A 72089-nucleotide genomic window follows, 5' to 3' on the forward strand; every position below is an offset into this window, starting at 1 on the left:
TTCATTTATGAAAAATTTATTTGTAAATTCATTCAAGAACAGATTCCAGATATTAATTAAATTAATCACTAAAACTATTTAACATGCCCAATTTACCAACTAATCTGGTAAATGTGGATTCGTCAAGTGGTTTAGTGAAAATATCTGCTATTTGTTCTTCTGTTGGAACAAAAAATAGTTCAACAGTACCATTCATGACGTGCTCTCTAATAAAATGATACCTGATGTCAATGTGCTTTGTCCTCGAGTGCTGCACAGGGTTGTTGGTGATGGCTATTGCACTTGTATTGTCACATAAAATAGGAATCTTGTTCAATACAGAGCCATAGTCTCGTAGTTGATTCCTAATCCACAAGATCTGAGCACAGCAGCTTCCAGCAGCAATATATTCAGCCTCGGCCGTTGAGTTGGAAACTGTTTGCTGTTTCTTGCTGTACCATGAGACTAGCCTGCTTCCTAGGAATTGACAACTTCCTGAGGTGCTTTTCCTATCAACAACACTTCCTGCGTAATCTGAATCTGTATATCCAACAAGGTTAAAACCAGATTCTTTAGGGTACCAAATACCTAGATTTGGTGTTCCCTTAAGATATCTTAAGATTCGTTTAACAGCAACGAGATGAATATCTCTAGGATCCGCTTGGAACCTTGCACATAAACATGTAGCATACATAATATCTGGTCTACTTGCAGTAAGATAGAGTAACGAGCCAATCATACCTCTGTAGCTTGTGACATCTACCTTAATGGAGTTTTCACATGGTCCAAGCTTGACAGCTGTAGTTGATGGAGTCCTTGCTGATGCAGAATCCTCTAGATTGTACTTTTTGAGGAGTTCCTTGAGATACTTGGATTGACAAATAAATGTTCCATCTAACCTTTGATTTACTTGTAATCCAAGAAAGAACTTCAGCTCTCCCATCATGCTCATTTCAAACTTGCTGTGCATTAACTTAGCAAATCTCTTACAGAGATTATCATTAGTAGACCCAAATATTATATCATCCACATAGACTTGGACTAATATAGTATCATTCTTATGTTTTTTAGAAAAGAGAGTTTTGTCTATGACACCTCTAATAAAGCTATTTTCAATAAGAAATTCAGAGAGAGTGTCATACCATTTTCTTGGTGACTGTTTTAGCCCATAGATAGCCTTGAAAAGAAAGAAGACAAAATCCATATGATCTGGATCTTCAAAACCAGGAGGTTGCTCTACATATACCTCTTCATCCAACTTTCCATTCAGAAAGGCGCTCTTGACATCCATTTGATAAACTTTAAAGTTTGAAAATGCTGCGAATGCCAGAAATATCCCGATGGCCTCAAGTCTAGCCACTGGAGCATAGGTTTCATCATAATCAATACCTTCAGCTTGAGAATACCCTTTAGCTACCAGTCTTGCCTTGTTTCTTGTAACCACACCATCTTCATCTAGTTTATTCCTGAATACCCACCTTGTACCAACAGCTTTCTTGTGTACAGGCCTAGGTACCAGTTTCCAGACTTGTTGACTTTCAAACTGATTGAGTTCATCTTGCATAGCAATCACCCAATCTGGATCAGTTAGTGCTTCTTCAATTTTCTTAGGTTCTATCTCAGAAAGAAATCCTGAGAACAGACACTCATTTTGAGTAGCACGTCTAGTTCTGACTCCAACATCTGGATCACCAATAATCAACTCAAAAGGGTGAGCTTTATTCCAGACTGTCTGTCTTGGAAGATTTGATCTTGATGATTCGCCTTGAAATTCATTATGATGTTGTGTCCTACTAGATGATCCTTCAGCATCTCCCCCTGAGTTGTTGCCATGTTGACTTGAAGATTCTCCGTCAGTAGCAGTGGTATCTCCATTGTTTCCAGAGATTCCATCACTATTACCTTGAGTAATATCAGGATTAACAGGTTCTTCAACAGCAACAACCTCAGGTTCTTGACCATGTTCTGACTCTGAATCTGACATATCATCAAACTTCAGTTTCTCAGAAGGATCTTCAGTTTGGATACTAGGGAGTTTAGTGTCATCAAAAGTAACATTGACACTTTCAGTTACTTTGTGTTGATCAATGATATACACTCTATATGATCTTCTTCCATATCCAACAAAAATACCCTCATATGCCTTTGCCTCGAACTTACCACGACGATCATCTCCATCCTTGAGCACGAAGCATCTGGCACCAAATACATGAAAGTATTTGATAGAAGGTTTCTGTTCATTCAAAATCTCATAAGGAGTTTTCATGAAGTCTTTGTTGATTAGAGTTCGATTCTGAGTATAACATGCAGTATTGACAGCTTCAGCCCAAAAGTACATTGGAAGACCTGATTCATTTAACATCGTTCTTGCAGCTTCAATCAATGTACGATTCTTCCTTTCTACCACTCCATTTTGCTGAGGGGTTCTAGGAGCTGAAAATTGTCTGGTAATCCCTTTGTCTGTACAGAATCCATTTAGAAGTGCATTCTTGAATTCTGTTCCATTATCTGACCTTATTGCTCTAACAGGGACGTTAGAATCTAACTCAATCATCTTGATATGATCAATCACAACTTGTGGTGTTTCATCCTTAGAGTGAAGAAATAAAACCCACGTATACTTGGAATAGTCATCAACTATCACAAGACAGTAACACTTCTTTGACATAGAAAGGATATTAACTGGTCCAAATAAATCCATGTGCAATAATTGCAGAACACCAGTTATGGAAGATGTGTCAGTGCCTTTGTGACTTGCTTTCTTTGACTTTCCTTTCTGGCAAGCCTCACATAGTCCTTCTGGAGAGAATTCCAGCTGAGGCAAACCTCTTACCAGTTCTCTTTTGACAAGAGAATTCATTGTCTTGAAATTGAGATGGGAAAGTCTCTTGTGCCATAGCCAACTCTCATTTGACGATGCTTTTGCATAGAAACAATTGACTTCAAGATTGCTTCCAGAGTTCATGTCAGCTACGAACAGATTTCCTTTCCGTATTCCCATTAAAGAGGGTTTTTCACTTTTCTTGTGCAGAATCTGACACTTCAGCTTGTCGAATAAAACATTGTAGCCGTTGTCACAGAACTGACTAATGCTAAGCAGATTGTGTTCAAGTCCTTGCACAAGATATACATTTTCAATGATAACATTTCCAGCTTGCAAACAGCCATATCCCTCCGTTAAACCTTTGCTGTTATCTCCAAAGGTAACCACTGGGCCAGCTTTCTCAACCACATTTGATAGCAGGGCTCTATCTCCGGTCATATGTCTTGACGATCCACTGTCAAGAATCCACACTACCGGTTGTACCTGTTTAATGCCCTGCAATACAAATGGATTAGAACTTCTTCGGAACCCAAGCTTGGCTGGGTCCGGCATACTTGTAAAATTGGCCTTTATCAGGTAAAACAACATTCTTAATTTCACTATTCTCAACATTCTCAATGACTGAACATTTGACCTTTAAAACAGCCTTATCAGATTTATGTTTAGGCTTAGGCACAAATGTCTCCTTTCTAACTTTAGGAGGACTAGCAGTCTTAGACCTATCATGCTTTCTATTATTCACATGCTGACGAGGAGTAGTCTTATCATTAGAAGCATGCTTACCATTAAAATAAGCAAACAACAGATTAAAAGCACAAGACATACAATCAGGAACACCACATGCTTTATGAGAAGGATTAACAATAGGCAACTTATGCATGGTAGACATGGCATTTGTGCTATCCAACTCATGTGTGTCTGAGTTAGTCTCAGTTGCTTTCACAACCTTGACTGGAACTTTTGACACACTTGACTTGGAGACAGTTTTCCCATTAGCATTATCTTCAGCACGAATTTCTTCTTGAATAATAAAAGAGGTCTCATCAAATGGTTCAGCAATTGATTCCTTATAGAGGGGTTCATCAACACCCTTAAGCACATGTGGTACTTCCCTGCCTTTAGCACATACATGAGGAGGGGAGTTTATGCCTAATTTTCCAATAGCAGCATTGTAATCATAACCTATTCCATGTGTTTGATTAACAGCTTGCTTATTGTAAAACTCTTTGGACTTCGAACAAGAATTAAAGTAAGCTTTAACCTTAGCCTCAAGACCAGTGATCTTGTCTTTGAGAATAGTTTCGAGTTGTCTATAACAGTCAACTCTATTCTCTAGAAAAGATACTTGGTCTTTAAGTTTATCTTGATTAATGTGCACAAGTCTTAATTCATTGACCTCTTTCTCAAGGTCTTTGATTTGTTGATTTAACAATTCATTATCCCGACGAGCACAATCTAAGTTACCTCTTAGATGATAAACCATTTCAGCATCAGAAAGTTTTACCTCTTTTCTTGACGATGAGGTGCTTGCATCACTAGCCATGAGAGCAAGATTCCCAACTTCTTCATCTTCACTGTCAGTATCATCCCAACTTCTTCCCTTTGCCAGGTACGCCCTTTCAGATTTACTCTTCTGATTAGAATCATAAGAGTTCTTCCTTGCCTGTTTTGGCTTTATGCATTCTGTGGCAAAGTGTCCCAACTCATTACAGTTGAAGCATCGGATGGTGCTTCGATCAACCATCCCTGTTTTATACCCACCACTGCTGGTGTTAGAGGATGAAGATCCACCTTTCTGGAATCTGTTGTAGTTGGACTTGTACTTGAACTTGGGATTCCTTTTGAATCTGACATTTGAGAATCTTTTGACAATCAGGGCCATTGACTCATCCTCCAATTGCTCCAGTTCTTCCAAGGAATAATAATCATCTCCTGATTGATTGGTAGTAGGAGAATCAAATTCTGCTACTATAACATTGTCTTCAACCTTGGAAGACTGTACCATTCTGTCTGACTGTTGAGATTGTTGTTGATATAGTGGTTGTTGTTGTTGTTGTTCATCAGCTACCAGAGCAGTAGACGTGCTGACCACCCTTCCTTTCCCGTAAACCTCCTTCTGCTGAATCTGCTCCAACTCATAAGTCTTTAACACACCATAGAGCCTTTCCAAAGAAATCTCACTCAGATCTCTTGCTTCTCTTATGGCAGTGATTCTATGTTCGAGATGAGTTGGCAGTGTCAAAAGGAACTTTTTGTTGACCTCCCTGATGGAATAGTATTTACCATTAATATTCAGGTTATTGATCAATGCATTGTACCTCTCAAACACTTCAGTGATTCCTTCTCCTGGATTGGATTTAAAGTATTCATACTCAGAGGTTAGGATTTCTAGTTTGTTCTCCCTAACTTCCTCTGTGCCTTCATTAATAATCTCAATAGTTTCCCAGATATGTTTGGAATCTTTACAATTCATCACATGTCTATTCATTAGGGGATTAAGGGAATCTACTAAGATTAATTGAAGGCTAGCATCCAGGGAAGATTCTTCTATTTCAGCAGGAGAGAAGTCCTCAGGATCCTTCACATAAGTTCTCGCTTTGGTGATCACCACATCATTCTCTATTACCTCTGGTTCAATAACCATAGGTATTTTTGGACCCTTCTTCAACACTTGCAAATATTTGGGATTAGCAACCTGTAAAAACAGTAGCATCTTCTTCTTCCACATCACATAATTTTCTTTATCGAAAAGTGGAATTTTAACGGTTCCAACTTTTTGTGTAGTCATTATGAATTTTTGAGTGAATAAAAATTCAAGAAGTGAAAGAAACACAAAAGTCTAGGATCTAGATTTGTACGTTAATCAGAAGGCTCTGATACCAATTGTTAGGTCCCAATTTGTTTGTAGAAGGGGGGTTGAATGCAAACAATACCGTTTCGTCGAATAAAATGCGGAATAAAATTGTGAAACAAAATTCAAGTTAAATAAAACTTTTATTAAACTTGAAAGGTGTTACAACTACGGTATCGATTACAAGGGTTTAATCTCAAATCAATTATTACAAATTTAGAATAAATTCGACATGAACTTTTTCTATTTTTGTAATTAAAAGATCAAATGCTAAAAGCGATTTGAGATTAAGTTCTAGGGATTTTAATCCGCTAGATTGATATACAAGAACAAGATAAGTAATTCTAGTGGTTTGGATTTAACATTAACAAGCTAGAATATTTGATCTTGAATAAGCAGATGGAAGATGAAATATTTTTCTTTTGTTCTCTGCTTTTTCTTGTTCTGTGTCTTGCTGCTCTGTATTTGATAAATGTTATGCTGTGTTGATAGATGATGTCTTCTGCTTCTTTTTAAATAATCACAGCCGAAGTTGTTGAGAACTGGTGTGACAATCCATTTGAGCTTGAATGACTTTCGGTGAGACAATCTAATAGAGCTAGGAAGACAATTAAAATGAACTAGCAAGACTTTCGGTATGACTATTGATTGTCATACCGATTGTCATATTAGTTCAAATGAAATTGTTTTTCTGAATACATAATTGAATTTAATCTAAGTAAAAATTCTATCAAAACAATTAACTGAATTAGTAAGACATTCGGTATGACTATCAATTGTCATACCGATTGTCATACTAGTACAATCAGTTGTCTTTTTAAAATTATCACAGATTTAATCAATTAATATTCTGAAAATCCTCATTATTAATTCTAAATTAATTAATCAATTTAATTCAATTAATCAATAAATTAATCCTTGCAGAGTTAATTTATTTTCTTAATTAAATTATATGACTTAATTAATTAATAGAGAATTAATACTAACCCTGAGCAGCATCCATTCTTCAGACAATCTTTGAGACTTATGAATCAATTCCGTCACTTCAATGCTGACACTCGATGTACTGTCTGGTTCATGAGTGACTAACTTTCGTGACGTTTCTTCATGTCTTGACTTTGTTGTTCTGATTGAATCCTTGTAATAAATGATACCTTGACGAGATCTCTGTCACTTGATTAATTCCACGATCTTGATTTATATCACTGAGGCATGATCAACTTCTTGAACTTCTTCCAGTGAATCTTCAAGACTGCAGATGAACAAAGTTTCTTTATTCTTTGACAGATGTTACTTTGTGAGATCTCTCTGATGCTTGATCCACTATTTACTTATTACATTCTTATTTGAGTTGAGTTAAATACTCGAATAAACGAGTAGGCTATGACATATGCCTTTCAATGATGATGATCCACCATGAGTTAAAATTGATGGTTGAAGGCATAAGAGATACATATATTGTACCCCCTTTAAGTTGGGAGGATTCGAGGAAACCTTGAGATAGTTCGAAGGATAAATATTGAGACACAGATAGACTGAGGAGACAAGAAAGTAAGAAATCAGGAAAAATTGGATGAAGGAAGTGACCTTCAATAATGTGAAATGTAAGACCGGTGGCTCGATACCCAGAAAGGGAGACACCAGGTATGAGAGATATCCCAACATTGAGATGACTGTTAAGATAAACAACAAAAGTAAATAAGGATTTATTAAGAAGAAGTTCACGTTGAACACGACCAATATCTTCCAGATCATCCATGTGATCATTACCAAATCAGGAAAGAAAAGCGGATGACCATTGTTATCTTTTGAAGGCCATATGGATGGACCTCAATTTGAATACGGATGCTATTATGAAGTTAGGTATAGACTATCGAGGTGGGAATGATGAATAAGATAATCTATCAAGGATATATGAATTGATTTATCCATGGAAGGATGCATGTACCTTTTTAAAGGTGGAATTAAGAATAGAACATCGGTAACTTAAAATGAATCCTAGGGGAATGCATAAAGGTTGGCATTTCACCCTTAATAGGGATAGTGTGAGTTTTGACAGGATGAATTGGAAAGGATTAAGGTAATAACAACCTTTAAGAATCAGTGGAGAAATTTTTCAGAAGTATATAGACAATGGTTCTAGTAGTAGTAAATGATATTTTGATATGCCCTGTATCTAAGGAATACAGGAGGAACGATTCAAGGATAACCCTAGAGGTTTTACAAGGAGAAAGGTAATATTCAAAATTTTCAAGAATAGAAATGTTGATAAAGGAAATATGACGTAATTATATTGATGCCAAGTGAGGCACGTGTTAAACCACGAGAAGGTATGGATCGAACCAGTAATGGTCGAAATTGTTCAGGGCAATTAGGACTTAAGATAAAAGATGTTCTAATTATGATTGAGAGTCAATCGTGACAGTGATTAACCTCTAAAGACTGAGGCAATAACTTATGGAAAAATGGTGATTTTTTTTTACTCATCAGATTTTAAGGAAAGCATTTTCACATAAGCTGTGATTGAAATAAGGTAGAAAATTTATTTGGAGGGGGTTAAAGTGACATTGACTATAAGGAAATTTTACTATCAGGAAAGGCCAAAGAGGTGGCCGACACTTTAAAGGTAAGAGGATAATTATAGGCGCGGGTGCCAAAAGAATACAGTGATGATGGTTAAAAATGTGAAGGTTGAATTATGGTTTGGAAGATTGACATTCCTTCTGATGACTGTGCAATACCCAACCGTAATAGTAGTTGGTAAAGGTTTAATTTGTGTAATCGCCATGAACGGGCTATCTATCTTAGAAGGTCCTATCTTGAGATAAGCCAGGACCATGTTTCAAAAAGGACCAAACAAACCTTTGAGTTAAGTCTTCTATTGAAGGCATATGATTAAGAATGGTATTAACCTGCTATCGGTGCTTTGATTGAAACTCTTCTGCAATTTTATATGCTTCATGTCATGTATGTATGTCAGGATCAGGAGTGTACTCCATGAATCATGAATGGTGATTATGTTACCTCCTTAGAAGGATTTGATACGACATGTATGGACTCCGTATGGTTAGCTATTAAGACTTCATGGAAAATGAATGACGACAGTAGGTCAGTGGTGGACCATAGTAAGGCAGCAATGATTCTGCGAGTATTGAGCTGATTACAACCGTGAGAGTTGTATTGGAATGGGTGTTGAGATTGAGTACCACTAATCGGGTCGTGGTAGTGTATAAATTATCATTGATAGACTAATTAAGTAGAGTATCTACCTAGTGAATAATTATTCTTTCTTATCAATAGAGAGTCGTATTATTATACGAGGAAGGTTGCGGTGCAAGCATAAAATTCTAGTAACGATGATGTATAGAATGAGATCCCAGATTCGATTTTCGATGTCGAGGGAGTTTCAAAGGTGATTATGTATAAGCTCGAGGAAGAGTGTGGGTCCATAGAATGATGGACGGGATAGCGAAAATATTTAGGCATGGGAAATACGAGGCTATAATGCTTAATGTTGATTTATATACATATATGTTTTGTTCTTCTATGACAAACCTCTATAGTTCAGAGGTAGATTCCAAGCCAGATATTTTATGGCAATAAAATTTTTTATGAATATACAATTCTCTTCAGTTCGTTCTTTTCTCTTCTTTTCATTTCGTGTAAGCTGAGAAGAACAACCCTTCCAGAAGGGGAGGTATTGCCGAATGACTATCTATCTGTGTGATAGAAGCCGAGTAGGATACCAGCTATTGTTTAATTGCTTGTCAAGTACTAAAGGCTGGCCACCTTCTGTACTAACTATGCGATATAACAAGTGTTCATGATCATAGTGATCTCTCAACAAATTCCTTTACTTCTATATGATTGATCAAATTTTGGAAAATAGAAGCAACTGAAAAAGGAGTAATAAAGTGGTGGTAGTATGCGGAATGGGAACACATTCGTGATACTAAGGTTGATGTGGTTATTAAAAGGTTATAGAATGCTAGCGAGCAAAAGTATAACCCGTATAATATTAGGAACGGAAGGTAGTAGCGATTACGAACTGGAAAAGAATGGGTATTGAGAAGCAAAAGCTCTAATGCTAAAAGCTATAATGAGAGTCTGTGCAATAGACTTGAAAGAAATTGGAATGATCACTTAACACGGATTGAGTTTTCTTACGACAATAGATCATATGTCAGTATTGAGATATCGCCTTATGAGATCCTTGAGGGAAGACAATATCGATCTCCCTTATGTTAGGATGAAGTTGTAGAGCGCAAGATGCTCGGACCGGCAGTGGTCTAAAGGACCAAGGATATGATAGATCTAATCAGAGGACGGCTGGTAGTAGCCCAAGATGGACATGATAAGTATGTTGATTTGACACGAAAGGATAAAGAGTACGAAATAGGGGACCTAGTAATGTTATAGGTATCCCTTGGAAAGGATTGATGAGGTTCGGAAAGAAAGGAAAGCTAAGTCTACAATTTGTTGGACCCTCGGATATATTAAGACGTTTGAGAAGTTAGCATATGAGCTAGCCCTACCCCCGAACCTGTAGCAAGTTCATAACGTGTTCCACGTATCAATGTTAAGGAAGTGTAATTCGGATGCCAGACAAATAGGGGCATATGAGCGCATAGACATGCAACCCGACGTAACCTATATGGAGCAACCAGGAAGGGTTATAGAGTGAAAAGGAACAAGTGCTTAGGAGAAGGATTATCAAACTAGGCAGAGTTTGGTGGTAGAACCACAATGTGGGAAAATTGACTCGAGAGTTAGAAAGTGTAATGCTAAGAAAGTATCCTCATTTGTTTTCTATTTGATTCCGGGACGGAATCCTTTTAAGGAGGGGAGACTGTAATAACCCCAATTTTTGGAAAATTTTAAAACCCTTATGAATAGTGTTTTTGCTGAATGAGAAAACTTTTCATGCCACACTATGTAAGGGTTCTGATATGGATATCCTGGGATATTATTAGTACTCTATGTGGTATATAAGTGTATGTAAAGATCGTCAGAATCCAATTCCGAACACTTTGATTTTCCCGGAAATCCAATAGATACGGAAAGAATTGAGTATAAGGTAACAGGATAAAAAGGATTTAAATTAAAGGATTATAAGAGAGGATCATAAAAGGAATACAATATATTGAGAAAGGTTAAGGGAACCTAAGTAATAAGATCCCGGGTATGATCCTTCAAACGATAAACGAGAACGAAAGTTAAGCGAACCGTATAACAGATCAGCGGTCATTAGGCAAACGATTAGGAAGTTAATCAAAGGGATTAGTGGGAATGATGTCATCCAACCAATAGAAAGAGGACAAGGAAGGGAGGATGACATCATGAGGATGACACAAGCATGACATGGGAAGGAAGGAGGTGTGGTGGCTTTGTAACCACACAAATTCAAGGGCAAGAAGGTAATTGACTAAATCAAACACAAAAGCAAAGCAACCAAGCCAAGTAAATTCATTCTTCATCAAAAATCAAAAAGAACCAAGGCCTTGTTCATCTTTGCTCTCGACTTTTCACTATTCATTAGGCAAGAAATTTCAAAAATTCATGATCCAAGCTTCCTAAATTGGTGAGTAAATTCCCTAATCATCTTCATGCTTAGTTAGGGCTATATCATGAGTTTAAGCCATTAATTCCTTCTCAATCTTCTTCATTTAATCAAAGAAGAAGACTATGAATAGTGTTTTCAAGTTTTTAACTTGAAGTTTTTCTTGTTTTTCTTGAAGATCCAAGCATTCTTAAGACTTCTCAAAGCTTCTTAAGGCTTCCTAGCTCCTCCCACCACTTCAAGGAAGGTATACCATCTCCAAACCCTAGATTCCTATGTATTATAAGATGATTTTGATTAGTAGGATGATATTGTAGCTTGTTGTTGTGATTTAGAGTTTGGGATTTGGAATGGTAGTGAAATGGAATGGTAAATGTTGTGGTTTTGATTAAAAGAACTTAAGTATGATTAAAGTTAAGCTTAGGCATAAGTATGAATGATTAAATTGAATTGGTTGGGGTTGTTATGATGTGATAAGGATGGATGTTGGTTGTATGTTGGATTTGAGGTTGAATTGGGAGGGTTTTGAATGGTTTAAAATTGGGAAATCGCGTAAACATAGTCGTCGTAATGTCCGATTTTCTTTGGACTGTTTTTGTGCATAGCATTTGGACCCGAGAACCCCCGCTAGATTATGACCACTGCCATGTTTAGATAGCTCATGTTACGAGCTTCCTTTTGATATGTAGTTCGTTTGATTCCGATGCACGGTTTAGGAGAAATGACCGTTTCAAGTAACGGCGTTTCGCGAACGAAACTTTTCCCCTCGCCTTACTTTGAAACATAGGTTAAAGACCAAAAAGGGTTAATTAATGTATGAAACATTTATGGTAAGTGTGTTAGGCAGTTGGTAAGACACTCGCGAAGGAATCGCTTTAAAACTCGTAAAGGTTAAATTATTAAAAATGGTGGAGCCGAGGGTACCAGAGTGACTTAAGCGAATCAGTGAGCGCAAAACAAGCGTTAGAGTCTAAGTTAGTTAAAGTATAGATTTACAAGTGATTTTGGTTTAATTCCAACTTACTTGTTGTTTATAGGTTACCAGACTCGTCCCGAGCCTTTTATCACCCCAAGTCGCTCAGGCAAGTATTCTATCCGTTATACTGTTGTTGTGATGTATACATTTGTATATGAATGATCTTGCGATAAATGCATATTGGTTATTTAGCAAATTCTTGCGATATATTGTAGCATGTGATACGGTATATATGCATGCCTGTTTCATATTCTTGAAATATATATCTGTTGGTTCAGTTGATAATACCAATGCTAGAGAATAGCGGTAACTTGCATATACCCTTAGTATAGGGACCCAAAGGTGAAAATATATTCTAAAACCGGGAGTCGAGGATCCCGAGTAGATTTTGTATATATGGATATGGATATATATATATATATATTTATATATATATATGGTTATAGTTTTCCAAACTATTAATCGAATAAGGTTTATTCGATAACTTTAACTTTATTTTATTATTGAATATTATTTCGAATATTATTCGAAGGCGTATGACTCCTTTTATTTTATTATCTGAATATTATTTGAATATTCATTCGAGGGCTTATGACTCTTTTATATTATTTATTGAATATTATTTAAATATTCATTCGAGGGCTTATGACTCTTTTATATTATTTATTGAATATTATTTGAATATTCATTCGAGGGCTTATGACTCTTTTATATTATTTATTGAATATTATTTGAATATTCATTCGAGGGCTTATGACTCAGTTTATATTATTTAATGAATATTATTTGAATATTCATTTGAGGATCTATGACTCCGATTATTTGCTGAGATATATTCTTTATTTTATTAAAGAATAAGGTGTCAATAATCAAACTTATTTTTGATTATTCAAATAAAGATAATACTTTCATATAAGTATATCTTTGGTTATTTAATACTCGTTTCAAGTATAAGTTTTAATACTTCTACTTCAATTATTTTTATAAAGATTATTCTTTATGGGAATATTATTTAAATAATAATATTCAGTCATTTTCTAAATATTCTGGGGACTGATTTACTTCATTAAATCAGCTTTACTCCAAACACTCTATAAAGTGTTTTCGAGTCTTCAAAATGATTTTTAAAGTCAGAGCGGATCCCAAAACTCATTTTTATATTTAAGATCTTCCTTTTTTAAGGGGATTTAAATACTCGCTCAAAACCTGGGGAATCCGGCTCTGTGGTGTAATTTATATTCGCAACGAGGTTGCAGTTTTGGTAAATGAATTGATTACTTGCCCAATGTTCGGGAAGTAAGCCCATCTAATTGAGTCGGCATAAGCGACAGGCCGGGGTACGGTCTATGAAAGTGTAAGTGGCTGGGTGGCAGTCCATCAACGCGTAAGAGGCCGGGTGGCGGTCCAGCACAAGGTCCTTATGTGGCCAGGGTGATGACCGGTGGGGGATTCATTCATCTACTAGTAGAAAAGGTTACTTATTGGTATCTTTGCCTGATCAGCAAGATATCTGGTTTATGCCAAAATTCTTTTCCTTCCAAATTCATTGGATATTGCAACTCTGTTCATACTTTACATGACAGAGGTTTTCAGGAAATGTATGGGAGATATATATGAATATATTTATATATCGGGACTTAATGAAGTATCTCGTAACTTCATTATTTATAATGATATTCAAAGATTGAATCTATTCAAATCTTGTCTTGTAGTCTCATCTATGTGATGAACCTTTGAAACTGATTATAACTTGAACGGGGGTAGTTCAAGTAGTATTTGGGAAAGATATAAGTATTTTGGGGTATCTTGTAACTTCATCTTTTAAACTTATATCTAGTTAATGATTGTCTTATGAATGACAAGGATTTTCGGAAAAACGTTGAGACAAGGTTAGATATATGAGATCACCTTGCAACGATATTTTTTTATATATACAGTTATACACTGGGACTTTGTGTATATTATGCATGGAAGAGGACTTCCCATATTTTGAAAAGTATATATGTATATATATATACTGAATATTTTGTGACTTCATCGTATTAAGATATCAACTTGGTTCATTTCTTTTGACCAAGACTTTCATGAGTACTATGAGAAGGCTCATATATTGTTAATCATTATACATATTATTTTGGTGGGCTTGCTGCTCACCCTTGCTTTATTTCTTCATCACACAACAACAGTTAGGAAAGATGGCCAGACTCCAGCAGACCCAGCGCAAGCGCGTGGGAAGCGTCCTGCGTCTTCCCGTTGATGTTGTAGCGGCTATAGCTGCAGAGGTAGATCTATTGTAGATCAGACCATCTACTTTTGAGAATCAATTATGTATAATTATAACTTGTGGCAGATAATGGCAATTAACTGTAAATTTATCAAGTAATCATTTTGGGTTGTAATAACTTTTAAATTATGGATTCAAAGACTTGTACTTATTTAAATTTCATCTCTGAGACTATAACGGGTTGTGGTGTGTGTTAGTGTGGGGTCACAGCATAAGGTTATTTATTAATTAAGTAAAGTGATATTGTGGAAAGAAAGACCGTGACGACCCGGATCCCCGACCCCGGATCTGGGGGTGTTACAGTGGTGGTGATTATTGGGGTCTGAGATTGCTTAGGATTAGTGGTGGCTCCTTTGCGCTCTCGCTTCTGACCCCTTGCAATTTGCCTACGTATCCCTATTTATAGGGAATCAAGCCAACGTAGTTCTTGGGGAACAAGAAACCTAATGGGCTTAGATCTCTTGTCCCGAGGCCCAATGGGAAACCCACTGGAAACCGTCTTCTACTAGCTTTAGGAATGTCCACCGATAAGGCCCAACCACAAAGGCCCAAGGCTTGTCCGTGGCTTCAAGACTGCACGGATAAGGCATCTCCCTAGCCAAGGATAACCCTCCACTACTAGCTGTTTCTCTAGACCGTGGACGCAGGTATAACCGTGATTCACCCCAAATGTTGGATGCATCCTTGTCCCCCGATAAGGAGCCCCTACCAGATTACAGGACCAGTGATCCCAAACTTTTGGGTGCAAAGTGCAGGATACTCCGAAGTCTCCCAACGAGGATACCCGTTGACTACAGAGACAGAGCTCACAAAGCACAGACCAAGTTTCACCCACATCCCCAATGAGGACACTCATTGACTACAGGAAGAGGTCTTTAGTCCAGGCATACCCCTGGAGGTCTCTGACCATGGATACCGCCTTTCCTGTAGATATGCTACAGGAAGGAGTTCTTCAATAGACCTGCATCAAATAGGTTAGTAATAACAATCTCCATCTTCCTTGATTCTTCCAAAGAACCCGACCAAGCAGTCATGTTTGAAGTCTTCAAAAAGTCTTCTGTTCATGTAAGACGCGCCCTAAGGCTCACCATAGGAAGAGATTCAATCAGAGAATTCCCCACCTTTCCTTAGTAACTGGGCGCGCCTCCTCACTACACTGAGGGCATGCCTTCTTCTTCCACAGCAATCTTTTAGTTTCATCTTTGTTAGACGCGCCTCCCCTAAGGATAGGGCGTGCCTGGTCCTTTTCCTTCTTTGTCTTTTCCTTAAATTTAGGCATTTCTTCCTCAATTTTGACTATTTTATAAATCTCAACCTGAATATCGTTTATACCAATTTCTGGGCATAACAACTACCCCCAAATTCCATATGTCATTGAAAATGGGATTGTAATTTTTACTCATCTTTTTCAAATTTTGTATAAACATATTCATCCATACTTCTGTCAAGGCGCACCCTGAACATGGATTGCCTTCCAACTTCTCCTTAAAATTCAATTCTGCTATGATAGACAAATAAGGCGCGCCTTCTTGAGGGCGCGTCCTGGAATTTCAAACGGTTTGGAAACGGTTCCCCTTATTTTTAGGGAATCATGGTCGATGTGATTGATTTGACAGTTGTCATTTTCAGCTATAAATACCAGTCACATCATTTCTTTTTACTTTTACTATTTCTCTCTACTTTACTTTTCTTCAAAAAATTACCACACCGGCGGGAGGGTATTTTGCTCGAAAATTGACCTAATCCTCCATCGTTTCTTCAGTTTTTTTAGTCCATCTTATTCCCCAATCACAAAGGTACGCCTGACTTTTTATATTTCTAAGTTTCATCCATTAAATCATTATGCATGCTACAAGACTGTTCATCTTCCATTTCTTGAAGCATATTATTCTTGTATGTATATATCTATATATAGGTGTATATATTTGTATTTGCCCATTTAGATCCTAAATTATAGGATAATTAATTTCAAATTTGTGTTTTAAGAATTTCAACCGTTATCATGATTATGCCCAGAAAACCGTTATTTATAGACTGTACATAACCATATCCACTTTTAGAGCTTATCAACAACTTAGGGCGCGCCCTCATATACCTCTCCCAATAATGATGTCAGTTTTTAATCAGAGAAGGATCCTAGGATGCGCCTTATTCTTAAACAGGGCACGCCTTATTATGATAAGGCATGTTTTGTGTTTCAATAGGATAACTATTGAACCCATCCTGTTAATTTGGGCATGCTATCTTTCCAATGCATGCATTTCATTGCTTTTATTTTTATCTTCTTTTACTTTCTGAACTGGGAGCGCCCTCAACCTTTCTTGATTTTCTTGATAGCTGGAAAATGAGGGCGTGTCCTCTCCTTTTCATCCATTCAAGGATTTCCTTATCAAGTTGGGAATTTATTTACCCCTAAATACCTACTTCGAACCTCAGCCTCCAAACGCCCACCATACTCCTGAATTTCTGAATCAGGTGGCGAGCCTTGTTCAAGATTCCAAAAAAGGTACCCTGATGGATGATTCTTCGAATGGTTCTTCCATGGACAATGTCCCCTTGTCTCGTAGGCATGGGAAACAAAAGCTAGTCCAGAAGGAGAGATCTCCTGCACTTACTGCAACTGAGCTTGATGACGATGACTAGTTGGAGTCCCTCAATGCTGATAAGTATAGGAGCACAGAGATTGGTGTGAATGTTGGGGCTGGCCCATCCAAAGTCTCTTACAGGGTGATTTCTCCAAGTCCATCTCCGAGAGAGGGTCCCCCACTCCTATTCATTCATAAGGCACGTCTGGAGATGAATCCCTGAACTCAAAGATGAATCCAACTTCTTTGATGAAGACTCCTATCAGTTTTCTAATTCTCCTCTCCCTTCTCCCATTCCTTTCAAGCACTGGGAAGTATTTGATAGTGAGTTGGATTTTGACTGGAGCAAGTATGAAGTTTGTAAGAAGGCTGTGAAGAAACGTTTCAGAAAGGAACAAGGGAAATTATTCTGTGTGGGACTTTCTTCCAATTGCTCGGATGAGCAGTTAGGCTGGTTGATGGAGTACTATGATATGGAAGGCATTTGGGCACTCCCTCTGAGCATGATGCGCCCTCACCTCTTCAATTATGGCTGGAATTTCAGGATTCCCAGGATGGTGACTAGTGCTAAGCTGGTTTCCCTGGGTGTGGGCGCGCCTCTTCACCCCTATCTGAGGGATGTGATTGAGCTTTATGACTTGGCCCTTCTGCAATTATCCCCCAATAGCTTTAAACTTGTTTACCCTTATTCATAATGTTTATGGACCTTGGTTTCCCCACACCTACTATGGAAGAGGTGAGCCATTTTTTTAGCCTTAGGAGGTCTGATTATGGTTACTTCTACTTCGTCGGAGACAAGCAGCATAACAGAAAGGGCTTTTCATCAGGAAAATTTAGCCATGAGAAAGGATGGAAAAAGAACTTCTTTTACCTGTACGATGCTCCAGGGTCAAGATTCAATTCAACACAGATCCAAGTAAGGGCACACCCTCTCCTTACTTTTTACATTTCAATTTTATTTGCACACATGTTTCTTACTCTCTCATATCTTCTTTCATCAGACAAACCGATTGTACGGGATCTCGAGGGCACGCCCAAAGAGAGGGCATAGGCATTTCTCATAGTTGTTGTGGCCAAGTGGAACCTGAAGACGCTTGTAACTGAATCCAACTTAATGCGAGTTGGTATTTTATCTTACCGTGTGGGGACCAAATATAGTTATAAAGAATTTAGGAAAGGTGCTCCCCTTACCCGTGTGGTGGAAGTTGATAGCGGTGAGGAAGAGGATGAGGAGGTGCATGAAGACAGCACTACCCAGAGTGAACCTCCCTTAGGTTTGAATGTAGCCTTCTCATAGGAGGGTGCACCTTATTACTAGGGTGCGTCCTGCTTAGTTTTCCCAGTTGCTTTTCTTTTCATGTCTTTTATTTCTGTTATATAATCTTCTTGCATTTGCATCCATCTTTCATGCACTATCATTAACATATCATATCTGACATTTTTAGTCTCACGTGGGCGCGCCCAAAACATTGGCGCAACTTTACTTACACCTACTAATCATTTTTATGTGTTTCTATGCAGATATAACTCCTCCTAAGATTCCTAGATCCTTTGGGGCGCGCCCTTCGGAGAAACCCAAATATAAACCTCCAAAGAAGGATGCTCCCAAGGCCCAGATCTCTGCACCTACTCCAACTCCTGTCCCTCAGCCTACTCCTATCCTAAAAAGACCAGTTATTGATCTTACTGACCAATAGTGCGCGTCCAAGAAACTAAGGACATAGGGCGCGCCTTCAGGGTCTTCTGCTACTCTGAATTCTCTTGGCCCATTGGGCTTCCTTCAAGTAACTGATGAAGAGGTAGAGCAATGGCAAGCTATGAGTCTGGGAGATGCCACCAAGGCTTCAGTCAAGGCATCTTGCCAACTGGTCATCCACTCCAGCCAGATGGTGGACAAGTTCTTAGCAGAAAGGGCGCGCCATGAGAGTCTTCAAGGTGATAACAATATCCTATAGAATATCTTGAAAGACAAGGATTTTCTTCATGCTAAGGACATCAAAGCTAAGGATTCTGAAATCTCCATCCTCAAAGGTGAGGTGGCCAACATAACTTTTCAGCTTAAAATTGTTAAAAAGAAGGCTGCTCTTCTTCACACTGAGTTAGGTGGTGCCAACCTGAGGATTGAGTACTTGGAGGAGTAGTAGAAGGAAAGATGGCCTGATGAGAAGAAGGAGGTTACAAATGCTACTTTTGACAATGTATTTCATTTCTACAGGGTTGGATTTGTTGCCAACGATCCTGACTATACCTTTGAGAAGTTTGGAGAGGAGACCATGGCTGAGATGGTAGAATTTAAAATAGAACATGCTATAGAGAACATGCTATGGTCCTTTGGAGACCTCCTTGCCCTGATCTCTGTAGCATGTTCTCTTTTAAACTCCACCATCTCTGCCATGGTCTCCTCTCCAAACTTCTCAAAGGTATAGTCAGGATCGCTGGCAACAAATCCAACCTTGTAGAAATGAAATCCATTGTCAAAAGCGGTATCTGTAACCTCCTTCTTCTCATAAGGCCATCCTTCCTTCTCCTGCTCCTCCAGGTACTCAATCCTCAGGTTGGCACCACCTAACTCAGTGTGAAGAAGAGTATCCTTCTTGTTAGCAATTTCAAGCTGAGAAGTTATGTTGGCCACCTCACATTTGAGGAAGGAGATTTCAGAATCCTTAGCTTTGATGTCCTTAACATGAAGAAAATCCTTGTCTTTCAAGGTATTCTACAGGATATTGTTATCACCTTGAAGCCTCTCATGGCGCACCCTCTCTGCTAAGAACTTGTCCACCATCTGGCTGGAGTGGATGACCAGTTGGCAAGATGCCTTGACTGAAGCCTTGGTGGCATCTCCCAGACTCATAGCTTACCATTGCTCAACCTCTTCATCAGTTACATGAAGGGAGCCCAATGGGCCAAGAGAATTCAGAGCAGCAGAAGACCCTGAAGGCGCGCCCTCTGTCCTTAGTTTCTTGGACGCGCCTTGTTGGTCAGTAAGATCAATAACTGGCCTTTTCAGGATAGGAGTAGGCTGAGGGATAGGAGTTGGAATAGGTGAAGAGATCTGGGCCTTGACAGCATCCTTCTTGGGAGGTTTAGATTTGGGTTTCTCCGAAGGGCGTGCCCAAAAGGATCTGGGAATCTTAGATGGAGCCATATCTGTATAGAAACACATAAAAATGATTAGTAGGTGTAAGTAAAGGTGCGCCAATGTTTTGGGCGCGCCCACGTTAGACTAAAAATGTCAGATATGATATGTTAACGACAGTGCATGAAAGATGGATGCAAATGCAAGAAGATTATATAACACAAATAAAAGACATGAAAAGAAAAGCAACTGGGAAAACTAAGCAGGACGCGCCCTAGTAATAAGGTGCGCCCTCCTATGAGAAGGCTAGATTCAAACCTAAGGGAGGTTCACTCTGGGTAGTGCTGTCTTCATTCTCCTCCTCATCCTCTTCCTCACCGCTATCAACTTCCACCACACAGATAAGGGGAGCACCTTTCCTAAATTCTTTATAACTACATTTGGTCCCCACACGGTCAGATAAAATACCAACTCGCATTAAGTTGGATTCAGTTAAAGCGTCTTCAGGTTCCACTTGGCCACAGTAACTCTGAGAAGGGCCTCTGCCCTCTCTTTGGGCGCGCCCTCGAGATCCCGTACAATTGGTTTGTCTGATGAAAGAAGATATGAGAGAGTAAGAAACATGTGTGTAAATAAAATTGAAATGTAAAAAGGAAGGAGAGGGCGCGCCCTTACTTGGATCTGTGTTGAATCGAATCCTGTCCCTGGGGACATCGTACGAGTAAAAGAAGTTCTATTTCCATCATTTCTCATGGCTAACTTTTCCTGATGAAAAGCCCTTTCTGTTATGATGCTTGTCTACGACCAAGTAGAAGTAACCATGATCAGACCTCCTACGGCTAAAGAAATGGCTCACCTCTTTCATAGTAGGTGTGGGGAAACCAAGGTCCATGTACATGATGAATAAGGTTAAAACAAGGTTATAGCTATTGGGGGATAATTACAGAGGGGCCAAGCCATAAAGCTCAATCACATCCCTCAGATGTGGGTGAAGAGGCGTGCCCACACCCAGGGAAACCTGCTTAGCACTAGTCACCATCTTGGGAATCCTGAAATTCCTGCCATAATTGAAGAGGTGAGGGCGCATCATGCTCAGAGGGCGCGCCCAAATGCCTTCCATATCATAGTACTCCATCAACCAGCCTAACTGCTCGTCTGAGCAATTGGAAGAAAGTCCCACACAGAATAATTTCCCTTGTTCCTTTCTGAAACGTTTCTTCACAGCCTCCTTACAAACTTCATACTTGCTCCAGACAAAATCCAGCTCACTATCAGATACTTCCCAGTGCTTGAAAGGAATGGGAGAAGCGAGAGGAGAATTAGAAAACTGATAGGAGTCTTCATCAAAGAAGTTGGATTCGTCTTTGAGTTCAGGCGATTCATCTCCAGACGCGCCCTCTGAATGAAGAGGAGTGGGCGTACCCTCTCTTGGAGATGGACTTGGAGAAATTGCCCTATAAAAGACATTGGATGTGCCAGCCCCAACATTCACTCCAATCTCTGTGCTCATATACCTGTCATTATTGAGGGACTCCAACCAGTCATCGTCATCAAGCTCAGTTCCAGTAGGTGCAGGAGATCTCTCCTTCTGGACTAGCTTTTATTTCCCATGCCTACGAGACAAGGGGACATTGTCCATGGAAGAACCATTCGAAGAATCAGCCATCAGGGTATCTTTTTTGGAATCTTGAACAAGGCGCGCCAACTCATTCAGAAATTCAGGAGTGTGGTGGGCGTTTGGAGGCTGAGGTTCGAAGTAGGTGTTTGGGTGTGAATAAATTCCCAACTTGGTAAGAAAATCCTTGAATGGATGAAAAGGAGAGGACGCGCCCTCGTTTTCCAGCTGTCAAGAAAATCAAGAAAGGTTAAAGGCGCGTCCAGTTCAGGAAGTAAAAGAAGAGAAAAATAAAAGCAATGAAAGGCATGCATTGGAAAGATAGCATGCCCCAATTAAAAGGATGGGTTTAATAGTTATCCTATTGAAACACAAAACAGGCCTTATCATAATAAGGCGCGCCCTGTATAAGAATAAGGCGCATCCTAGGATCAATCTCTGATTAAAAACTGACATCAATGTTGGGAGAGGTATGCGAGGGCGCGCCCTAAGTTGCCAATAAGCTCTAAAAGTGGATATGGTTATGTACAGACTATAAATAACGGTTTTCTGGGCATAATAATGCTAACGGTTGAAATTCTTAAAACATAAATTTGAAATTAATTATCCTATAATTTAGAATCTAAATGGGCAAATACAAATATATACACGTATATATACATATATACATATAAGAATAATATGCTTCAAAATATGGAAGATGAACAGTCTTGTAGCATGCATAATGATTTAATGGATGAAACTCAGAAATGCAAAAAGGCAGGTGTACCTTTGTGATTGGAGAAGAAGATGGACTGAAAAAACTGAAGAAATGATGGAGGATTAGGTCAGATTTCGAGCAAAATACCCTCTCGCCGGTGTGGCAATTTTTTAAAGAAAAGTAAAGTAGAGAGAAAGAGTAAAAGTAAAAAAGTAAAAAGAAATGATGTGACTGGTATTTAGAGCTGAAAATGACAAATGTCAAATCAATCACGTCGATCACGATTCCCTAAAAATAAGGGGAACCATTTCCAAACCGTTTGAAATTCTAGGACGCGCCCTCAAGAAGGCGATTAATTTGGCTATCATAGCAGCATTGAATTTTAAGGAAAAGTTGGAAGGCAAGCCATGTTCATTGCGCGCCTTGACAAAAGCATTGATGAATATGTTTATACAAATTTTGATAAAGATGAGTAAAAATTCCAATCCCATTGTCAATGACATATGGAATTTTGGTGGGTAGTTGTTATGCCCAAAAATTGGTATAAACAATATTCAGGTTGAGATTAATAAAATAGTCAAAATTGAGGAAGAAATGTCTAAAATTAAGGAAAAGAAAAAGAAGGTCTCCTTCTTTGTAAAGGACCAGGCGCGCCGTATCATTTGGGGAGGCGCGTCCAACAAACATGAAACTAAAAGATTGTTGTGGAAGAAGAAGGCTCGCCCTCAGGGTAGTGAGGAGGCGCGCCCAGTTACTAAGGAAAGGTGGGGAATTTTCTAATTGAATCTCTTCCTAGGGTGAGCCTTAGGGCGCGTCCTTAATGAACAGAAGACTTTATGAAGACTTCAAACATGACTACTTGGTCGGGTTCTATGGAAGAATCAAGGAAGATGGAGATTGTTATTACTAACCTATTTGATGCAGGTACTCTATTAAAGAACTCCTTCCTATAGCATAATTACAGGAAAGGCGGTGTCCGTGGTAAGAGACCTCCAGGGGTATGCCTGGACTAAAGACCTCTTCCTGTAGTCAATGAGTGTCCTCATTTGGGATGTGGGTGCAACTTGGTCTGTGCTTTGGGAGCTCTGTCACTGTAGTCAACGGGTGTCCTCGTTGGGAGACTTTGGAGTATCCTGTACTTTGCACCCAAGAGTTTGGGATCACTTGTCTTGTAATCTGGTAGGGGCTCCTTATCGGGGGACAAGGATGCGTCCAACATTTGGGATGAACCATGGCTATACCTGCGTCCACGGTCTAGAGAAACAGCTGGTAGCGGAGGGTTATCCTTGGCTAGGGAGATGCCTTATCCGTGAAGTCTTGAAGCCACGGACGAGCCTTGGGCCTTTGTGGTTGGGCCTCATCGGCGGAAATTCCTAAAGCTAGTAGAAGACGGTTTCCAGTGGGTTTCCCATTGGGCCTCGGGATAAGAGATCTAAGCCTATTAGGTTTATTGTTCCCCAAGAACTACGTTGGCTTGATTCCCCATAAATAGGGATACGTAGGCAAATTGCAAGGTGTGGCACCCTCCAAACCTAGGTCAGAAGTTTGGGGTCCACACACACATACCTTATTTATAACCTGCTTATAACAATAATAAAGATAATAATAATATGCAGTGACCCTACTTACCAACTACCACAGACCGCAATAAGTTAAAGTATGAACACAAGCCAAACACATCTACTTATATTATAAACCGATCAAATCCCAACTATCCAAACTCAGAACTGAATATTAAACATTATTACAAACTTTTACAAACTTAAAAATTATTCCAAAAAAGCCTACTAGCTCAACTCGATCAACCTGAACCCCTAGCTCTCGCACTGGACTGGGGATCCTCGGTACCAACCGGTTCCTTTTTAACTGGAAAGAACATAAGCAACATCGCACAAATGAGCTAACTAGCTCAGCAAGTCACAATGACAAAACTGAGAATAATGATCATCAGGTAAATATGGTTATGATATCAAGTGAACAGTGGATTATGATTTAGAATTGGATATTATATTTTCATTTTAAAAACCAAGGTTAGGCTGCTGATCAGTCACGCACTAACCCCGAGCAAAGCACACAACACTACTCTAACTACTGGATCCAAGGCACACATTGGCCTAACTTGACCATTATATGGTCTGACCACGAATCTGGTCCACAATTTTATAAAAACAATCCAGTTCTACCATAATAACAGAATAAGCAGTAATAAACAATAAACAGGATCATTAACAATATTGGACGTTCAATAATGAAAATGGTTTCAATCTGTGTAAAGATCAATATGGCATTTCTAAAGCTTGGCTGTTAGGTAATGAAAGAATTGGATAACAAAGGAATCAACATTTCAGGTTCCAAGGATTTGGTCTTTCAAAGCATAAGATACAATGGTTTGAATGTGTAAGTAATTTGGTTCAGTGTTTAATATTTAGTTTGTATGCATTTGTGGAGTAGTATCGTATATTTGAGGTTCGTATTTGGGTATACAACAATCAATGGTCTAGAAAGAATCAGGTTTACAGCTCAAGATCAATAACTGGAATCAAGGTTTAGGGTTCAGTGCTTCAAAGCACTTGCAATATAAAACAGGAATATCAATCACTACAATATCTCGAGAAAGTTTGGAACACTTGCCTGGTACTAGCTTACTACATTGCACTTGCTCTCAATCACCACTGTCTTACTCCTTGACTATCTGTTTCCCTTTCCTACGCCTTGCCTCTTCTGCTCACATATCATAAGCATCTATCAATATTTAACTCATACGATTCTATTCGACGTCCGATTAAAGGATTGAAAGTTATGCAATAAACAAGTAAACATCGAATATATTGACCGACAGTTAACCAACAAGTCACATATAACACATAACACGTCACATAATCAATGGTATATCATTTATAAAGAAGTCTTGGGTTATAAATAGGCTTTCGGATATTTAAAATGATTTTTAAAACATTTTTTGGAATTAAAACGGGTCGTTGGATCAATTTTGGAGTAATAAACAGGGTTCGGTTGGCCCATTTTGGCTTCAAAATAATTTTATAATAATTATCGAGCCTTGAAAATAATTTAGAATAATATTTTAAAGCTCAAAACTATTTTTCGGAATTTTTAAATCATTTTTAAATAATTAAATCTAATTAAATAATTAATTAAAATCAATTAATAATTAAATCAATTAATCAATTAATTTTTGAATTAATTGACTAATTAATCAATTAAAAATTAACTGAAATTAATTAACTAATTAATTCAGATTTATTTTTGAATTAAAATAATAATTTTTGAAATTTTCAGAAAGTAAACACGAATTTTTACAATTAAAATAAATAGGAAATATGATTTTTAAATAATTTATAAACAGGAATCCAAAATATGCAAACTCTGGAAACCTGGGGACTTAACTGTTTCTTTCCCAAAAGTCCAGGAGCCTGTTTGCAATTTTGCAAACCCCCGTCGTCGACTCGCAAGAGTGTGGCCGGAGAACACGATTCCGGCCACCTCAGGCCACCAAACTGTCCAGAATTAATCTACACATTACCAGGAATATATTTATGCAATCAAAACACATCAATCATCCATGTCCTGGCCGGAAATTGGCCAAGAACATCGCCGGTTTCTGGCGAACTTCGAAAATTTTCAAAACACAACTCCCTTCGATTCAAGCATCCTCTGTTAACGAGCTATATACCAACCGATTGCAAATTTCATAAGGAACATAATCCACTATAAATCAACAGCTAATAACCCCTATATCAAAAAGCCCCAAATTTTAATTTAAAACATTCATACGGGTTATAAACCCTAATTTTAAAATTCGAGAATTAAACCCACTTTTGAGCATATTATTGAACTCCAAATCAGACGTATGACATATGAAAATCATCGGGAAAACAAGCTCTACAACATGTAATCATCAAATCATAAAACAATCATCCGAACAGAAATTCAAATTTTTAATAAAATTAATTCAAAAATAAATAATTTTTCAGAAAATAAACCTTGATTTCTGCAGTAATTTGGAACACAGAATCTGATAGAACACCTCAAGACCTTCGGATTGAGTACTCGAGCTTTTCAAATGGACTCCGATAACACCTCCGATTGTTGGTTTGATTCTCAGAAAGGTTTTTGAATATATGAATTTTCTCTGGAAATTTATATAATTACTGACTGCAAATGATTTTTGATACAAAATAAAATACGGTAAAGGCTATTTATAATTACGGAAAATTAGTATCCCGTTGGATCATTCCGGATATAAAACGGTACGTTTATTTGTAAAAACTGATCCAAACGGTATCGGTTTTCGGGACAGTTATCCAAACCAGTATAATTTGTACTGCGGTCTTGGTCTCAGTGTCTGGTTACACGTACTACGAGGTGATATTTGGGATAGTTTAATAAAAAGCTCTCATTTATCGAAAATATGGGTTTTATTGATTTACCGAAATTAATATTGTATCGAAAATATTGCGCCGGGACCCGCGCAGGACAAACCGTACACCGGATCGAAAAAGTCGAAACATGGAATATGCTCGAAATATTACAATTAGGTTAGGAAGGAGTTCTCGGAAGAGTTTCGGGTTCCAAAAACGTAACAACGGATGACGTTGGTTGGTTCCCGTTTTTATAAAATAGATTTTAAATACCCGGAAAAAGATTTTTTAAATTTCATATGATTCTTATAAATTCATAAATCAACATAAAAATAATTAAGAGGATATGACAATTATCTATATTTTATTTTGGACATATAAAAATTAAAATACTCAATTAATAATATTTTTAAACATCCAAACACATTTAATACTTAACAAATATTTCACAGAATAGATACTGAACACATATAATAATTATTTATTAGCAAAAATAATTACACGATTTATCCTGGATATTACATCCTTCCCCCTTAAAAGGATTATGTCCTCAGAATCTCCTAAGAAAACAAACGAGGGTACTTTTCTCTCATATCACTTTCTAACTCCCAGGTTGACTCTTCAACCCTTGGGTTTCTCCATAATACTTTTACTAGCTTTACCACTTTATTTCTCAATACCTTCTCTCTTTTCTCTAGAATCTCTATTAGACTCTCTACATATGACAAATCTGCCTGAAGCTCTATTGGCTCATATTCTATTACATGCCTGGAGTCTGGATTATATTTCTTAAGCATTGATACGTGAAAAACATTGTGAATGTGCTCCATGTGCGGAGGTAACGCCAACTCGTAGGCTACTTTGCCAACGCGCTTTAGAATCTCAAAAGGTCCGACATATCTTGGGCTCAGCTTTCCTTTCTTTCCAAATCTCGTTAGTCCCTTCCACGGTGATACTTTCAATAATATCAAGTTTCCTTCTTCGAATTCCATGTCTTTCCTGGACTGGTCTGCATATTTCCATTGTCGAGTGAAAATCCTTCATTTATAGGCAGAAAATGAGCTGACTTGGTAAGTCTATCCACTATAACCCAAATGGCATCATGATTAGCCCTTGTCCTTGGTAATCCAACTATGAAATCCATGGCAATATGTTCCCACTTCCACTCTGGAATCTCCAATGGCTGTAGCAATCCACTTGGTCTTTGATGTTCGACTTTAACTCTCTGACATGTATAACATCTGCTAACCCATTCCGCAATTTCCCTCTTCATATCCGGCCACCAATAATTTTCCTTTAAATCTCTATACATTTTGGTACTCCCATTGGATTGAATATCTTGAATTATGTGCTTCCTGTAAAATTTCATTCTTCAGCTCCATCACCGGTGGAATCCAAATTCTTGAAGAAAACCTAAGAATACCTTGATCATCCTTCTGCGTGCACAATTCCTCACCTACCAAACGATTTATATCTTGATCCATTACATCTTCCTGACACTTCTTTATTTTCTCTAGCAACTCCGGCTGAAAAGTCATACTGTACACTTTTGCTTCATTAGGCCTGCAAACTTTAGTCTCCAATTCCAGTTTTTGAAATTCCTTATATATCTCTTCAGGTAAACATATTTAACTTTTCCTTTCGACTTAACGCGTCTGCTACAACGTTCGCTTTACCGGGATGATAATTAATCAATCAGTCGTAATCCTTGATCAATTCTAACCATCTCCTTTGCCTCATATTAAGTTCCTTCTGTGTGAATATGTACTTTAAGCTTTTGTGATCCGTGAAAATCTCACACTTTTCTCCATACAGATAATGTCTCCAAATTTTCAAAGCAAAAACTATGGCTGCTAGTTCCAAATCATGAGTAGGATATTTTTGTTCGTGTGGTTTCAATTGCCTTGACGTATACGCAATCACCTTATCGTGCTGCATTAGAACACATCCTAGTCCTTTATGAGAAGCATCGCTATAAATTACAAAATTCCCTTGATCGTCTGGAAGTGACAAAACAGGTGTCGTGATTAATCTTCGCTTCAATTCCTGAAAACTTTCTTCGCACTTGTCGTTCCATATAAACTTTTCATTCTTCCGTGTAAGCTTTGTCAATGGTATTGCAATCCTTGAAAAATTTTGAACGAATCGACGATAATATCCTGCTAATCCCAAGAAACTTCTTACCTCGGTGGGTGTTCTCGGTCTTTCCCAATTTGTAATTGCCTCGATCTTTGTTGGGTCCACTTTGATCCCTTCATTACTGACTATGTGTCCTAAGAACTGAACTTCCTGTAGCCAAAACTCACACTTCGAGAATTTAGCATATAACTTCTTTTTCCTTAGATTCTCCAAAGATGTTCTCAAATGTTCCGCATGATCCCCTTCCGCCTTTGAATAAATCAAAATATCGTCTATAAACACAATAACGAACTTGTCCAAATATTCCTTGAAAATTCTGTTCATCAGGTCCATAAATGCTGCTGGGGCATTGGCCAATCCAAAAGACATCACTAAAAATTCATAATGTCCATACCTTGTTCTGAAAGCTGACTTTGGTATATCTTCTGGCTTAATCTTCAGTTGATGATATCCCGATCTTAAGTCAATCTTGGAGAAAAACTTGGCTCCCTTCAATTGGTCAAATAGATCGTCAATTATGGGTAACGGATACTTGTTCTTGATTGTAAGCTTGTTGAGCTCCCTATAGTCGATGCACAGTCTCATGCTTCCATCTTTCTTCTTGACAAATAATACTGGGGCTCCCCACGGGGATACACTGGGTCTGATTACTCCCTTCTCTAATAATTCTTGCAATTGCTTCTCTAGCTCCTTCAATTCAACGGGCGCCATTCTATACGGGGCCTTGGATACCGGTTCTGTTCCAGGTGCTAAGTCGATTGCAAACTCAATTTCTCTATCTGGAGGAAGTCCTGGTAACTCGTCGGGAAACACATCTGGAAATTCATTCACTACTGAAATATCTTCAAGTTTCGCTGGCTCCTGACTCCTATCAATCACATATGCCACAAAATGCTCGCATCCTTGTCGTAATAACTTCTTGGCTTGAATCATCATTAAGAACTTCTGTACTTATTTCTGGCCCTTGATCGTTACTATTCTTTCGTCTGGCATTTTTACCATTACCTTCTTATTTTGACAATCTATCTGGGCATCGTGCTTAGATAACCAATCCATTTCTAAGATAACGTCAAATTCTCCTAACTTAAATGGTATCAAATCTACACAAAACTTACTATCGGAAATCTCAATCTCACAATTCCCACAAACTTGATTAACAGATACTCGTTCTTGATTTGCCAATTCCACAGTCATTATTTCATTTAAATACTCAACTGGACAATTTAACTTACTAACAAAATCTTGTGAAATAAACGATCGAGTTGCTCCCGAATTTATTAACACTTTGGCACATAAAGAATTCACATTAAGCGTACCTGCCACGACATCCGTATCCTGGATAGCATCCTTCATAGACATGTCAAAAACACTAGCCCTTGAAGTCTCATTCACTGCTGGGGTAGATCCCATAATCCTCAATGCATTACTGACTGGGGCTGGTGTCTTGCAATCCCTGGCTATATGTCCTGGTTTCCCACATTTAAAGCACGTAAATCCAATGGTTGAAACCTTCACTGCTGGATTCTGGATAGGCTGATCCTTATTGCTGGCTCTCTTACTGGCTGATTTCAGCACTCCCTTGAATAGTGCCCTTTCTGATTGCACTTGAAACAAACTACATTCAACTTATTACAAACTCCCCCATGCTTCTTCCCACATACTTGACAATCTAGAAAAGTTAATCTCAACTGATTTGGCTGATTCGCATTAACTGGACGGTTGCCCTGGCTTCCGTCGCTTGCATTTTGTCTCCTGAAATGAAAATTCCTCCCTGGCTGAAACTTGCCCTTCTTAAAATTTGGAAACTTTCCTGGTTGTGACTGACCTTCCTTCCCTTCGAATTTCCTTTTCTTGCTTTCTTTCTCCTTCTGTGACATCTCATTCTCTGTCTCTGCGATCATAGCCTTCTGTACAACTCCTGCATAGGTATCCAATTCAAAAATGGCCACCTTCCATCTGATCCATGGTTTCAAACCTTGCTGGAATCTTTTAGCCTTCTTCCTGTCGGTATCCACATACGACGGCACATACCTTTACAATTCCTCAAACTTACTCTCATAATCTGTCACCGACATGTTTCCTTGCTTTAGTTCTAAAAACTTCAACTCCATCTGATCCTGGATAAACTGAGGAAAATACTTTTCTAAAAACAATTCCTTAAACCTCTCCCAAGTAATAACATCTGTACCTTCCAATGTTTTCACCATCTCCCACCAATAGGTGGCCTCATTCTTCAAATAGTAACTTGCAAACTCAACCTTCTGTTCTTCCTTTACTTTCACTAAGGCAAATGCCTTCTCTATCTCCTTTAACCAAACATTTGCTTCAATTGGCTCTAAGTAACCCTTAAATTCTGGTAGGTTTATTGCCTGAAAAGTTTTGAAAGTTACCTGGGGATTGGTCTATCTTTGTTGTTGTTGTGCCAGGTAAACTGTTTGTTGGGCCAAGATTTGGAGAATCTGGGCTATTGCTGGGTCTATGGGTCCTGGGTTTGCATTTTGGTTTGTATCATCTTGGTTGTTATTATTGTTGTTATTATTGTTGTTATTGGTTTCTTCATTCTGGGGTTTGGTGCGGGTAATTCTTCTAGGAGGCATTTTCTGTAAAGAATCAAACAACTTATTTAGCTTTTAAACCAAATTTTTTTTTGCAGAATAGAAAAGTTTTGTAAAACAGAAGTATCTCTTTTTGAAAATAGTTGTAATAGTTGAACTAAGTAAATTGCATGCTTTTTTACAGAATATAAATAGTTATGAAAAATAGGGTACATGGTATCACAGGGGTATAACTGGTGCAATAAATAAGGTAAAGTAAAACAGGTGCAGTAAAGTAAATGACAGTGCTGGAAAGGAAAAGGTACTGATATATATAGATCAAAAGTTTTGGGTAGTACAAGCGTAAAGACTCTTCAAAAGTAAAAACAAAAGGGTACAACAACCTACTCACTAGTCAGCATAGCTAGTCTATAAATACAACCCAAAAGTCTACTGATACACACTACACACTACTTTACATACTACACAGCCAAAACAACACTGATCAGTATCTCTATCTCTGAATCTCTGACTCATGGCAAATCTGGACCTCCAATCTCCTCAAGCTCCTCTAGCACCCACTTAGCCCACTCTAATAGAAAATCAGGGGTGATGTCCTCATGTGTAGCCTCAACAATCCTCACCGCAGCTGCTCTACGAAACGCCTGGAGCCTCTCTCTGAGTCGCCTCTCACCACTCCCAACCTCTCTGGTACGCATATTATGCAATAACTCCTGAATCTGACCCTGTAGGAATCGCTGCTCCATAAGGCAAGCCTCAAACTGATGATATGGGACAGGATAGGAAGAGAACTGGAAAGGTACTCCTGTAACTGAACGACCAGTAAAGCCCAAATCAGCAGGTGGGGGTCCTCTGATAGGTGGCCTCATGCCTGGGGGTGGAATGGCCTGCAGTGGTACGGGCTGCAACACAGGTGGAGGTAGAATAGCGAACACTGGTGGAACAACAGGACGTGGGTCTGAAGACGGTCCTCCAACTGAAGGCTCTGAGTGATTAACTGATACGGGGATGAAAGAGTCGGCCATCGCTGCTATCTGAAATCATATCGCAATATAAGAATCTCGAACCATGACGCGAATTACACTAATACCTGTTATACCATAGCACTCAACCTCTCGACGTTCTATCTTTCTATTCCTTACTTCTAATCCTAACCCTCTACCCATTCCCGTCAATCTAGGCTTGTGTCAGTGACTTGTAACCTGTGGCTCTGATACCGAACCTATGGCGCCCTCCAAACCCGAATCAGAAGTTTGGGGTCCACACACACATACCTTATTTATAACCTGCTTATAACAATAATAAAGATAATAATAATATGTAATGACCCTACTTACCAACTACCACGGACCGCAACAGGTTAAAGTATGCACACAAGCCAAACACATCTACTTATATTACAAACCGTTCAAATCCCAACTATCCAAACTCAGAACTGAATATTAAACATTATTACAAACTTTTACAAACTTAAAATTATTCCAAAAGAAGCCTACTAGCTCAACTCGATCAACCTGAACCCCTAGCTCTCGCACTGGATTGGGGATCCTCGGTACCAACCGGTTCCTTTTTAACTGGAAAGAACATAAGCAACATCGCACAAATGAGCTAACTAGCTCAGCAAGTCACAATGACAAAACTGAGAATAATGATCATCAGGTAAATATGGTTATGATATCAAGTGAACAATGGATTATGATTTAGAATTGGATATTATATTTTAATTTAAAAACCAAGGTTAGGCTGTTGATCAGTCATGCACTAACCCTGAGCAAAGCACACAACACTGCTCTAACTACTAGATCCAAGGCACACATTGGCCTAACTTGACCATTATATGGTCTGACCACGAATTTGGTCCACAATTTTATAAAAACAATCCAATTCTACCATAATAACAGAATAAGCAGTAATAAACAATAAACAGGATCATTAACAACATTGGACGTTCAATAATGAAAATGGTTTCAATCTGTGTAAAGATCAATATGGCATTTTCAAAGCTTGGCTGTTAGGTAATGAAAGAATTGGATAACAAAGGAATCAACATTTCAGGTTCCAAGGATTTGGTCTTTCAAAGCATAAGATACAATGGTTTGAATGTGTAAGCAATCTGGTTCAGTGTTTAATATTTAGTTTGTATGTATTTGTGGAGTAGTATCGTATATTTGAGGTTCATATTTGGGTATACAACAATCAATGGTCTAGAAAGAATCAGGTTTACGGCTCAAGATCAATAACTGGAATCAAGGTTAAGGGTTCAGTGCTTCAAAGAACTTGCAATATAAAACAGGAATATCAATCACTACAATATCTCGAGAAAGTTTAGAACACTTGCCTGGTATTAGCTTACTACACTGCACTTGCTCTCAATCACCACTGTCTTACTCCTTGACTATCTTTTTCCCTTTCCTACGCCTTGCCTCTTCTGCTCACATATCATAAGCATCTATCAATATTTAACTCATACGATTCTATTCGACACATACTTCTATCTACCCTTCATTTCACCCAAATCCGATTAACGGATTGAAAGTTATGCAATAAACAAGTAAACATCAAATATATAGACCGACAGTTAACCAACAAGTCACATATAATACATAACACGTCACATAATCAATGGTATATCATTTAAAAAGAAGTCTTGGGTCATAAATAGGCTTTCGGATATTTAAAATGATTTTTAAAACATTTTTCGGAATTAAAACGGGTCGTTGGATCAATTTCGGAGTAATAAACAGGGTTCGGTTGGCCCATTTTGGCTTCAAAATAATTTTATAATAATTATCGAGCCTTGAAAATAATTTAGAATAATATTTTAAAGCTCAAAACTATTTTTCGGAATTTTTAAATCATTTTTAAATAATTAAATCTAATTAAATAATTAATTAAAATCAATTAATAATTAATTAAATCAATTAATCAATTAATTTTCGAATTAATTGATTAATTAATCAATTAAAAATTAACTGAAATTAATTAACTAATTAATTCATATTTATATTTGAATTAAAAATAATTTTTGGAATTAAAATAATAATTTTTGGAATTTTCAGAAATTAAAAACGAATTTTTATAATTAAAATAAATAGGAAATATGATTTTTAAATAATTTATAAACAGGAATCCAAAATATGCAAATTCTGGAAACCTAGGGGACTAAACTTGTTAGATATATTTGGTAATGTCATGGCTAATATGATTTATATTTAGATTTCAGATCTTACTTAACAGGACAAATCAGTACTTAACCATTAATCAATACTTATACTGGAAGTCAGGACTTAAGGATATCAGTACTTATATTATCAGGAGATAATCATCAGAAGTTAGATATCAGAACTTAAGTGCTGAAGGACGTTTGGATAAGGACAGTAGCTGATTAAAGGAAAGAAGATCGAGATAAACATAAGAAGAGATATGCATGAAGAAGGAGTTCCGTGAAGAATGGAATATTTGGAAGAAAAGATATCTGATTGATATATTTTAGGAAGCAGAATTATATTCCATATCGATTAGCGATTATCTTGTAACTGTGTAGTATATAAACACAGACATAGGGTTTACACTATAAGTGTTATCATATTCAAGAAGATTATTCATTGTAACTCTAGCAGCTCTCGTGATATTTGTTCATCACTGAGAGGTAACAGTTCCATACTGTAACAGAGTTTATTGTTTCAATAAAGTAAATTTTCTGTTACTTAAGATATTAAAGTTCGATTTCATTGTATTATACACTGTATTCACCCCCTCTACAGTGTGTGTGACCTAACAAAACTGTTTCTTCCCCAAAAGTCCAGGGGCCTGTTTGCAATTTTGCAAAACCCCGCCGTCGACTCGCCGGAGTGTGGCCGGAGAACACGATTCCGGCCACCTCAGACCACCAAACTGTCCAGAATTAATCTCCACATTACCAGGAACTTATTTATGCAATCAAAACACATCAATCATCCATGTCCTGGCCGGAAATTGGCCAAGAACATCGCCGGTTTCCGGCGAACTTCAAAAATTTTCAAAACACAACTCCCTTCGATTCAAGCATCCTTTGTTAACGAGCTATATACCAATCGATTGCAAATTTCATAAGGAACATAATCCACTATAAATCAACAGCTAATAACCCCTAAATCAAAAAGCCCCAAATTTCAATTGAAAACATTCATACGAGTTATAAACCCTAATTTTAAAATTTGAGAATTAAACCCACTTTTGAGCATGTTATTGAACTCCAAATCAGACGTATGACATATGAAAATTATCAGGAAAACAAGCTCTACAACATGCAATCATCAAATCATACAAACAATCATCCGAACATAAATTCATATTTTTAATAAAATTAATTTGAAAATAAATAATTTTTCAGAAAATAAACCTTGATTTCTGCAGTAATTTGGAACACAGAATCTGATAGAACACCTCAAGACCTTCGGATTGAGTACTCGAGCTTTTCAAACGGATCCGGTAACACCTCCGATTGTTGGTTTGATTCTCAGAAAGGTTTTTGAATATATGAATTTTCTCTGGAAATTTATATAATTACTGACTCCAAATGATTTTTGATACAAAATAAAATACGGTAAAGATTATTTATAATTACGGAAAATTAGTATCCCGTTGGATCATTCCAGATATAAAACGGTACGTTTATTTGTAAAAACTGATCCAAACGGTATCGGTTTTCGGGACAGTTATCCAAACCAGTACAATTTGTACTGCGGTCTTGGTCTCAGCGCCTGGTTACACGTACTACAAGGTGATAATTGGGATAGTTTAATAAAAAGCTCCCGTTTATCGAAAATATGAGTTTTATTGATTTACCGAAACGAATGTTGTATCGAAAATGTTGCGTCGGGACCCGCACAGGACAAACCGTACACCGGATCGAAAAAGTCGAAATATGGAATATGCTCGGAATATTACAATTAGGTTAGAAAGGAGTTCTTGGAAGAGTTTCGGATTCCAAAAACGTAACAACGGATGACGTCGGTTGGTTCCCGTTTTTATAAAATAGATTTTAAATACCCGGAAAAAGATTTTTTAAATTTCATATGATTCTTATAAATTCATAAATCAACATAAAAATAATTAAGAAGATATAACAATTATCTATATTTTATTTTGGACATATAAAACTTAAAATACTCAATTAATAATATTTTTAAACATCCAAACACATTTAACACTTAACAAATATTTCACAAAATAGATACCGAACACATATAATAATTATTTATTAGCAAAAATAATTACACGATATATCCCGAATATTACACAATGGGTCATAAGCGAGAACGCAAAGGAGCCACCACTAACCCTAAGCAATCTCAGCCCCCAATAATCACCACCACCAAACACTGTTCATACTTCCCGACGAACACTGTTCATCGGATCCACCAGTTATTATTCACGTTTCCGATAAAGAACCACCATCATAGATCTTGTTTCCGACCACGAACCTCAAATTTTATTGCTACCAGATTCCTCCATCATAATGCGAAATAATATGAAATTAAAAAGTAGCAAGAACCATATTGTCATACAACTTTGCACAGCATCAAAAGAGGGCTGACACCTCAAAAGTATTTAGTAACAAAATTAGAAACAAGCCAAGGCAAGTAAATCAAGGCGCGCCCTCGACATTGTCAGTTGGAGGAATGAACTGGAGGGCAATGGTAGGATCAGCCTCAAGCGCGTCCTTAGGGGCCTCCTCTGTTGGCGCGCCCTCGACATCTTCCTCTAGCCCAAGCTCTATCCTCCTTGCCCTGATCTCTGTAGCATGTTCTCTTTTAAACTCCACCATCTCAGCCACGGTCTCGTGTCCAAACTTCTCAAAGGTATAGTCAGGATCGTTGGCAACAAATCCAACCCTGTAGAAATGAAATCCATTATCAAAAGCAGTATCTGTAACCTCCTTCTTCTTATCAGGCCATCCTTCCATCTGCTGCTCCTCCAGGTACTCAATCCTCAGGTTGGAACCACCTAACTCAGTGTGAAGAAGAGTAACTATGCTCTGTGGGGAAATTATTTGGAAAATGTTTATCCTTCAACTAAAGCCAAGGTTAGCAATCAAGCATACTACCCCCTAGGCTAGGAGGAATCTATTTACTACTAGTCTATTATATTAAAATCAATCACAGAAACGAGGGGGCCAAGGCCATACCCTATTGATAATATTTCCTTAAGTGCTCCGTATTCCAAGCTCGAGGAATAAGTTTGTCATCCAAATCCTCCAGGTGATAGGTTCCCTTCCAAAGTATAGCCTTGACCTTGTATGGTCCCTCCCAATTAGCTCCAAGCACTCCATGCTGAGCTATTTTGGTGTTTGGCATAACCTTTCATAACACGAGATCCCCAACCTTCAACGGCACGGATTTTACCTTCTTATTTAAATACCTTGTGATTCTCTACTGATATGGTGCAAGCTTTAACTGAGAGTTCGTTCGGGCTTCGTCAAGTAAATCCAAGTGGAACCTCTGGTTAACTTCTGCAATCTCTTCAACAAACAACTCTCTTCGTAGGGATCCGGCTCCTAACTCCACGGGAACCATAGCCTCATATCCATAAGTCAGCAAAAATGGGGTTTCTCCTGTGGTTGATCTAGGAGTTATGTTGTAAGACCAAAGGACCATGGGCATCTCCTCTGGCCAATCTCCCTTCTTTTCTTCCAACTTAGCCTTCAAAGTATGTTTTATGATTTTGTTTATAGCTACTGTCTGACCATTGCTTTGCAGGTGATAGACCGCGGCAAAATCTTTCTTGATGTTCAAGTCTTCACAGAGCTTCCTTAGCTCTATACTATCAAACTGTTTCCCATTGTCCGAGATGAGTTTGTATGGAATACCGAACCTGCAGATTATGGAGTTGAAAACAAAGTCCCTTATCTTCTTTGTTGTGATCGTGGCTAGTGGCATAGCCTCCGCCCATTTAGTAAAATAATCCACAGCCACCACGGCATATTTTGCGCCCCCCCTTTGTGTAACGTCCGGGAAATATTATGTAATTATTTTTATCAATAAATAATTATTATGTGATTTTTATGTGAATTTTGGTGAATTATTTGATGATTGATATTAATATTTGGATGTTTATTTTTGATAAAATTTAGATATTTTAATCTTTAATTATCCATAATAAAATATAGATAGCTTTGGTATTTTTCCGGTAATTTTTGGAGTGATATGTGATTTTATAAGAATTTATAGAATCAATAATGATTATTTTTACGTGATTATAAAGTTACTTTTTAGGATCAGAAATCGTCCCACTTCAACCGTTTTTGCGTTTTTACAACCCGAAACTCTTCCGAAAACTCCTTCCTAACCCAATCTAATAATTCTGAACACTTTTCGTTTTTTTTTTACTTTTTCGATCCGGGGTACGGTTTGACCCGTACGAGTCCAAGCGTAAAAATTTTGATACGCTACTCATTTTATAGATCGATAAAAATCCGTATTCTCAAAAGGTGAGGTATTATTACCTTATCTTCGTATAAAGTGTTTATGGGAAACTCTGTTTTGATAATAATCCAAGTCTGGTATTAAAATCGTATCGTCTTTATAGTTACTTAGTGGCTAAGTAACCCATTTCCGGATCCGATATGTAAATGTAATTATTGAATTATTAAATAAATAAAATATGTGATGGTCCTGTCAGCCATGTATTACGATATTATTAATTGTATTTGATTGGTTGGGTACAAAGATTTGTGATATAATTAATTATTAAGCGATATGAATTTATTTTGTTATTAAAATGATTTTATTGAATATTTCTTCTTATAAATGCTAAAATTGTTTCTAAAATTATTTTTATTGTTTTATAATTTTATTTATTATTTTTAGGAATTTATGAAATTTAGGAATCAATATTTTATTGATTATTTATTTATAAATGATTTTCTGATTGCATTTAATTGTAAAATCAGTATTTAATTCTGGAATGCTTCAAAAATCATGAAAATTTTATTTTATTAAGTTTGGAATATTTCAAAAATTTTAAAATTATTTTGAAAATATTTCGGATTAAAATTCAACTGCACCGTTGTTCGTTACATCGTGAAATGCAGGTATTGTGGGCAAGTAAAAAATAATTTAAAAATTACGAAAGTTTTATTTTGTTGATTTTTAATTATTACGAGGACGTTTAAAATTCATTTAGCATTTTTCGGATTGCTGTTACTCGCAAGTCACTCGTTAAAATGCGAAATTAATCGATATAGAGAACAAAAAGAGAACAACAAAAGAAGAAAAAGAAAATATAAAAACACACACGCGTGCACCCCTGTTCTACCCCCCTTTTTTGACCTGGTTCTTCACCTCTCTCCCTCGACCCTAATCTCTCTCGGTTTGTCTCTCTCAATTTTCCTCACAAATCTCTCTATTTTCTTCTTGTTTATTCCTTCAATTGCTCAGTTCTCTCTTTCTTTTTCCCCTTGGTTCGGGTGCTTCGCCGTTGTACCTTTCCGTTTCCGGCGACTTCTTCTCCGGTTTGTTTCCGGTTTTCTCTCCGGTTTTCGCTTCCTGTGTTCTCCTGTGTATGCACATGTATACATATGCTTTGTTGTGTGTGTGTGTAATCGTGTCTGTGTGTGTTTGTGCTGTGTGTGTGTGTGTTTGTGCTGGGTGTGTGTGTCTGGTTGTGGTCACCGGCTTTTGCTGGCTGTCCGGTCGTGTTTGTTCTTCTCCGGTTGGCGCGTAGGCGCGTGCGTGTTGTTGTTAGTTGTTGGTTCGAATATGCCCTGTTCGACTGTTAATTTAATTCCGAATTATTGTGCAGATATTAATTTGGGATTATTGGATATATTGTATGCAGGAAAATGTTTGATTGGAATTCATGAAATAACAATATATCCGCGCGGAAATTTTAATTAATCGGTGGAATTAATTTGGAATCCCGAATAATATCGGGCACCAATAAATTTTACCGCCGTCGGCGATGAGCCTCGGCGAGCCGACGGTGGACAATGATGATTAATTATGAGTCCTAAATTATAATTAAATAAAATTAGTTGATAAAATGAATTGCGAAATGAAAAAAATACAAATAAAAACATAAAAACACGGATGATAATAATAATTAATAATTGAATTATACCGGTGATTGGGAATTGTGAATTGTGATTGGATGTTGTCGTTTTGATTGGATTGACGTCGAATTGCTTCGACGGGTAGGCCGATAAACAAAGGAGACGCTGCCCGATTTTCGGGAAATTAATTCCGAAAATATGGGAACGTAACCTATAATTATCGGAGACGTCGAACAAAAGTATATAATTATGTTATATGAATCTAGTTATGGACGGTAACAAAATATTTTATAATCACCCTACTATTTTCAAACCAACGAGTATACGTACTTTCCGAAAACAAACATTGAACCGAGTTTCAAAGATGAGAACCATAATTGCTATGTGTATTTCAATAATACATATAAATACGAGTTGGGCTATGAAATCGTATGGGTAGAAGCGATAGTGGTATTATGTTAAGAGAAACGATGATCTGAACTAGGGTATTTCAACCCTGTAGGTCCTAGTCGGAAGACCCAAGAAGTGACGTCGGACTAAGAATAGCCTAGTGGTCAATTTTTAGACTCAACAAGATTCCGATTGAAGAACACAAAGGATAGGATTGTATCCAGAATAAGATAGTGGTTTGACGATAAAGACAAACGTTCAAGACGATCCAAAAGTCAACCAGTAATAGTGGTTAAAGCTTATCGAGGCAAGTATTCCTGAACTTTCTTTTAAAATACTGCAAATATTTCTTCGTTCCTATTCTAAGTTCAGAATAGTTAACTGTTTTATATTTCGCTGCAATTACTCTTATTATGCATGTTCCTTTCATTATTGTTCCTATGTTATCGATTGCTCTCTTGAGCAAATACCCATTCTTTCGAGTTATTTGCGAACCCTGAGTTGGGATGTTTTGAAATCAAAATAATTTGACATCAAAATACTCTATGGGCTGGATGGTTATTGTGAGGGCCAGCGATGAGCTGTACCCTATGGGCCGAGAATGGACTGGACCCTTGAGCGACAGTGCCTAGGTACCTGAATGGATCTATACGGTTGGGTATAGATCTACACTATATCCTGACTGATCAGCAAGATATAAGTATGAACTAGTGTCCAGTCTAATTTGTTGTTGATCGCCATTAACGGCATTCCCTTTCGAAACTTTTATGATTCCAAAACCGAACAAAACCCTGATTCAGGAGATGAATCTGGGAATCGCTTGTCACTTTTGGATTTATAATTAAAAGCTGGTGACAGCCAACGTTTATTCGCTCAACTCACTCAAATAAATAGAATTGTTTAAAATTGTTCAAAGATTTTGTCCGGGAATTTTCCATTGATATTAATGCTTGAAACTCAATTATATACTTGCTGGGCATTTTTGGCTCACTATTGTTTTGTAATTCTTATTTCTTCCAGAAGCAGGAAAAGATAAAAGTGAATAGCTTGTGATAGACAGCAAGAGTTAAAGAGATCTCCGCTGCGAGAGGACGAAGATGTTAGAAAAATAAGACAAGAGCATTAACATAAAAGTATTTACACTTGTATTGTAGTTGTAGAAGGTTAGAATCTTATTTCATACCATAACCTGTAAATGATCCGTATTTAAGGGGTTATTTATTTATTATTTTATTTTATGTAAAGATTGTTCAGTGACACCAAATCTTGAACCTGAATTTGGGTTGTTACACTTTGCTTTGGGCAACTCTCCAATGAGATTGATTCCCCACATGGCGAAAGGCCAGGGACTTACCAATTAAGTGATAGACGTTGTTGGGGTGTTGGAATAGTTGGCGAATCGCTGGCAACGGTCACAAGCCCGGACAAATTTGAAGGCATCTTCTTTCATAGTTGGCCAGTAACATCCTTGTCTGAGGACTTTTAATGCAAATGAACCACCCCCCCGAGTGATTGCCACAAATCCCTTCATGCACCTCCCAGAGAATATAATTTCCTTCTTCTTTGTCTACGCAGCGTAACAGTGGCTGGTTAAATCCACTCTTGTATAACACCCCATCGTATTCAACATACTTCGCAGCTTGGTAGCGAAGGCGCCAAGCCTGTAGCTTGTCTTCTGGCAAAGCTCCCGTTCGAATATAGTTATGAATGGGTTCATCCTCCCTTCTTGCGGGATTTCATGTGCCTGGAACACTTCTAACTCTGGAACACTCGGTATCTCTTGGATTCCCAAAGGAATTTGTCCAAGTTGGATGCTATCCATTTGCGACCCCATCTTTGCCAAAGCATCTGCCTTACTATTTTCTTCCCTTGGAACGCCCTCTAGCCTGGCACTTCCAAATTTTTGCAATAGACGCTGCCCACATCTCATATATAACTCCGTCTGAGGTCCCCGGGCTTGGAAACCTCCGTTGACTTGATTTACAACTAGCTCAGAGTCACTCCGAGCCATCAAATTTACAACCCCCACTTCCAAAGCTATTTTCAGACCATTGATCAAGGCTTCATACTCAGCATCATTGTTGGTGACATAAAATTTGAAATGGATGGCGCTCATCAAATGATGCCCTTCCGGGGTGACTAAAACAATACCGGCGCCTGCTCCATTATTATTCACAGCCCCATCGACATGCAAGATCCACCAAGGGTGAAGCAATTCTTCCCTTTCCTCAACAGGAGGACTTCTTTGTGAGGAGGTCTCTGCCAATACTATAGCCTTATTATCTACTTCAGAATCAAACTCAAGTATAAAATCAGCCAACGCATGTCCCTTGATCGCCATACGAGGACAATATTCCAAATTGAATTGCCCCAACTCTATCGCCCAATTCAACATCCTTCCCGATGATTCTGGTTTATGCAGAATATGCCGGAGCGGATAGGCGGTGCGAACCTCTATCCGGTGAGCTTGGAAATATGGTCTTAACTTTTGCACCGTGAGAATAGGAGCGTATACCAATTTCTCTATACTGGTATATCTGGTTTCTGCATCCAGCAGCCTTTTGCTCACGTAGTACACGGGCCATTGATGGCTTGCTTGCTCTCTTACCAACACCGCGCTGACGGAGAATTCTGAGACCGCCAAGTAAAGAATCAACGTTTCTACCTCTTCTGGCTTGGCCAACATCGGAGGATTCCCCAACTGATCTTTGATTTTTAGAAAAGCCTTTTCACAATCTGAGGTCCACACAAAATTCTTCCCCATTCATTTGATTGCCTTGAAGAACTCTTTGCACCTATCCGATGACTTTGAGATGAATCGATTCAAAGCTGCAATCCTTCCCGTTAAACTTTGTACCTGTTTGACGCTGGAGGGAGAATTCATGTCCAACAGAGCCTTGATTTTTGCCGAGTTCGCCTCAATTCCCCGGTGGTTGACCATGAACCCCAAGAATTTTACTGACTCCACACCAAACACACACTTCTGAGGGTTCAGCTTCATCCTATATTTTCTCAGAATATGGAACATCTCGGCTAAGTTTGCGATTTGATCTTTCGCCTTCTTAGATTTTATAAGCATATCGTCCACGTATACCTCCATTGTCTTCCCAATCTGCCTCTTAAACATTTTGTTTACCAATCTTTGATAAGTAGCCCCCGCGTTGATCAAACCAAATGACATCCCAATATAGTAATAGAGTCCCCTATTGGTGATAAAAGAGGTGTGCTCTTGGTCAGACCCATACATGGGAATTTGATACATGAGAGGCAAATATTATTTATTTCTCAAACCCTTACATAATACATAGCTTAAAACCCCGTTGGGGTTACTACTCACAATATATTACTAGTACTCTATGTTATTAAGAAAGAGTTTTCATTGTAGATTCCTAGTAAACATCTTCCTGTAATCTGGTTAAGATTATTCGTTGAGGATACAATAGTGTTAAGGCTATTACTTCCTACAACACCACTGAAGACGAACTTAGTTGGTTCAAGGTCTATTCCTTCATTTAATTTCTTAAACTCTAGAATTTTTCCTTTTTCATAAATATGCCGTTGCCTATTAGTATTTAGAACGACTATAGATGATCCAGTTTCTGACATAAGTCATCAACTCTTCGGGACATGCTATGAAGTAATTCTTTATTAGAGGTATTAGAGGATTCACCAACCTCTAAGGTTCTTCCTCTAAAACTCATTCTAGGTTTTTATCCTAGAATTGGCTTATTCTTTGCAATATCAATTGCCCAAGAATTATCTAAAGGACTTAAATCTGAAAATTGCTTTTCTTCTATAGATCCTATTTCTGAGAATACATCGTCCAATTCGATATATTCATTTTTCTTATAGTTAATGATATGATGAATATTGGTTAAAGCATAAGCAACAACATAAGTTAAGCTAAATACTTTATCACCTGCATTCATCAGATTATGTCTCTCAAAGTCATGCACGAAAAATAATATATGATCAAGATTTTTAGTTTCAAAACTAAAACCAAATTTAGGATAGACAGTAAACATGAATTTTTGGTATGCTAAATTACCTCTAGCAGCACCTAAAATACAATCTCTTCGATCATTGATTCTGTTATCTATTAAAGCCATTTTAATAGGAGAATCTATTCCTTCTTGAAATTCTGCTTTAAGCAAAAATTTTATAGCACCTAAGTGAACTACACTAATAGTAGATCTTATCTTAGAGCCTATTTTCAACAAATTTTTGCTTATCTCTTCCTTAGTGATTAAATGTCGATAAACTAAACCTGTAGTATCTTTTATATCTACATGCATTTCTTTGGTAGAGATATAATAAAAGATATTGTTTTTCCTTTTAAAATAATTTAACATAGGAATGTTAAATATTTTTTCTTTTCTTAAATCGAGTCTGCTTCTTTTGATTTTAGAAAGAATTTCTTGCTTTATCAAAAAGCTTGCTTGAAAACCTTTTTCATTTTATGAAAAATCGATTTCCAAATTGTTTTCATCTTGAGTTTCCTCAGGATGTTTTTCTGTTAACAAACTCATTTACGGATTCTTAATAAGATCATAACTGAGAATTCTTTTAAGAGAAGATATCTCTGTTTCTATTTGCATAGAATATCTATTATAGAATTGAACTTGTTCAGTTTTAAATTCTTCTAGATCCCAGATAAGAGATCTATTGTTTCTATTGTCTTTTTCACTGACAATCTTTCTAGAAACCTGTAAAAGGTGTTATAAGTATCGATAGTTATTCATGGAAATCATGGCACTACCAGATATGTTTACTAACCACGGATGATTATTGCTACTCATAAAATGAGAAGATTTAAAAAGATTTAACACTTATTAAAAATACAGAGTTCTAAGCATTTGTATTTGCAGTAAGGTTCAATAATATAATACCTAATTTTGACATACCTGACTCTTTGTAAGATATGATCCGAGAATTTATTCAATTCTGTAGTTATCCTGATGTTGATTACTCCAAGGATGCACCTGCTTCTTCCCTCAACGGCCACCTGCCTAAACGGTACTTCGCTTATGACTTACTCCCTCCAGGATATAATCAAACCTTGATACTAAAGAATTAAATAAACAACAAGGCTCTGATACCAAAACGCGGAACACTTCATAAGTATTGTCAAAATAGGCAAATATTATTTATTTTTCAAACCCTTACATAATACATAGCTTAAAACCCCGTTGGGGTTACTACTCATAATACATTACTAGTACTCTTTGGAATTAAGAAAGAGTTTTCGTTGTAGATTACAAGATGCTCTTTCCTAAGACTTCGCTCCCCTTTTATAGAATAAGGAAGAGTTCTATTACCAGACTAGTCGTCTTTTAATAATTCATAAAGTAGATGTTATCTGCTTTCCATAAAGTAAATGCCTTATGCTTTTCATAAAGTAGATGCCTTCTATTTTTCATAAAGTAGATGCCTTTTGCTTTTCATAAAGTAGATGCCTTCTGCTTTTCATAAAGTAGATGCCTTCTGCTTTTCATCTGCTTTTCATAAAGTAGATTCCTTATCTTTTTCAAAAAGATAATCTTTAAAAATGCAGTCCTGGTTTTGCTTTGAGCAGTATTCCTGCTTTAGGCAAAAGTCCGTTATCTTCTGCTGAAGTGGAGGGGTCCTCCATTATTCTTTTTCCAGATTCTTTGTCTGGAGTGGTGGCACCGCAGATTTGACATTCGAGATGGAGCCGAATTTGCTTATTTCCTTTTGCTTTTTCTTGCAGAAGATTTCTTGATGCGATCCAACAACATCTTTTGTAATAATTGTCTTCTGAAAGTGACCACTTTATTGTAGTCATCTTCACTTAATCCTTTATGGGAATAAGAGGTCATTAAAGCATGTGTTATAGCTAAATTGACTTTTATCTTATCTTCCTTTTGAACACTAAATAACTTATTGATTAAAATCAATAACTTATTTTCAGCCAGTGCTCTTAAATCATTCTTCTCCAGTGTAGGTTCCATTGCTTGGCTTGGAGAATAGATCTTTTCCTTGGCAGGACCAACCTGAATATAATGTAAAGGTTGATTAGGTGGACAATCGTATTCTTCTTCATTTTCCCAGCACATAATGGTACTAATGGTTTTGATGAAGAGGTCGATCTCTTTTCCTTTAAGATAATTGTTTTTAAATGTGTTAACTGCTTTTCTAAATTCCTTGGGGAACCTAAAAATTTCCAAAATGTTATTAGCAAGATAAACTTGTGCTAATAGTCCATATTGGTATGATTCATAGACCATGTCTGGATCAGCATTTGGATAGAAATTGAAGTAGCTAACATTCTTCTTGTCTGTGGTGAAGAAATGTTCACTAACGAATTCCTTTTAAGTGGCTATTCTTCCATATTGATAAAGATAATTAAATCCTGAAAAATAAGATTCAATGGTATCTTCTTCCATTTGTATTAACAGCTGCTGAGATTTTGGGATGTTTCCCAAAATAGTTTTGCTAGAACTTTCTTTTGGGTGAGTTATTGCCCCCGCATAAGTTGGATGTAATGCTTTTACATAATTAATCAACTCGAGAGGTGGCTTAAATTCTTGTGTAGTATAAATATTTGCTGCAGCTTTTGCTTCAGCAAAGGATTTGTACTTCTTATGTTTGATGCCTGCGAATCCTTTTACAGCTTTCTCAGCTATCTCCCATGTAGTGTATATTCCTGCATTAGGACCATTAAACACCACATAATAGGTTTTAGGGCCTTTGTATCCGTTCGGGATAGCTGAAGTATGACCTTCAGTCTTTGTAGGGATTTGAATTCCCCCGTTAGGCCTCAAATTTAAATTAGAGGTTTTTTCTAACGTTATGGAGGTTTGAACCTCTGTCTTGCTTTCTGGCAAAGCAACAGCCTTTAACGGATTTGTTATTTCTTTACCTGGAGCCGTTTGCTCAGGAATAGACTCATCTTTGTTCATTTCTGAAGATGGTGATGAAGTAACCATTTGTTGTGAGGTATAAACCTCAGTCTGGATTTTTACCAAATCCAAAGGTGTCAACGGATTTGTTGAGCCTTTACCGGTAGCCGTTTGCTCCGGGCTAGTTTCAGAATTGTTCATTACTGAAGAAGGTTCTGAAATAACCTTTTATTGTTCAGAAGGTTGAAACCTTCTTACAAATTCCATTTCAGCACAAATTATATGAAGTTCATCTTGTAACAGCTGAATTTTCTTCATAACAATAGCCTCTTGCATTGCTAGTTTGTCCATATCTACAGGCTTATGGTAATCTCAAAGAAAGAGATGTATGTAGGCAAAGAAGCCTTATATGTATTCAAGGTTTGGAATAAATATTTGTTGGTGTTTTCTTTACCCTGAATTCCTCTATATTTATAGCCTGAAAAGAGGCTTTGGATTCCTAAAAAATAGTGTAAAACAGTATAAAACATCACATCGTTATAATAATGTGTTTACCTGATCTTTCTGAAATTCTCTTGTTAAAAAGTCTGCTAAGCAGTTTTTAACTCCTTCGATGTGCTCTACATTAAAACTGTAGCGAGATAACCATTGTTGCCATCTTACTAATCTTCCTTGCTTATTATCTGCCTGTAACTTAATACGAAGAAATCTGCATATTTAAAGCTTTAAGAACTCCCCGCAGTATTCGCCTATTAATTCTGCAGTATTCGCCTATTTAAAGCTTATTATCTTCTTTTTCATTTGAATGATAATTTTTCTCGGCATCTTTAAAGCTTCCTGAAGCATATCTGCATATTAATTCTTTATCAGAATTAACTGCTTTAAGAACTCCCCCGCAGTATTCGCCTGAAGCGTCTGTCTCAATTATAAGCTTGTCATCCGGCTCCGGATGATAGAGTTTTGGAAAACCCTTCAGATTCCTTTTTACCTTACAAATGTAATCAGTATCTGAATATTTCCATTCCCAAGGAATATCTTTCTTGAACTTAACCTGCAAAGGTGCACGAATGGCTGTAATATTTGGAATATAATCAGATGCATAAGTTAATATACCTAAAAACCTTTGCAACTGTTTTTTGTCTTCAAGTTTGTTCGGAAATTTATTAATATGTTCTAGAATATAAGCTTGAGGACAGTGCGTTCCTTGATCAATTTTTAACCCTAAGAAATTAATCTTTGGTTTAAAAAGTTGTGCTTTCTTCTTGGATAAAATTATGCCAAGATGTTGACATCTCTTTAGAACTGCTGCTAAATGCCTTAAATGATCCTGTTCATTATCACTAAAGATTAGGATATCATCAACATAAACGCAGCAAAATGATTCAAATGAACTGAATGCATCCTGCATGTGTCTTTGAAAAATGGAAGGAGCCTGTTTAAGACCGAATGGCACCACGATCCATTGATAATGTCCTTGGGGACATGTAAATGCTGTCAGTAACTGTGATTCTTCGTCTAGTAATACCTGCTAAAAACCAGATTTACAGTCTAATGAACTGAACATTTTCTTACCTCGGATAAGGGTGAGAAGTTCATCCTTATTTGGTAGGTTATGGTTGTCTCCTATTGTAGCCTCATTGATTGCTTTATAGTTGACTACCATTCTTTTCTTCCCTATTCTCTTCTCAGCTTCATTCTCTACAAGAAATGCTGGAGACATATGAGGTGATTTACTGGGTATGATGATCTTCATATCCAAAAGCTTTTGAATTTGTATGCCAAATTCTTTATGATCTTGTGGGCTGTACTTCATAGGTCAAACCTTGATTACAGTTTTAGGATCTCTAAGCTTGATTGCTGCTTTCATCCATTTCTTCGTCTTTGTAGGATCCAGTGGATTTTCTGAGCAGACAGAGTCTAATAATCCTTCGATTATATTCTTCTTTTCTATATCAAGAATTAAATTTTTACAATCATTTAATTCTTTGAATCTTCTAATAACATCCTTCCTCCTCTGTAAAAGAAAATTTTTATTAGTGTTGATATAATAGCATCAGGTTTTTTGGTTTTAGAATTCTTTTTCATTGATTCTAGAAAACTTGGAACTCCAACTTTATGAGATGTTGTTATTTTTCTGATATATACTTCTTGACCTGAAATGGTTAGTATAATCATTTTTGTATACTGAGTGAATGGTTCATATAATTGGCAAAAATTGTTACCAATTAAAAAATCTATTCCAGCTTCCTGTTGGTAAACAGTAGGAATATAAAATATTTCACCTGCTATCAGTATATTAAGGTCTTTGCATACCTTGTTGATTGTAATGGTGCTCCCATTAGCAATTTTAGCTTGTATAGGTCTTTCTGCGTTAATCCAATGTTCTGGTGGAATAACATGCTTACTTGCTATGCAAAGGCTGGAGCCTGTATCAACATAACAATGTAATTCAATCTGTTTATATCCTGTAAATTTTAATTTACCTGAGATATAAATAGAGTTTGGATTAGTGATGTTGGTCATCACTTCTTCTTCTTCTTTAGTCGGATTCTGAGGAAGTTGATTCATTAGAATCTGACTCTATTGGTCCAGGGTCCAGTTCTTCAATTGAATATACTTCTTGAGTATCTTCATACGGGTCTTCAATAGGAATATATCCTAAAGAATAAACTTGTTCTAGCATTTGGACCTTGCCGTCATTCTTCTTTCTATTAGGGCATTCATTTGCATAATGTCCTTCTTCGTTACAGATCCAACACCTGCAATTTTTCTTGCCTTTTGGGCAAAACTTTTTCTTGTCGTTAGAAAATTTCTTGGACGATTTTTTCTTGTAATACTTACCTGGTTTATAAGGCTTTTTCTTCTTGATAAACTTGTAAGTAGTCTTATGTTTATAAGACTTCTTCCTGTAGTGCTTCTTGTAAGAAGATTTCCTAAAAGATTTTAACTGCTTTTGTTTCTTTGTTAGATCGCAAATTTTTGAGATTTCCTCTTTAACAATTCTTTGAGCATAGGCTAAACTATACTCTGCTGGACCAGTAGCTTCTAGATTAAATCTTTCTAGAGCTTTTAATCCTACCAGTGGAATTTTGAGGAGATAGTATTTTACATACTTCACATATTCCGCTTGGTCATCTAATTAGAATAGATATTTTTCATAATCACAGAAAAATTGATCTAGAAAACATATATCGCAAAGTTGCATATTAGTGATCCTAGTTCTTGCCTTTTCTTTTATTCTTAATAACTCCTGCAGTTTATCAGAAGCTTGATTAATTTCTAAGACCATTGTATAAATGCCATCTAATACATTTTCAAAGGCTGTAACGGGACTCATGACTGGTTCCCAAGTGGTGTTTTTAATAAAATTATTAATGACACGTAGAGTCTTATGTTCGATCAATAATAATACTGTGTTTTGATCATCATAAGCGTCTTTGTTAGTCTGAATAATAAGACTAATTTCTTTTGCCCAAGCGTCTATGAGCTCTTTCCTATTTGGCTTTCCGTCAATATTTAAGATATTATTACCAAAAATATTAGAATTTCCTTTAGCCTCAGAATTATTAAAAGGATAGAAATTACCTTTCCTTTTTCTGCTTCCTTCAGGTTTCTTTGTACCTGATGTTTCTCCGGATTCTCTTTTTGGTGAAGGAGTTGTTGAAGTTTGATGGGTGTTCATCCTGAAGTTTTCTATTTCCTCATCTTCAGAACTATCAACTTCTGTTTCTTGAAGGTCTTCCTGTTCTTCAGAACTGAAACTTTCAATTGTGTTAAGAATGTTGTAATAATTAAAACCAAATAAAGATTTAATTCATTAATGTCTTCTATTTCCTGGTTGGATTTAGATTCATCATCTAACTTCATTAGTCTGATTGCTTGTTCGGGGACTTTATAGTTGTCATCGTTAACCTGTAATTCTTCTTCTTCTTTGTTATCCCAGTAGAATTTTTCTACTATTTTTATGTAATTCATGTTGATTTCTTATCAACACCGAATGGCCATGTCAGACTACCAAGATTTTTTCCCGTTCCTAGCTCTTCGTTACCAACACTATAGTTGGGATAGCTATATTTCCAGATCTTTGATTTATGCTCTGGATCTTCATCTGTTGTGATGATTTCTTTTCCTTTTTGCTGCTTTTCTTTGAGGGCTTCAAGGATTTCATGATTGCAAGGACATTTGTAACACCCCCAGATCCGGGGTCGGGGATCCGGGTCGTCACGATCTTTCTTTCCACAATATCACTTAACTTAATTAATAATAAATAACCTCATGCTGTAACTTAATTCCAGAAAGTACTAATAATGTATTGTGAGTAGTAACCCCAACGGGGTAGTAACCCCAACGGGGTTTTAAGCTATGTATTATGTAAGGGTTTGAGAAATAAATAATATTTGCCTATTTTGACAATACTTGTGAAGTGTTCCGCATTTTGGTATCAGAGCCTTGTTGTTTATATAATTCTTCAGTATCAAGGTTTGATTATATCCTAGAGGGAGTAAGTCATAAGCGAAGTACCGTTTAGGCAGGTGACCGTTGAGGGAAGAAGCAGGTGCATCCTTGGAGTAATCAACATCAGGATAACTACAGAATTGAATAAATTCTCGGATCATATCTTACAAAGAGTCAGGTATGTCAAAATTAGGTATTATATTATTGAACCTTACTGCAAATACAAATGCTTAGAACTCTGTATTTTTAATAAGTGTTAAATCTTTTTAAATCTTCTCATTTTATGAGTAGCAATAATCATCCGTGGTTGGTAAACATATCTGGTAGTGTCATGATTTCCATGAATAACTATCAATACTTAGAACACCTTTTACAGGTTTCTAGAAAGATTGTCAGTGAAAAAGACAATAGAAACATTAGATCTCTTATCTGGGATCTAAAAGAATTTAAAACTGAACAAGTTCAATTCTATAATAGATATCCTATGCAAATAGAAACAGAGATATTTTCTCTGAAAAGAATTCTCAGTTATGATCTTATTAAGAATCCGTAAATGAGTTTGTTAACAGAAAAACATCCTAAGGAAACTCAAGATGAAAACAATTTGGAAATCGAGTTTTCATAAAATGAAAAAGGTTTTCAAGCAAGCTTTTTGATAAAGCAAGAAATTCTTTCTAAAATCAAAAGAAGCAGACTCGATTTAAGAAAAGAAAAAATATTTAACATTCCTATGTTAAATTGTTTTAAAAGGAAAAAAAATATATTTTATTATATCTCTACCAAAGAAATGCATGTAGATATAAAAGATACTACAGGTTTAGTTTATCTGCCTTTAATCACTAAGGAAGAGATAAGCAAAATTTGTTGAAAATAGACTCTAAGATAAGATCTACTATCATTGTAGTTCACTTAGGTGCTATAAAAATTTTGCTTAAAGCAGAATTTCAAGAAGGAATAGATTCTCCTATTAAAATGGCTTTAATAGATAATAGAATCAATGATCGAAGAGATTGTATTTTAGGTGCTGCTAGAGGTAATTTAGCATACCAAAAATTCATGTTTACTGTCTATCCTAAATTTGGTTTTAGTTTAGAAACTAAAAATCTTGATCAGATATTATCTTTCGTGCATGACTTTGAGAGACATAATCTGATGAATGCAGGTGATAAAGTATTTAGCTTAACTTATGTTGTTGCTTATGCTTTAACCAATAGTCATCATAGCATTGACTATAAGTAAAATGAATATATCGAATTGGACGATGTATTCTCAGAAATAGGATCTGTAGAAGAAAAGCAATTTTCAGATATCAGTCCTTTAGATAATTCTTAGGCAATTGATATTGCAAAGAATAAGCCAATTCTAGGACAAAAACCTAGAATGAGTTTTAGAGGAAGAACCTTAGAGGTTGGTGAATCCTCTAATACCTCTAATAAAGAATTACTTCATAGCATGTCCCGAAGAGTTGATGACTTATTTCAAAAACTGGATCATCTATAGTCGTTCTAAATACTAATAGGCACCCGCATATTTATAAAAAAGGAAAATTTTTAGAATTTAAGAAATTAAATGAAGGAATAGACCTTGACCCAAGGAAGTACGTCTTTAGTGGTGTTGTAGGAAGTAATAGCCTTAACACTATTGTGTCCTCAACGAATAATCTTAACCAGATTACAGGAAGATGTTTACTAGGAATCTACAACTTACTGTCCTACTTCGGACTAAGTAAAGATCCCAGTGAAAAATTTTCAAAATCACCTAGTATCTTCAACAGATATTCTACTTCTTTGAGATGGGGGAGTAATTTGGAAATAGAAATTCTGAGAGACATAAAAATGCTCTTAGTAAAATAGAACGCTAATATTGAAAAATTAGAAGTTCAGTTGTCAAAACTTAGAAACACCAAGTGTGATAATGAAGTTATTGACTGCAAGTTCAATGAAATCATAGAATACTTTAAGAAAATCTTAGGATGAGCATTAAGCAATTACTAGAGGATTTCGATAAAAATATTAAGCCACAAATAGGAGAAATCCTTAGGTTGCTTAAAAATCAGCATGCTAACCATGTTACAGATAAATATTTTGACAATCCTTTTAGTTTAGAATGTCCTTGAATCATGAAATCCTTGAAGCCCTCAAAGAAAAGCAGCAGAAAGGAAAAGAAATCATCACAACAGATGAAGATCTAGAGCATAAATCAAAGATCTGGAAATATAGCTATCCCAACTATAGTGTCGGTAACGAAGAGCTAGGAACGGGAAAAAATCCCGGCAGTCTGACATGGCCATTCGGTATTGATAAGAAATCAACATGAATTACATAAAATAGTAGAAAAATTCTTCTGGGATAACATAGAAGAAGAAGAATTACAGGTTAACGATGACAACTATAAAGTCCTCGAACAAGCAATCAGACTAATGGAGTTAGATGATGAATCTAAAGCCAACCAGGAAATAGAAGACAGTAATGAATTAAAATCTTTATTTGGTTTTAATGATTACAACATTCTTAACATAATTGAAAGTTACAGTTCTGAAGAACAGGAAGACCTTCAAGAAACAGAAGTTGATAGTTCTGAAGATGAGGAAATAGAAAACCTTAGGATGAACACCCATCAAACTTCAACACCTTCTTCACCAAAAAGAGAATCAGGAGAAACATCAGGTACAAAGAAACCTGAAGGAAGCAGAAAAAGGAAAGGTAATTTCAATCCTTTTAATAATTCTGAGGCTAAAGGAAATTTTAATATTTTTGTTAATAATATCTTAAATATTGACGGAAAGCCAAACAGGAAAGAGCTCATAAACGCTTGGGCAAAAGAAATTAGTCTTGTTATTCAGACTAACAAAGACGCTTATGATGATCAAAACACAGTTTTATTATTGATCGAACATAAGACTCTAGGTGTCATTAAGAATTTTATTAAAAACACCACTTAGGAACCAGTCATGAGTCCCGTTACAGCCTTTGAAAATGTATTAGATGGCATCTATACAATGTTCTTAGGAATTAATCAAGCTTCTGATAAACTGCAGGAGTTATTAAGAATAAAAGAAAAGGCAAGAACAAGGATCACTAAAATGCAGCTTTGCGAAATATGTTTCCTAGATCAATTTTTCTGTGATTATGAAAAATATCTATACCAATTAGATGACCAAGCGGAATATGTGAAGTATGTAAAATACTATCTCTTCAAAATTCCACTGGTAGGATTAAAAGCTCTAGAAAGATTTAATCTAGAAGCTACTGGTCTAGCATAGTATAGTTTAGCCTATGCTCAAAGAATTGTTAAAGAGGAAATCTCAAAAATTTGTGATTTAACAAAGAAACAAAAGCAGTTAAAATCTTTTAGCAAACAGTGTTGTGAAAAGATTGTTGAAAAATCATTTGAGTATGGATGTAGGAAATCTTCTTACAAGAAGCACTACAGGAAGAAGTCTTATAAACATAAGACTACTTACAAGTTTATCAAGAAGAAAAAGCCTTATAAACCAGGTAAGTATTTCAAGAAAAAATCGTCCAAGAAATTTTCTAACGACAAGAAAAAGTTTTGCCCAAAAGGCAAGAAAAATTGTAGGTGTTGAAACTGTAACGAAGAAGGGCATTATGCAAATGAATGCCCTAATAGAAAGAAGAATGACGGCAAGGTCCAAATGCTAGAACAAGTTTATTCTTTAGGATATATTCCTATTGAAGACCCGTATGAAGATACTCAAGAAGTATATTCAATTGAAGAAGTGGACCCTGGACTAATAGAGTCAGATTCTAATGAATCAACTTCCTCAGAATCCGACTGAAGAAGAAGAAGAAGTGATGACCAACATCACTAATCCAAATTCTATTTATATCTCAGGTAAATTAAAATTTACAGGATATAAACAGATTGAATTACATTGTTATGTTGATACAGGCTCCAGCCTTTGCATAGCTAGTAAGCATGTTATTCCACCAGAACATTGGATTAACGCAGAAAGACCTATACAAGCTAAAATTGCTAATGGGAGCACCATTACAATCAGCAAGGTATGCAAAGACCTTAATATACTGATATCAGGTGAAATATTTCATATTCCTACTGTTTACCAACAGGAAGCTGGAATAGATTTTTTAATTGGTAACAATTTTTGCCAATTATATGAACCATTCCATCAGTATACAAAAATGATTATACTAACCCCTTCAGGTCAAGAAGTATATATCAGAAAAATAACAACAGCTCATAAAGTTGGAGTTCCAGGTTTTCTAGAATCAATGAAAAAGAATTCTAAAACCAAAAAACCTGATGCTATTAATATCAGCACTAATAAAAATTTTCTTTACAGAGGGGGAAGGATGTTATTAGAAGATTCAAATAATTAAATGACTATAAAAATTTAATTCTTGATATAGAAAAGAGGACTATAATCGAAGGATTATTAGACTCTGTCTGCTTAGAAAATCCACTGGATCCTACAAAGACCAAGAAATGGATGAAAGCAGCAATCAAGCTCAGAGATCCTAAAACTGTAATCAAGGTTTGACCTATGAAGTACAGCCCACAAGATCGTAAAGAATTTGGCATACAAATTCAAAAGCTTTTGGATATGAAGATCATCATACCCAGTAAATCACCTCATATGTCTCCAGCATTTCTTGTAGAGAATGAAGCTGAGAAGAGAATAGGGAAGAAAAGAATGGTAGTCAACTATAAAGCAATCAATGAGACTACAATAGGAGACAGCCATAACCTACCAAATAAGGATGAACTTCTCACCCTTATCCGAGGTAAGAAAATGTTCAGTTCATTAGACTGTAAATCTGGTTTTCGGCAGGTATTACTAGACGAAGAATCACAGTTACTGACAGCATTTACATGTCCCCAAGGACATTATCAATGGATCGTGGTGCCATTCGGTCTTAAACAGGCTCCTTCCATTTTTCAAAGACACATGCAGGATGCATTCAGTTCATTTGAATCATTTTGCTGCGTTTATGTTGATGATATCCTAATCTTTAGTGATAATGAACAGGATCATTTAAGGCATTTAGCAGCAGTTCTAAAGAGATGTCAACATCTTGGCATAATTTTATCCAAGAAGAAAGCACAACTTTTTAAACCAAAGATTAATTTCTTAGGGTTAGAAATTGATCAAGGAACGCACTGTCCTCAAGCTTATATTCTGGAACATATTAATAAATTTCCGAACAAACTTGAAGACAAAAAACAGTTGCAAAGGTTTTTAGGTATATTAACTTATGCATCTGATTATATTCCAAATATTACAGCCATTCGTGCACCTTTGCAGGTTCAGTTCAAGAAAGATATTCCTTGGGAATGGAAATATTCAGATACTGATTACATTTGTAAGGTAAAAAAGAATCTGAAGGGTTTTCCAAAACTCTATCATCCGGAGCCGGATGACAAGCTTATCATTGAGACAGACGCTTCAGGCGAATACTGGGGAGGAGTTCTTAAAGCAGTTAATTCTGATAAAGAATTAATATGCAGATATGCTTCAGGAAGCTTTAAAGATGCCGAGAAAAATTATCATTCAAATGAAAAAGAATATCTGGTAGTCATTAGAGTCATTACAAAATTTTCTATTTATCTAACTCCGGTCAAATTCTTGGTAATGATTGATAATAGAAACTTCACTTATTTTCTTCGTATTAAGTTACAGGGAGATAATAAGCAAGGAAGATTAGTAAGATGGTAGCAATGGTTATCTCGGTACAGTTTTGATGTAGAGCACATCGAAGGAGTTAAAAACTGCTTAGCAAACTTTTAACAAGAGAATTTCAGAAAGATCAAGTAAACACATTATTATAACGATGTGATGTTTTATACTGTTTTACACTATTTTTTAGGAATCCAAAGCCTCTTTTCAGGCTATAAATATAGAGGAATTCAGGGTAAAGAAAGCACCAACAAATCTTTATTCCAAACCTTGAATACATATAAGGCTTATTTGCCTACATACATCTCTTTCTTTGAGATTACCATAAGCCTGTAGCTATGGACAAACTAGCAATGCAAGAAGCTATTGTTATGAAGAAAATTTGGCTGTTACAAGATGAACTTCATATAATTCGTGCTGAAATGGAATTTGTAAGAAGGTTTCAACCTTCTGAACAACAAAAGGTTATTTCAGAACCTTCTTCGGTAATGAACAATTCTGAAACTAGCCCGGAGCAAACGGCTACCGGTAAAGGCTCAACAAATCCGTTGACACATGTGGATTTGGTAAAAATCCAGACTGAGGTTTATACCTCACAACAAATGGTTACTTCATCACCATCTTCAGAAATGAACACAGATGAGTCTATTCCTGAGAAAACGGCTCTAGGTAAAGAAATAATAAATCCGTTAAAGGCTGTTGTTTTGCCAGAAAGCAAGACTGAGGTTCAAACCTCCATAACGTTAGAAAAAACCTCTAATTTAAATTTGAGGCCTAACGGGGGAATTCAAATCCCTACAAAGACTGAAGGTCATACTTCAGCTATCCTGAACGGATACAAAGGCCCTAAAACCTATTATGTGGTGTTTAATGGTCCTAATGCAGGAATATACACTACATGGGAGATAGCTGAGAAAGCTGTAAAAGGATTCTCAGGCATCAAACATAAGAAGTACAAATCCTTTGTTGAAGCAAAAGTTGCAGCAAATATTTATACTACACAAGAATTCAAGCCACCTCTTGAGTTGATTAATTCTTTAGAAGCATTACATCCAACTTATGCGGGGGCAATAACTCACCCAAAAGAAAGTTCTAGCAAAACTATTTTGGTAAACATCCCAAAATCTCAGCAGTTGTTAATACAAACGGAAGAAGATACCATTGAATCTTATTTTTTAGGATTTAATTATCTTTATCAATATGGAAGAATAGCCACTGAAAAGGAATTCGTTAGTGAACATTTCTTCACCACAAACAAGAAGAATGTTAGCTACTTCAATTTCTATCCAAATGCTGATCCAGATATGGTCTATGAAGTATACCAATATGGACTATTAGCACAAGTTTATCCTGCTAATAACCTTTTGGAAATTTCTAGGTTCCCCAAGGAATTTAGAAAAGCAGTCAAGACATTTAAAAACAATTTTCTTAAAGGAAAAGAGATCGACCTGTTCATCAAAACCACTAGTACCATTATGTGCTGGGAAAATGAAGAAGAATACGATTGTCCACCTAATCAACCTTTACATTATATTAAGGTTGGTCCTGCCAAGGAAAAGATCTATTCTCCAAGCCAAGCAATGGAACCTAAACTGGAGAAGAATGATTTAAGAGCACTGGCTGAAAATAAGTTATTGATTTTAATCAATAAGTTATTTAGTGTTCAAAAGGAAGATAAGCTAAAAGTCAATTTAGCTACAACACATGCCTTAATGACCTCTTATTCCCATAAAGGATTAAGTGAAGATGACTACAATAAAGTGGTCGCTTTCAGAAGGCAATTATTGAAGGGTTTTTAGCACATAAACACAACGAAAACGTAAATTTAAATCTTAAAAAAAACCGAAACCCTCCGCAGGATCCATGCGAAAAATAATATTTAATTCGTAGTTCAGTATGTTTACCTTAAGAAGCTTTACTTTAATGAAAAGATGGAGGTCTTTAATAGCGATCCAAAAACGATAAGCGGAGATCCCTAGCAGCTGCTCCTCAAGTGTGAAGCACTTCACCGGTATCCACCAAGAGAACGATGTAATGAAGGAGGAGGGGGTGGAAAGAATTAGGGTTTTGTAAATCTTTTTGATTTTTGGCAAAAATAGGGTTTATCATAGTATATTTATAGGCAAAATTTTCAGCTGAAAATTTTCCCATAAAATATTATTATTATTAACCCTTTATTATTCTCATTAATAATTAAAACACCTTTTAATTATTAATCCTTTTTCTAAACACGTTAGAAAAAATTCTCTCTCTTGATTTAATTTCCAAAAATTAAATTCTTAATTAATAATATTAAGAACCTTTTCTTAATTAATGTATAATCAATTAAATCTCATTTAATCAATTATTAAATTTGCCAATTAATTATTTATTTCATAAATAAATAATTATCAGCCATTATTAATTAATTCCTCCACCATTAAATCATTCTCTTTTATGGTGTGACCCTGTATGTTCAATATTAAGCCGGTAGTAGAAATAAATAATAATAAAACTATTTTATCATTATTTATATAAATTCTCTAATTCATTAAATATGATTAATTAATTAATCATATTTATTCTACATCGTGAGGGATACTTCTCAGCATATCGCGACTATCCGGATAATACGAATTCACTGCTTAGAATACCAAGAACCTATTCAGTGAGTAGTTACCGTACAATTAATTCCTTTTACCCTACAATGTAACAATTAAATACAAGGCATGGAACTTGTGTCAAGCCTATCTTATTTAATCACTTGCTTTCCCATTCACTATGATTAGTTCTATTTAATTTAAATTAGAAACTCCTTTCTAATTTCATTCACTCTGGCCAGAGATTCCTGAACTAACATAAGTGGATCAACATTGAACATTCTCTTCCTACACTGGAAGGGGTAGATCCTTTATTGATCATACACTATCTTCGTGTACAAATTCCTATACCCAGTAGAGCCCTTATAATTGTCCCTTGAGGCTAAGAACTAAACCAAAGCATAGTTCAGTGTACACAAGATGACTATGATGACCTCAAATCTAAGGATATTTGTACAACTATCACTATGTGAAGAACTGCTGACACGTGAGTGAACTCCATCAGTTGTTCAGCTGTGTGAGTCATGTTCAGTGAACTTATTCTATAATAAGCACCTACATACTAGCTATAGTGTCACCACACAAATGTCTATGAGAACAGACATCCTTCATAATGAATCAAACATAGTATGTACCGATCTTTGCGGATTATTAATTACCAGTTAGTAATCCTACGACCATGAACTATTTAAGTTTAGAGTTATCATCTTTTAAGTCTCATTATTATGGTCTCATCACAATCCATAAAAAGTTTTACTCTAAATTGTGGTATATCTTATTTAAACATTTAAATAGATAGAGCCCGCAATAAAAATAAAACAATTCTTTTATTAATATCAATGAAATCAAAACAGATTACATAAAAGTTATTCCTAAATCCTCATACATGACAGGACTTAGGACATATCTCTTTCAATCTCCCACTTGTACTAAAGCCAATCACTCTGGTATCTAATACCCATCTTGTCTTTATGACGATCAAAGTGACTCTGAGAAAGTGGCTTTGTGAGTGGGTCTGCTACGTTGTTATGTGTGTCAACTCTCTCGACGTTGACATCTCCTCTATTTTCAACTCAGATTCACCACCAAAAACAAGAAAAATGTCCTGAGTCCTTCGCAAGTACTTAAGGAAGTTTTTCACTGCTTTCCAGTGGTCTTCACCTGGATTGGACTGATATCTGCTCGTCACACTAATTGAATAAGCAACATCAGGCCTTGTACACAATATCGCGTACATGATAGATCCTTTTGCTGAAGTATAAGGAATCTTACTCATACGCTCTCTTTCCTCAGGTGTCTTAGGAGACATTTTTTCGGAAAGGGACACTCCATGGCTCATTGATATGAGACCTCTTTTGGAGTTTTCCATGCTAAACCTTTTAAGCACTTTCTGGATGTATGTACCCTGGCTAAGACCTATCATTCTTCTAGATCTATCTCTATAGATCTTCATACCGAGAATGTAGGATGCTTTTCCCAAGTCCTTCATGGTGAAGTTCTTTGGTAGCCATACTTTGACTGATTGTAGAACGGTATATCATTTCCTATAAGAAGTATGCCATCCACATACAATACAAGAAATATTACCGCGCTCCCACTAACCTTCTTGTAGACACATGGTTCATCTATGTTTTTGATAAAACCAAACTCTTTGATTGTCTCATCAAAACGGATGTTCCATCTACGAGACGCTTTCCTTAAACCATATATAGTTCGTAGCAACTTACACACTAGGTGTTCATTTCCCTTAGAAAGAAAACCCTCTGGCTGTGTCATATACACTTCCTCCTCAAGTTCCCCATTGAGGAAGGCCGTTTTCACGTCCATTTGCCAGATCTCATAGTCGTAGTAAGCAGCAATCGCAAGCAAAATCCGAATTGATTTTAACAGGGCTACAGGCGAAAAAGTTTCATCAAAGTCAATCCCTTGCCTTTGTTTGAATCCTTTTGCCAAAAGCCTGGCCTTATAGGTCTCCACCTGGCCATCTGCTCCAATCTTTCTTTTGTATACCCATTTGCACCCAATAGGCTTAACACCTTCAGGCGCCTCAACCAGAGTCCATACTTGGTTGGTATACATAGATTCCATTTCGGATTTTATGGCACTATGCCATTTCTCTGAGTCAACACTACTCATAGCCTCATTATAGGTCACAGGGTCGTCATCATCAATGATTGACAACTCATTGTCATTCTCAATGACAAAGCCATAATACCTCTCAGGTTGGCGATACACTCTCCCTATCCTACGAATGGGCTGTTCCACAGAAGGTTGTTCAGTCCGAACAGGTATTTCCACTTGATCCATAGTAGTTTGTGCTTCTTGAACTTCATCAAGTTCAATTTTGCTCCCACCGCTTCCTTCAAGGATAAACTCCTTTTGCAAGAAGGTAGCATGTCTGGAGACAAACACCTGATGATCGGTGTAAAAGTAATACCCCAAAGTCTCTTTAGGATATCCCACAAAATTACGTTTTACGGATCGAGATTCCAGCTTAACTGGGTCAACTTTCTTGACATAAGCTGGACATCCCCAAATCTTAATGTGTTTAAGACTCAGTTTCCTTTCTTTCTATATCTCATATGGTGTTTGAGGAATAGATTTAGAAGGCACCTTATTCAGTAAATATGCTGAGGTTTCCAATGCATAACCCCATAGGAATACTGGAAGATTCGCATAGCTCATCATGGACTGAACCATGTCTAACAAAGTTCAATTTCTCCTTTCAGATACCCCATTCAACTGTGGAGTATATGGAGGAGTCCACTGGGAGACTATACCATTTTCTTTGAGATAATCTAGAAACTCTCCATTCAAGTATTCACCACCTCGATCTGATCGAAGAGTTATAATACTATGTTTGGTTTGTTTATCCACTTCATACTAATATTCTTTAAACTTTTCAAAGGCTTCAGACTTGTGTTTCATCAAATACACATATCCGAATCTAGATCGATCATCTATGAAAGTAATGAAGTATGAAAATCCACCCATGGCTTGCGTAGACATTGGTCCACATACATCTGTGTGTACCAATCCTAGCAAATCTGCAGCCCTTTCTCCATGTCCACTAAATGAAGATTTGGTCATTTTATCCAATAGACAAGACTCGCATGTAGGATATGATTCAAAATCAAAGGGGTCAAGTAACCCTTCCTTATGCAATGTCTGCAGTCTATTTTCACTAATATGACCTAGCCTACAGTGCCATAAATAGGTCAGATTTTCATCATCTCATTTTCTTTTATTAGTTTGTTCAATCTGAAGTAAATCATGATCTACGTCACATACATACAGACCATTATTTATAATACCACATCCATAAAGAACATTATCTCTAAGGATAGAACATTCATTATTCTTAATAATAAATGAAAAACCATCCAAATCCAACATAGGAATAGAAACAATATTCCTTACAATAGAGGGAACGTAATAACAATTATTCAGAATAATAGTCTTGCCCGTAGGCATATGTAAACTAAATGATCCTACAGATATGGCCGCAACCCTTGCTCCATTGCCCATACGTAGAATCACCTCATCTTTTTCAAGAGTCCTACTTCCTTTTAGTCCTTGCAATGAGATGCAAATATGAGAACCACAGGCGGTATCTAATACCCAAGTAGAAATTTGACCTAGTGACATATTAACTTCGATCATGAACATGTCTGAATCAGAAGTGGTAGTCTTACTACCCTTCTTCTTCTTCAATTCTGCAAGGTAAACCTTGCAGTTCCTCTTCCAGTGCCCCAACTTGTTACGGTGAAAATAAACAGCTAAATTAGGACCAGTCAACTTGTGAGCATCTAGTATGCTCTGGAGTGATAGTGCAGAAGACATGACGAATATAGTAAATCTGTAAATGATAAACACATAACAACACTTAGCAAATATTCAATTTCATTTCAAAACACTATATGAATCGGGTCTTTATTCATAAGTGTCTCCCACTAGTTTATCTAATTTATTCAACCCCCTAAGTGAAAATTAAGCATTCATAATGCTAGTGGGAATAGGGATCCTACATTCCATCACACAACCTCGGCTGTGGCACGAAACGTCATGTGATGTTCAATAGGCAGACAACTCTTGTCAATTACATCTTATGTTATTCCCTAATATAACTTTAGCCTCTTGAATAATTGAGTCACGGCTGTGGCATGACAAACTCAATATTCTAAGTCAAGTCTAACCCAACATTTCGTACAATTAAATTAGTCTCCAACGGCCCACGGCTGTGGCACGTACCGACCTTTAGATTCTAATTCAATGTACACATCTCTATGTAATAGACAAGTATTTCTTATTTCGAAATCAAAGCCCTCGGCTGTAGCACGAAATGACAATGATTTAAAAATAAGAACCACTTTCTACCATGTTGGAAGGCTATGACCGCCACAAGCCTGTTGTGTCATTGGCCAATTACTACTTGATATTATTTAATTTTACAGGGATTATATTACGTTACAATCATAATCATATTATAAAGAGATTCTTCCTTTTAAATTAAATATTTCAAATCAATAATCGATAATCAGATGATTCCCAGATCAGGTGGAGCATTGTCAAGAGGCGTCACTTAATAACCCTTTCTTACAGATAGAAATCTGTTGTTGACAGAATCATCCTTTCTCTCAATATTGAAAATTCATATTCAATTACGTGTTTCATAAACACAAGAATCTCATGATTGTATTCATAATATTTATATTAAGGTCATGAAACAATTTCACTATACTAGATTGTCTAAAAATGCCTTATGTTGATTTAAGTTCACCTAAATCTATCATCGCATGGTAAACATAGGCATATATCTCATATATAAAATTAAATAAACAAGTAAATGTAAAGCGCGATAAAGTAAATGTGTTTGGTTATGGCCCCATCCTATGTGATCTTTATCAAGCTCATGATAAAGATCAAGGTCAATCTAATATGGTGATGGAAATAAATACAACTACTTATTACATAAGTCTTTTTCTTTGTTTAGACTTCTTGTATGCCTCATCTTCTTCTTTATATCACCTCCATTGGATAGCCTTCTTGAGTCTTCAATTACATTATATGATTGAAAGTAAACCTAATCGAATGAACTTACAAGAATAACTCGAGTTACATTCGAGATTTATGATTACAAAGATTGACGACATACAAGTCATATTTAAAACCAAAACCAAAACCAAAACCATTATACTAAGGTCGAAAGGCCATAACCATCCACCATGCTCCTACAACACATAAAAACATGTTAAAACACATAATCTGATCTTAACATATCATATTATCCATGATCTAATCATAAAAAGAAAATATGACAAAAATCAGAAAAATCAGAATCAAATCAGAAAAACAAGAATCACTGTTTACGGGCAGTAAACGACATCAAATGCCTTACAAACAAGTCGTTGATAGCTTTAGCTATCAGTTTTGTTCAGACGCTCGTTTGCCTATGGAATAGGGTATTCGTTTGCATAAATGGGACACCAGACCCAGATTTCAGCAAATCTGCAGCAGCCAATTCAGAATCCGTATCTAATATGATCCAATAATTAGAACAAACATAAATCATGCATATATCAGTATATATACAGATTACATAATCATCTTATGATTATACAACTCACATGAATATCATATATTGAAAACCATACATATATAAGCATATTATATCAACATCAAATCATGGCGAATCAAGTACATGCTCATATATCGAAAACAGTTAAACACATAAACAAATTAAAAACTTTTCGCAAGTAGCTCTGATGCCATTGAAGGGTTTTAGCACACAAACGCAACGAAAACGTGAATTTAAATCTTAAAAAAAAAACGAAACCCTTCGCAGGATCCATGCGAAAAATAATATTTAATTCGTAGTTCAGTATGTTTACCTTAAGAAGCTTTACGTTAATGGAAAGATGGAGGTCTTTAATAGCGATCCAATAACGATGAGCGGAGATCCCTAGCAGCTGCTCCTCAAGTGTGAAGCACTCCACCGGTATCCACCAAGAGAACGATGTAATGAAGGAGGAGGTGGAGATAATTAGGGTTTTGTAAATTTTTTTTGGTTTTTGGCAAAAATAGTGTTTATAATAATATATTTATAGGCAAAATTTTCAGCTGAAAATTTTCCCATAAAATATTATTATTATTAACCCTTTATTATTCTCATTAATAATTAAAACACCTTTTAATTATTAATCCTTTTTCTAAACACTTTAGAAATAATTCTCTCTCTTGATCTAATTTCCAAAAATTAAATTCTTAATTAATAATATTAAGAACCTTTTCTTAATTAATTTATAATCAATTAAATCTCATTTAATCAATTATTAAATTTTCCAATTAATTATTTATTTCATAAATAATTATCAGCCATTATTAATTAATTCCTCCACCATTAAATCATTCTCTTTTATGGTGTGACCCTGTAGGTTCAATATTAAGCCGGTAGTAGAAATCAATAATAATAAAACTATTTTATCATTATTTATATAAATTCTCTAATTCATTAAATATGATTAATTAATTAATCATATTTATTCTACATCGTGAAGGATACTTTTCAGCATATCGCGACTATCCGGATAATACGAATTCACTGCTTAGAATACCAAGAACCTATACATTGAGTAGTTACCGTACAATTAATTCCTTCTACCCTGCAATGTCACGATTAAATACAAGGCATGGAACTTGTGTTAAGCCTATCTTATTTAATCACTTGCTTTCCCATTCACTATACTTAGTTCTATTTAATGTAAATTAGAAACTCCTTTCTAATTTCATTCACTCTGGCCAGAGATTCCTGAACTAACATAAGTGGATCAGCATTAAACATTCTCTTCCTATACTGGAAGGGGTAGATCCTTTATTGATCATACACTATCTTCGTGTAAAAATTCCTATACCCAGTAGAGCCCTTATAATTGTCCCTTGAGGCTAAGAACTAAACCAAAGCATAGTTCAGTGTACACAAGATGACTATGATGACCTCAAGTCTAAGGATACTTGTACAACTATCACTATGTGAACAACTGCTGACACGTGACTGAACTCCATCAGTTGTTCAACTGTGTGAGTCATGTTCAGTGAACTTATTCTATAATAAGCACCTACATACTAGCTATAGCGTCACCACACAAATGTCTATGAGAACAAACATCCTTCATAATGAAGCAAGCATAATATGTACCGATCTTTGCGGATTATTAATTACCAGTTAGTAATCCTACGACCATAAACTATTTAAGTTTAGAGTTATCATCTTTTAGGTCTCATTATTATGATCTCATAACAATCCAGAAAAAGCTTTACTCTAAATTGTGGTATATCTTATTTAAACATTTAAATAGATAGAGCCCGCAATAAAAACAAAACAAGTATTTTATTAATATCAATGAAATCAAAACAGATTACATAAAAGTTATTCCTAAATCCTCATACATGATTGGACTTAGGACATATCTCTTTCAATTATTATATAAAGATGATGTTGGATCGCATCAAGAAATCTTCTGCAAGAAAAGGCAAAAGGAAATAAGAAAATTTGGCATCCATCTCGAATGTCAAATCTGCGGTGCCACCACTCCAGACAAAGAATCTGGAAAAAGAATAATGAAGGACCCCTCCACTTCAGCAGAAGACAAAGGACTTTTGCCTAAAGCAGGAATACTGCTCAAAGCAAAACCAGGACAGCGTTTTTAAAGATTATCTTTTTGAAAAAAGATAAGAAATCTACTTTATAAAAAGCAGATGAAAAGCAGAAGGCATCTACTTTATGAAAAGCAGAAGGCATCTACTTTATGAAAAGCAGAAGGCATCTACTTTATGAAAAGTAGAAGGCATCTACTTTATGGAAAGCAGATAGCATCTACTTTATGAATTATTAGAAGACGGCTAGTCTGGTAATAGAACTCTTCTTTACTCTATAAAAGGGAAGCGAAGTCTTAGGAAAGAGCATCTTGTAATCTACAACAAAAACTCTTTCTTAATTCCAGAGAGTACTAGTAATGTATTGTGAGTAGTAACCCCAGCGGGGTTTTAAGCTATGTATTATGTAAGGGTTTGAGAAATAAATTCAGAAAAACCCTGTTATAGAGAATGAAGCTGAGAAGAGAAGAGGGAAGAAAAGAATGGTAGTCAACTATAAAGCAATCAATGAGGCTACAATAGGAGACAGCCATAACCTACCAAATAAGGATGAACTTCTCACCCTTATCCGAGGTAAGAAAATGTTCAGTTCATTAGACTGTAAATCTGGTTTTTGGCAGGTATTGCTAGACGAAGAATCACAGTTACTGACAGCATTTACATGTCCCCAAGGACATTATCAATGGATCGTGGCGCCATTCAGTCTTAAACAGGCTCCTTCCATTTTTCAAAGACACATGCAGGATCAGGTCATTTGAATCATTTTGCTGCGTTTATGTTGATCATATCCTAATCTTTAGTGATAATGAACAAGATCATTTAAGTCATTTAGCAAAAGTTCTAAAGAGATGTCAACATCTTGGCATAATTTTATCCAAGAAGAAAGCACAACTTTTTAAAACAAAGATTAATTTCTTAGGGTTAGAAATTGATCAAGGAACGCACTGTCCTCAAGCTCATATTCTGGACCATATTAATAAATTTCTGAACAAACCTGAAGACAAAAAACAATTGCAAAGGTTTTTAGGTATATTAACTTATGCATCTGATTATATTCCAAAACTTGCAGCCATTCGTACACCTTTGCAGGTTAAGCTCAAGAAAATATTCCTTGGGAATGGAAAGATTCAGATAATGATTACATTTCTAAGGTAAAAAAGAATCTGAAGGGTTTTCCAAAACTCTATCATCCGGAGCCGGATGACAAGCTTATCATTGAGAAAGAAGCTTCAGGCGAATACTGGGGAGGAGTTCTTAAAGCAGTTAATTCTGATAAAGAATTAATATGCAGATATGCTTCAGGAAGCTTTAAAGATGCCGAGAAAAATTATCATTCAAATGAAAAAGAATATCTGGCAGTCATTAGAGTCATTAACAAATTTTCTATTTATCTAACTCCGGTCAAATTCTTGGTAAGGACTGATAATAGAAACTTCACTTATTTTCTTCGTATTAAGTTACAGGGAGATAATAAGCAAGGAAGATTAGTAAGATTGCAGCAATGGTTATCTCGCTACAGTTTTGATGTAGAGCACATCGAAGGAGTTAAAAACTGCTTAGCAGACTTTTTAATAAGAGAATTTCAGAAAGATCAGGTAAACATATTATTATAACGATGTGATGTTTTATACTGTTTTACACTGTTTTTTAGGAATCCAAAGCCTCTTTTCAGGATATAAATATAGAGGAATTCAGGGTAAAGAAAGCACCAACAAATCTTTATTTTAAACCTTGAATACATATAAGGCTTCTTTGCCTACATACATCTCTTTCTTTGAGATTACCATAAGCCTGTAGCTATGGACAAACTAGCAATGCAAAAAGTTATTGTTATGAAGAAAATTCAGCTGTTACAAGATGAACTTCATATAATTCGTGTTGAAATGGAATTTGTAAGAAGGTTTCAACCTTCTAAACAACAAAAGGTTATTTCAGAACCTTCTTCAGTAATGAACAATTCTGAAACTAGCCTGAAGCAAACGGCTACCGGTAAAGGCTCAACAAATCCGTTGACACCTGTGGATTTGGTAAAAATCCAGACTGAGGTTTATACCTCACAACAAATGGTTACTTCTTCACCATCTTTAGAAATGAACAAAGATGACTCCATTCCTGAGCAAACGGCTCCAGGTAAAGAAATAACAAATCCGTTATATGCTGTTGTTTTTCCAGAAAGCAAGACTGATGTTCAAACCTCCATAACGTTAGAAAAAACCTCTAATTTAAATTTGAGGCCTAACGGGGGAATTCAAATCCCTACAAAGACTGAAGGTCATACTTCAGCTATCCCGAACGGATACAAAGGCCCTAAAACCTATTATGTGGTCTTTAATGGTCCTAATGCAGGAATATACACTACATGGGAGATATCTGAGAAAGCTGTAAAAGGATTCTCAGGCATCAAACATAAGAAGTACAAATCCTTTGCTGAAGTAAAAGTTGCAGCAAATATTTATACTATAAAAGAATTCAAGCCACCTCTCCAGTTGATTAATTCTGTAGAAACATTACATCCAAATTATGCGGGGGCAATAACTCTCCCAAAAGAAAGTTCTAGCAAAACTATTTTGGGAAACATCCCAAAATCTCAGCAGCTGTTAATACAAACGGAAGAAGATACCATTGAATCTTATTTTTCAGGATTTAATTATCTTTATCAATATGGAAGAATAGCCACTGAAAAGGAATTTGTTAGTGAACATTTTTTCACCACAGACAAGAAGAATGTTAGCTACTTCAATTTCTATCCAAATGCTGATCCAGACATGGTCTATGAAGCATACCAATATGGACTATTAGCACAAGTTTATCCTGCTAATAACCTTTTGGAAATTTTTAGGTTCCCCAAGGAATTTAGAAAAGCAGTCAAGACATTTAAAAACAATTGTCTTAAAGGAAAAGAGATCGACCTCTTCATCAAAACCACTAGTACCATTATGTGCTGGGAAAATGAAGAAGAATACGATTGTCAACCTAATCAACCTTAACATTATATCCAGGTTGGTCCTGCCAAGGAAAAGATCTATTCTCCAAGCCAAGCAATGGAACCTACACTGGAGAAGAATGATTTAAGAGCACTGGCTAAAAATAAGTTATTGATTTTAATCAATAAGTTATTTAGTGTTCAAAAGGAAGATAAGCTAAAAGTCAATTTAGCTACGACACATGCCTTAATGACCTCTTATTCCCATAAATGATTAAGTGAAGATGACTACAATAAAGTGGTCGCTTTCAAAAGGCAATTATTATATAAAGATGTTGTTGGATCGCATCAAGAAATCTTCTGCAAGAAAAAGCAAAAGGAAATAAGCAAATTCGGCATCCATCTCGAATGTCAAATCTGCGGTGCCACCAATCCAGACAAAGAATCTGGAAAAAGAATAATGGAGGACCCCTCCACTTCAGCAGAAGACAAAGGACTTTTGCCTAAAGCAGGAATACTGCTCAAAGCAAAACCAGGACAGCGTTTTTAAAGATTATCTTTTTGAAAAAAGATAAGGAATCTACTTTATGAAAAGAAGATGAAAAGCAGAAGGCATCTACTTTATGAAAAGCAGAAGGCATCTACTTTATGAAAAGGAGAAGGCATCTACTTTATGAAAAGCAGAAGGCATCTACTTTATGAAAAGTAGAAGACATCTACTTTATGGAAAGCAGATAGCATCTACTTTATGAAATGCCTTCTGCTTTTCATAAAGTAGATGCCTTCTGATGTTCATAAAGTAGATGCCTTATACTTTTCATCTGCTTTTCATAAAGTAGATTCCTTATCTTTTTTCAAAAAGATAATCTTTAAAAACGTTGTCCTGGTTTTGCTTTGAGCAGTATTCCTGCTTTAGGCAAAAGTCCTTTGTCTTCTGCTGAAGTGGAGGGGTCCTCCATTATTCTTTTTCCAGATTCTTTGTCTGGAGTGGTGGCACTGCAGATTTGACA

The 72089-nt window shown here is 36.3% G+C and overlaps 2 protein-coding genes across 2 annotated transcripts; both read right to left on the reverse strand.

Annotated features, from left to right (window-relative positions):
* Positions 1-42514: 42514 nt before the first annotated feature.
* Positions 42515-43711, reverse strand: LOC141674430 (uncharacterized). The gene has a single exon (XM_074481137.1). The coding sequence runs from the start codon at positions 43709-43711 to the stop codon at positions 42515-42517; it is 1197 nt and encodes a 398-aa protein (XP_074337238.1).
* A 2941-nt stretch (positions 43712-46652) lies between these two features.
* LOC141674431 (uncharacterized) lies at positions 46653-47195 on the reverse strand. Its single transcript, XM_074481138.1, has one exon. It carries the CDS (start codon positions 47193-47195, stop codon positions 46653-46655), a length of 543 nt encoding a protein of 180 aa, XP_074337239.1.
* Positions 47196-72089: the final 24894 nt, after the last annotated feature.

The sequence above is a fragment of the Apium graveolens genome, chromosome 7, assembly GCF_009905375.1.
Source record: "Apium graveolens cultivar Ventura chromosome 7, ASM990537v1, whole genome shotgun sequence".
NCBI classification, from domain to species: domain Eukaryota; kingdom Viridiplantae; phylum Streptophyta; class Magnoliopsida; order Apiales; family Apiaceae; genus Apium; species Apium graveolens.

Coding starts and splice junctions, on each gene's coding strand:
- LOC141674430 (XM_074481137.1), bottom strand. CDS start 43,711: ATGGGGAAGAATTTTGTGTGGACCTCAGATTGTGAAAAGGCTTTTCTA.
- LOC141674431 (XM_074481138.1), bottom strand. CDS start 47,195: ATGGTCTATGAATCATACCAATATGGACTATTAGCACAAGTTTATCTT.